The following is a 72,089-nucleotide window of genomic DNA, read 5'->3' as shown; positions in this document are numbered from 1 at the left end:
GCAGGTGTATTCTAGGCCAGCTGCTGTGGTTCTAGGAGCTAGGCAGGTGTATTCTAGGCCAGCTGCTGTGGTTCTAGGAGCCAGGCAGGTGTATTCTAGGCCAGCTGCTGTGGTTCTAGGAGCTAGGCAGGTGTATTCTAGGCCAGCTGCTGTGGTTCTAGGAGCCAGGCAGGTGTATTCTAGGCCAGCTGCTGTGGTTCTAGGAGCTAGGCAGGTGTATTCTAGGCCAGCTGCTGTGGTTCTAGGAGCTAGGCAGGTGTATTCTAGGCCAGCTGCTGTGGTTCTAGGAGCCAGGCAGGTGTATTCTAGGCCAGCTGCTGTGGTTCTAGGAGCCAGGCAGGTGTATTCTAGGCCAGCTGCTGTGGTTCTACGAGCTCAGCAGCAGACAGAAGCAGGCGCGCGAATGGGAAACCGGTGAGGCTGGCTCTTTCTAGGGCGTGTCACAAAGGCTGGGCTGCTAGAAGATTGGCTGGAGGATCTCTTCTGATAATGTAGCCAGCATCTGATATCACAGAGATCTGTATGTATCAAGCGTCTGATCTAGGTCAGCACTCCTGCTCTGAGAAGCTCAATACATACGGCCCATGGGCCCTGACTCCATTTCTCACTCGCTTTTCAAAAGAAAATGGGATGTGTGTGTGTGTGTGTGTGTGTGTGTCTGTCTGTCTGCGAGTGTGTGTTTGTGTGTGTGTGTAATGTCCTATTACTGCGTTCGAAGGCTCCTCTAATTCCCCCTGTACCCTGACCTGCCTCAGATCAATTTGATTGGACGATATGTAATTTGAGCTGCATCATCTGATTTGCAGCCTTCGTGGGGGTATAGGGTATCCAGCCAATCGCAGTCACCTCCGGGGGCCGGATGCCCAGCCATGGATATGAGTGGGACAAAATTAAATTAGGAGTGATGAGATTATCTTAAAGCACCGATGGGAATAGGAGCAAGGCAGAGGGTGAAACTTAATCTAAGGATGACATGATAGCAAGGCAGGAGCCTCGGTATGATTCATTGCTGTGTGTGTGTATGGTGCATGTGTTTTCTGAGAACTGTGGCAGGCAGCAAGCTGTTAACTAGCCCTCTCTCCAGTGAATTGTGTATGGAGTCACTCATACCCATATTGACTGTTTAAATTTTTTAAATTATCCTTTAGTTAACTTGGTAGGTCTCATTGAGATAAAGACCTGGACCAATACAACATTGATCCTATATCTTGACAGATGGCGGCAGTTGGTCCTGAAAGCAGTTAGACATGTCTGGCTATCCTTCAGGACATCTCTAGCATCACATGCACACTAGGGTTTACCGATATTTGGTCAGACCTCTTCTACCCTATGCTACTCCTAATATACGATATCCGAAATAATCGTTTTGCAATGTTAATGACTAGATCATTCAAATGTTTTTTATTTTATTTCCTGATTATAATAGTGACATTCTCATTACTATGATCTCGCCACCATTTCCTGATTGATAAAATTTCAGTTTGGGACAAAACAAGCAAGTATAGTGTAAAGAATCATCATCTAATCCGCTGTGAGAGAAGATTTCAATCACCAAAAATATTGTATTTTCAGCTGTTTGAAGCTGGTGTACAAAACCGAAAGTAAAAGACGCAAAAACAAAACTTAAGAACAGGTAGCACAGAAATAGTGCATATAGAACAAATCTACTGCTTCTTAGACTTGCTTTCAATGAGAATGACACATCTATAACTCACATTTCTATATGAATTTGGTTGGGTCGCCCAAAAAGTTACATATTGCAGCTTTAAATAATCTTAGTATGACTATAAAATAAGACAGTTAATTCATTTAAACTTTTATTTTCAACATATTAATATAGCCTAACTGATAAAACTGCACAGTTTTGGTATTTGTAATGTTCAAATTGTCTTAACCCTCACAATACATTTTCAATGTCTAATATCACAATATTTAATCATATATAGGATATCGGGTGCAGTTGACCTGGGGTGTATTCACTAGGAACCAATGGGGAGGGATATACCTGAATTAATCCATTAAGAAACTCTCGATTTCAAAATTGTTTTGCTACGCTGTGCACTGATGAATAAACCCCAGCTGGAGTTGACCTGCACATGGCTGTGTGAATACAAGGGGGAATGTTTTCATGTCCGAAGGCCCCTAGGCACTGCTGGATGCATCTTCTAAGCTGTGATGGTCACTACACTATCCATACTGATCCATCCTCTCTCTACTCCATCCAACAGACAGAGATTGCCAAGAGGCTCAACACCATCTGTGCACAAGTCATCCCCTTCCTCTCACAGGAGGTAAGTGTGTGTGCATATATGTTGTCAGTACATTTTTGTGTAGTAGGCCCAGGATATTACGTGTGTAACGCTGTGTGTGCCCATGCAGCACCAGCAGCAGGTGGTCCAGGCGGTAGAGAGAGCCAAGCAGGTCACCATGGCTGAACTCAACGCCATCATTGGGGTACGGGGACTTCCCGGCCTACCATCCACTGTAAATACACTCTACTGCAACTTCCTGTGTGTGTACTGTGAGAGTGTGTGTATGTGTGACATGCTATTAGTGAAATGTTGACATGTCTGTGACAGTTCTTTACCGGGATATGCTGCTGCTGTGTTTGGTAACCATAACAACATGCATATTTTTATTTTTTATTTTATTTAACCTTTATTTAACTAGGCAAGTCAGTTAAGAACAAATTCTTATTTCCAATGACGGCCTACACCGGCAAAACCCGGACGACGCTGGGCCAATTGTGCCCCGCCCTATGGGACCCGGAATCCAGGTTGTGATACAGCCTGTATTCGAACCAGGGTGTCTGTAGTGACACCTCTTGCACTGAGATGCTTTGCCTTAGACCAATGCGCCACTGGGAGTGGTAACCATAACAACATGCGTAGCTGCTGCTGTGTTTGGTAACCATAACAACATGCGTAGCTGCTGCTGTGTTTGGTAACCATAACAACATGCGTAGCTGCTGCTGTGTTTGGTAACCATAACAACATGCGTAGCTGCTGTGTGTTGGCTGTTTGGATTTTCTCAACGGTTCTGTGAGGCTTTGGAAGAGGTGGTGGGGGAGGTGGGTTTGATGGCTGTGGCGGGGGTGGCGGTTGCCATTTGAGTCTTAATTGCAGGATTCCAGTGTGTATAAAGTGGGTTTGAGAGTCTGGTCCCCCCCACCAAGCTGTCAGTCACCGTGTTTGTGTGTGTTAAATGAGTGTAATGAAGCATGGACACCCTCACCCCTCCCTCCACGGCTCACCCTAACACCCCCTGACACACAGGCTCCCCCTGCCTCCACCAATACTTCCCCTCCATTTACTCTCACCAGTGGGGGGGGGGAGGTGTGTGAGCGAGCGCTCCTTGCCATGCTGTTTTGGCACATGGAACAAGGGCCCGGTGGTATGTGTGTGTTTGGCGGGCAAGCCCAGGGATTAGCGCTGTGAAAGAGTAGGTATGGGGTTAGAGTGCTGTGGCGTCTCTCTCCTGTGGTTCTGAGGAGGAGGAGGAGGGGGGGAGGGGTGTGGCTTAGTCAATTAGAGATAAAGAGAAGGGTTGACCTTCACCACCGCCCCTCCCCCACTCTCCCGCCGAGACCCCCCCTCCCCCTCCCCCCATGGCAAATCTCCGAGGTTTGATTCCTGCGGCTACTGTCTGAAGACGCAATAATGATGTTTTGGAACACAAAGGCATTTCACGCTCAGACGAGCGCCTGATTTGGTGTGAAAGAGACCGAGACCTGACAGCTAAACGCCCCCAATCCACCAGAGCCCTCCTCCCCACCCACCCTCCCTCCCTGGCCCGCAGGCAGCAGCTGGGGCTCTCCAACCCCCTCCTCCCTTCCTCTTCAAGCTCTGGGCTGTGATCCCAGCTGTCAGTATTGTTCTCTCTCTGTGTGTGTGTGTGTGTGTGTGTGTGTGTGTGTGTGTGTGTGTGTGTGTGTGTGTGTGTGTGTGTGTGTGTGTGTGTGTGTGTGTGTATGTAGAAATATAGTGTGTGTTGAAGGGAGAGGATTATGGCTCTGCCATTATTTGTAAGAAGGCCACATCGTAGGATGCTGCTCTGGATGAAACACAGAAGGGTCATGAATTCCTCTAGGTTTTCACATTGATCACTCTGCTCCATCAGTGTGTTAATGGCTTGTTCTATTGATTGACACACTTTCAAGTGGATTGGGGAGTATTGATTGATTATAAATTAGTAATTGATTTCCTCTCTCCTATAGCAGCAGCACCTGTCCCACGCGCACAGCTCCCATGTCCCCCTCACACCCCACCCCGCGGGGCTCCACCCGGCCCATTTGGGGGGAGGGGCCAGTCTGCTCGCCCTGTCCAGTGCCCTGGTGGTGCCGCCACCCCACCTGGCCAGCAAAGAGGACAGGAAACACCCAGTGGAGGCCGAGCACCTGAGAGGTGAGACCCACCCGGCCTTGTTGCTGGGCCTGCATCTGAGGAGGAGTCTGTCTGGCTCGCCCACGTAGCCAGACAGAGGGAGGAGAACGGACTGGACTGTGTTATCATTGGGTTTGTTAATAATAAATATACTGAAAACAACAAGTGCACGGCTCTGGATTCTAATTTTATTTTTCTCTCTTTCTTTTTGTGTGTTTTCCATGCCTCCCTCGTGTGCGCCCTGGTGTCCTCGACACCTTGATGCTGTGTGTCATCGTTGCTATGGGAACAGAGAGAGAGCCAGGCACAGTAAGTACTTCCTGTTACCTATGGCTGCAGCCTTGGCAAGCCCAAGTTAAATACCTGAAATGAAGCGTCATACCCCTCCTAGATATGAGAGTCAACTAGTCCTGAAATAAAGCGTCATACCCCTCCTAGATGATATATGAGAGTCAACTAGTCCTGAAATAAAGTCAACAAGTCCTGAAAAACATCATACCCCTCCTAGATGATATATGAGAGTCAACTAGTCCTGAAATAAACATCATACCCCTCCTAGATGATATATGAGTCAACTAGTCCTCCTAGATGATATATGAGAGTCAACTAGTCCTGAAATAAACATCATACCCCTCCTAGATCAACTAGTCCTGAAATAAACATCATACCCCTCCTAGATGATATATGAGAGTCAACTAGTCCTGAAATAAACATCATACCCCTCCTAGATGATATATGAGAGGAGTCAACTAGTCCTGAAATAAAAACATCATAAACCATACCCTCCTAGATGATATATGAGAGTCAACTAGTCCTGAAATAAACATCATACCCCTCCTAGATGATATATGAGAGTCAACTAGTCCTGAAATAAACATCATACCCCTCCTAGATGATATATGAGGGAGTCAACTAGTCCTGAAATAAAGCATCATACCCCTCCTAGATGATATATGAGAGTCAACTAGTCCTGAAATAAACATCATACCCCTCCTAGATGATATATGAGAGTCAACTAGTCCTGAAATAAAGTCAACTAGTCATACCCCCCTCCTAGATGATATATGAGGGAGTCAACTAGTCCTGAAATAAACATCACTAGTCCTGAAATGAAGCATCATACCCCTCCTAGATGATATATGAGAGTCAACTAGTCCTGAAATAAACATCATACCCCTCCTAGATGATATATGAGGGAGTCAACTAGTCCTGAAATGAAGCATCATACCCCTCCTAGATGATATATGAGAGTCAACTAGTCCTGAATATAAAGTCAACTCAAATAAAGCATCATACCCCTCCTAGATGATATATGAGGGAGTCAACTAGTCCTGAAATAAACATCATACCCCTCCTAGATGATATATGAGAGTCAACTAGTCCTGAAATAAAGCATCATACCCCTCCTAGATGATATATGAGAGTCAACTAGTCCTGAAATAAACATCATACCCCTCCTAGATGATATATGAGAGTCAACTAGTCCTGAAATAAACATCATACCCCTCCTAGATGATATATGAGAGTCAACTAGTCCTGAAATAAAGCATCATACCCCTCCTAGATGATATATGAGAGTCAACTAGTCCTGAAATAAAGCGTCATACCCCTCCTAGATGATATATGAGAGTCAACTAGTCCTGAAATAAAGCGTCATACCCCTCCTAGATGATATATGAGAGTCAACTAGTCCTGAAATAAAGCATCATACCCCTCCTAGATGATATATGAGAGTCAACTAGTCCTGAAATAAAGCATCATACCCCTCCTAGATGATATATGAGAGTCAACTAGTCCTGAAATAAAGCGTCATACCCCTCCTAGATGATATATGAGGGAGTCAACTAGTCCTGAAATAAACATCATACCCCTCCTAGATGATATATGAGAGTCAACTAGTCCTGAAATAAACATCATACCCCTCCTAGATATGAGAGTCAACTAGTCCTGAAATAAAGCATCATACCCCTCCTAGATGATATATGAGGGAGTCAACTAGTCCTGAAATAAACATCATACCCCTCCTAGATGATATATGAGAGTCAACTAGTCCTGAAATAAAGCATCATACCCCTCCTAGATGATATATGAGAGTCAACTAGTCAACTAGTCCTGAAATAAAGCATCATACCCCTCCTAGATGATATATGAGGGAGTCAACTAGTCCTGAAATAAACATCATACCCCTCCTAGATGATATATGAGAGTCAACTAGTCCTGAAATAAAGCGTCATACCCCTCCTAGATGATATATGAGGGAGTCAACTAGTCCTGAAATAAAGCATCATACCCCTCCTAGATGATATATGAGAGGAGAGAGTCAACTAGTCCCTGGTTGCTAGGGGACCTGATGCTACTCTGCACCACAAAGTACAAGCCATCTAGTTTCCCCCTTAGCACTTTTGATGTTAACCCCTGCTAATCATTCCTTAAGCCCACTCACTATCTTTCACTCACACAGACACAGCTCTGTGCCACCCACCATACTTGCTTTGATTCACCTCCCTTTCTCCCATTCTCATGTCAAACTGGCCTTCATTTAGAAATGCATCCATGGCCTTTAAGTATGTGTGTTTTCTGAGGTTAACATCATGGCAGGGTGGGAGGGGGCTGGGGTGTTGGGCTGCCTGCCGTTACTGGATTTGCCTGGATCTGCCCTGGACTGTTTGGCGCTCTCTCCAAATGAGGGCATAAGCAGAGCCCTCATACACGCACATACACAGACGTGCGCACGTACGCGCACACACACAATGACAGGAGCTCTCGCCCTCCACTGCCCGGCATTGTTGTGTGCATTAAACACCTCAGTGAGCAGATTGCCCCCCCCCCCCCCCCCCCCACACACACACACACACTCTGCTGATCCTGCGCTTAAAGGGCCTCATTGTGTTTAATACGGCTGCCGGTCGGGGGGGGCTAGAGCGTCATGACCTGAGAGACAGTGGGGAAATTGCTTGTGTTTTGTGGGTCAGCGCTCTGCTTTCTAAAGCCTTTAAATAATGTTCCCCTGGGAGGGAGACTTTGAAGGAACCTTTGGCTGGGGGCTAAGAGGGAGAGGCAGGGGGAGGAAGAGGGGAGGAGGCCCCTTGCCCTGCCTGTCTATTGGGTCTCTCTCTCTCTCTCTGTGTGTGTGTGTGTGTGTGTGTGTGTGTGTGTGCTCTGCTGCTCCTGGATGCACATTTCATTGACAGCGTCAGGCCTAAATGGACTCCAACATGATGGGCTAATCCACACACAATGGAATCTGTTAGCCAGGGGAGGAGGGGAGGGGTTGTGGAAGTGAATCTCACACACACACACACACACACTGCCCTTTAGCTACAGCAGTAATAGCTGGACAGGGCCAGGAGAGGGAGCACTGATAAAGCGTCAGAACTCCTCTAATCAGCGTCTTCTCTGCCATGTGTCAGCCCACCACCCCCTCCTTGACGTGAGGGTTTTGACTGAAGACTGACAGACAGCCACACCTGTCCCTGGCCTGGAGGGTGTAGCTGCTGTAGTGCAGGGCTCTGTGACACCCTCCTGTTGGTTTTCACTCCAACCCGGTTCCTGGAGAGGGACCCTCCTGTTGGTTTTCACTCCAACCCGGTTCCTGGAGAGAGACCCTCCTGTTGGTTTTCACTCCAACCCGGTTCCTGGAGAGAGACCCTCCTGTTGGTTTTCACTCCAACCCGGTTCCTGGAGAGAGACCCTCCTGTTGGTTTTCACTCCAACCCGGTTCCTGGAGAGAGACCCTCCTGTTGGTTTTCACTCCATTTTCCAGAGAGACCCTCCTGTTGGTTTTCCAACCCGGTTCCTGAGAGACCCTCCTGGAGGAGAGAGACCCTCCTGAAAGAGAGACCAACAGAGACAAAAAAAACAACCTACAGGACGGTCTCTCCATCCAGGAACCGGGTTGGAGTGAAAGCCAACAGGATGGTCTCTCTCCAGGAACCGGGTTGGAGAACCTTGATGCTGATTTCCCCAGGAATGTTAGGTTAGCATTGGGATGAAGGGCAGCTGATCTGTACCTAGGGCAGTGGCCTGTAGAATGTCATGTCTCATCCCTTCCTCCTCCTCCTCCTGTCTTTGGCAGAGTAATACCCTGCTGGTTGCTGACAGTTTGCGTAACTCAGACAAGCGGCGCAACGGACCAGAATTTGCCAACGACGCCAAGAAGAGAAAAGTGGAGGACAAGGACTCCAGTCATTATGTAAGCAGCAGCTGTGCGGGTGATACGTGTCAAATCAAATTGTCACGTGCCGAATACAAAATGCTTACATACAAGCCCTTAACCAACAATGCAGTTCAAGAAGAGTTGAGAAAATATTTACCAAATAACCTAAAGTAAAAAATACTAAAAAGTAACACAATAAAATAATGTGTGTGTGTGTGTGTGTGTGCGGTGACTGAGACCCTGTTTGTCCCCACAGGATAGTGATGGAGAGAAGAGTGATGACAACCTGGTGGTGGATGTCTCCAATGAGGTAACGTGTGTTTCTTTCTGACATGTACATGCCTGTCTGAATGTTCTCTTAGGCCTCGCTAGATGGCTCAAAGATAGATGGATGTCATATGGGCCCTGGTCAAAAGTAGTGCACTATATAGGGATTAGGGTGTCAGCCTGGTCTAAAGTAGTGCACTATATAGGACATGGGGTGCTCTTTAGGACGCATAATATTATTCCACATGGGGGGGAAGTGGGGCACTGAGTGAGTCACTGTGTGAATGAACCCCCCCCCTCCAGGACCCTGCCTCCCCACATGGTACGCGCCTACCATCCCCCAGGGAGAACGGGCTGGACAAGACACGCCTCCTGAAGAAGGACCCCTCCTGTAGCCCTGCCTCCACAGCCTCATCTGCAAGCTCCTCCTCCCTCAAGTCCAAAGAGATGGGAATGGTGGGTGTAGCCAAAGCCCTCAATACACCTAACCCAATTCTGTCTAAACAAGACTTAAACTCTGGATCACAGAAACACACAACTGACCTTCAGCAGAATATCTCAGCTCTGTCTTTCTCTCGTTATCTGTCTCTCTGTCATGTGATATCTGGGTAATGAATGCCTCTGTTTCCATGGCAGCGTGATAAGCCGGGTACGCCTGGACTGAAGTCGAGCACACCTACTCCCAGAGGAGACTCCACCCCCGGGCCCAGCGCCACTCCCAGTCTCCGGCCAAGCCTTGTCAAGCCCCCCTCCATGGAGCTACCTCACCCACCTAGTAAGATGATAAAAAGTCACACCTTTTGAATTGACCTCGTGCCATTTCCAAGCCTTCCTAACAGCCTACAAGGCGGCAGGTAGCCTAGCATTAAGAGGGTTGGGCCAGTAACTGTAAGGTCACTTGGGGTTTCGAATCCCCAAGTCTGTGCACTTGAGCAAAGCACTTAACCCTAGTTGTCGCTCTGGAGAAGAACGTCTGCTAAATTAATAAAATGGTGCATGGATATTACAGGCCACCTACTATTATACGTTGATTTTTGTTAGGGATTCTACACTCAAACTCTTTTGGTATTTATATCATTAGTCCTTTAATACAATCCCCAAAAACTGCATTTCAGCAGTCAAGTTTTGAAGAGAGCTCTTTCAGTACAGAGCGCAAAAAAGTTGATGTGTTTTGGCATCATATGAATACGACTGAATACAGTTCCATTAACCCATCTGACAACAGCTCTTGTGTACCCCTTAGCTGCTGGTCTGCGGACCCCGCTGGCGGTGCCTGGGTCATACCCCGGGCCTTTCGGAATGCTGCCCCACGCCACCATGAACGGGGAGCTGGCGGGCGCCGCCTACGCCGGCCTCCACAACATGTCCCCCCAGATGAGTGCTGCGGCTGCTGCCGCCGTGGCCGCATACGGACGCTCCCCTATGGTGGGTGTGTGCTTGTGTGTTCGCTTATTCATTCCATCCCAGTCCCATAATATGTGCTCATTGCATGTCTAAACGGCTAAGTGTCTGTGTTTATGTAGGACCCAAATACGCTGTCAACTGACCTCATTTCTCTCTCTGTGTTCTCCCTCAGGTGGGCTTTGACCCTCATCCTCACATGAGAGTGCCTGGAATGCCCCCTAGCTTATCAGGCATCCCTGGAGGCAAACCGTGAGTGTGTGTGTACGGAGACAATGACCACTGTCCCAATACTTTTGGTGCTCACTGTATCTCAAATGTATTCCATGCCTCAAGTCCACCTTCCCTCTTCCTCCTCCAACTCATCCTCCTCTCAGGGCCTACTCTTTCCACGTTAGCGCCGATGGACAGATGCAGCCGGTGCCCTTCCCTCCGGACGCCCTAGTGGGCCCGGGTATCCCACGCCATGCTCGCCAGATCAACACTCTGAGCCACGGCGAGGTGGTGTGTGCCGTCACCATCAGTAATCCCACGCGCCACGTCTACACGGGCGGCAAGGGCTGCGTCAAGGTCTGGGACATCAGTCACCCTGGCAACAAGAGTCCCGTGTCCCAACTGGACTGCCTGGTGAGTGCTTCACAAATATACACGCTCTTATCCAAAATCACCCAGATGACGCATGTATTGAGTAGTGTCATGCTTATTTACAGAGAGATCTTTAATTCCTACCACTTTATTTCATAGTTTGTGTATTAGAGACCAAAAATAAGTGTGTGTGTGTGTGTGTCAGAACCGAGACAACTACATCCGCTCTTGCCGGCTGCTCCCCGACGGCCGGACGCTCATCGTGGGGGGCGAGGCTAGCACGCTCTCAATCTGGGACCTGGCCACGCCCACCCCACGCATCAAGGCGGAGCTGACCTCCTCTGCCCCCGCCTGCTACGCCCTGGCCATCTCCCCCGACTCAAAGGTTTGCTTCTCCTGCTGCAGCGACGGGAACATCGCCGTCTGGGACCTGCACAACCAGACCCTGGTTAGGTAAGGAACACTGGGAGGAGAATACATTGCCAGTTGGTAATAGGTAGAACTGAATAGCCTTTACTAACCACAGGTCCAGCATCAGCTAATGTATTATCCCCTTACTGTGGTAGGTAAGATTGGGGTAGGGTGATCTGTTCCTAGATGTGTGGTTAAGGGCAACTTCTTTCTTTGAGTGAATACACATGAATGTTTGTACAGGGTAACTGCGAAAATAAAGGGAACACCAACATAAAGTCTCTTAATAGGGTGTCCAAGGTAGAGGTTGACACGAGTGAAAATTCAGTCTTGTACTGTCCTCATTCCATAATAGTCCTATAACCACGAAACTTTCCGGTCCCATCCCATGCTAATTTTTACATTCATAACTTCCTCCCTTAGCTGTTCGCCTGTCTGTCCCCTGCTCTGCATGTGAGTAGCTGTAGCAACTGCTCCGTTTGGCTGCTGCTCATGAGACTGTAGCCTGTCCTACACACACAAAGGATGACAGACACGTCAGTCAGTTGAACTCATGGATATGGACATGTGCAATTGCTCAGCAAAGACAACTCGATCAAATTTAGCTAAAACATTGCACTTTCCTTTTAACGGCTCTGTTAGTGATGGGTCCTTGGCTGCAACAAGATGTTGTAATTCCTCTCTTGAAGGTTTTGTCATTCAGATTTTTTTTATTTTTTAAACCTTTATTTAACTTGGCAAGTCAGTTAATAACAAATTCTTATTTACAATGATTCCCTAAGAACACTGGGTTAACTGCCTTGTTCAGGGTCAGAACAACAGATTTTTACCTTGTTAGCTTGGGGATTTAATCTTGCTACCTTTCGGTTACTAGTCCAACACTCTAACCGCTAGGCCACCTGCCGACTTTCGTTGACATCTGAGGTAAAATAGTAGTCACTGTTTACACCAGTCTCAACGTCAACAGTGAAGAGGCGACTCCGGGATGCTGGCCTTCTAGGCAGAGTTCCTCTTTCCAGTGTCGGTCTTCTTTTGCCCATCTTAATATTTGATTTATATTGGTCAGTCTGAGATATGTATTTTTCTTTGCAACTCTGCCTAGAAAGCCAGCATCCTGGAGTCGCCTCTTCACTGTTGACGTTGAGACTGGTGTTTTGCTGGTACTATTTAATGAAGCTGCCAGTTGAGGACTTGTGAGGCATCTGTTTCTCAAGCTAGACACTCTAATGTACTTGTCCTCTTGCTCAGTCGTGCAACGGGGCCTCCCACTCCTCTTTCTATTCTGGTTAGAGCCAGTTGGCGCTGTTCTGTGAAGGGAGTAGTACACAGCGTTGTACGAAATCTTCAGTTTCTTGGCAATTTCTTTCATGGAATAGCCTTCATTTCTCAGAACAAGAATAGACTGATGAATTTCAAAAGAAAGTGCTTTGTTTCTGGCCATTTTGAGCCTGTAATCGAACCCACAAATACTGATGCTCCAGAGATACTCAACTAGTTTAAAGAAGGCCAGTTTTATTGCTTCTTAAATCACCACAAAGGTTTTCAGCTGTGCTAACATAATTGCAAAAGGGTTTTCTAATGATCAATTAACCTTTTTTGAAATGATAAACTTGGATTAGCTAACACAACGTGCCATTGGAACACAGGAGTGATGGTTGCTGATAATGGGCCTCTGTATGCCTATGTACAGTGCCTTGCGAAAATATTCGGCCCCCTTGAACTTTGCGACCTTTTGCCACATTTCAGGCTTCAAACATAAAGATATAAAACTGTATTTTTTTGTGAAGAATCAACAACAAGTGGGACACAATCATGAAGTGGAACGACATTTATTGGATATTTCAAACTTTTTTAACAAATCAAAAACTGAAAAATTGGGCGTGCAAAATTATTCAGCCCCTTTAAGTTAATACTTTGTAGCGCCACCTTTTGCTGCGATTACAGCTGTAAGTCGCTGGGGTATGTCTATCAGTTTTGCACATCGAGAGACTGAAATGTTTTCCCATTCCTCCTTGCAAAACAGCTCGAGCTCAGTGAGGTTGGATGGAGAGCATTTGTGAACAGCAGTTTTCAGTTCTTTCCACAGATTCTCGATTGGATTCAGGTCTGGACTTTGACTTGGCCATTCTAACACCTGGATATGTTTATTTTTGAACCATTCCATTGTAGATTTTGCTTTATGTTTTGGATCATTGTCTTGTTGGAAGACAAATCTCCATCCCAGTCTCAGGTCTTTTGCAGACTCCATCAGGTTTTCTTCCAGAATGGTCCTGTATTTGGCTCCATCCATCTTCCCATCAATTTTAACCATCTTCCCTGTCCCTGCTGAAGAAAAGCAGGCCCAAACCATGATGCTGCCACCACCATGTTTGACAGTGGGGATTGTGTGGTCAGGGTGATGAGCTGTGTTGCTTTTACGCCAAACATAACGTTTTGCATTGTTACTAAACAGTTCAATTTTGGTTTCATCTGACCAGAGCACCTTCTTCCACATGTTTGGTGTGTCTCCCAGGTGGCTTGTGGCAAACTTTAAACAACACTTTTTATGGATATCTTTAAGAAATGGCTTTCTTGCCACTCTTCCATAAAGGCCAGATTTGTTCAATATACGACTGATTGTTGTCGTATGGACAGAGTCTCCCACCTCAGCTGTAGATCTCTGCAGTTCATCCAAAGTGATCATGGGCCTCTTGGCTGCATCTCTCATCAGTCTTCTCCTTGTATGAGCTGAAAGTTTTTAGAGGGACGGCCAGGTCTTGGTAGATTTGCAGTGGTCTGATACTCCTTCCATTTCAATATTATCGCTTGCACAGTGTTCCTTGGGATGTTTAAAGCTTAGGAAATCTTTTTGTATCCAAATCCGGCTTTAAACTTCTTCACAACAGTATCTCGGACCTGCCTGGTGTTTCCTTGTTCTTCATGATGCTCTCTGCGCTTTTAACGGACCTCTGAGACTATCACAGTGCAGGTGCATTTATACGGAGACTTGATTACATGTGGATTGTATTTATCATCATTAGTCATTTAGGTCAACATTGGATCATTCAGAGATCCTCACTGAACTTCTGGAGAGAGTCTGCTGCACTGAAAGTAAAATATAATAAATAATAATATATCCCATTTAGGGCTGAATAATTTTTTTGCATATGGGTGGCCCCAGTGGGAATCCCAATTTTGCCGACTTTTTTTCCGATTTGTTAAAAAGTTTGAAATATCCAATAAATGTCGTTCCACTTCATGATTGTGTCCCACTTGTTGTTGATTCTTCACAAAAAAATACAGTTTTATATCTTTATGTTTGAAGCCTGAAATGTGGCAAAAGGTCGCAAAGTTCAAGGGGGCCGAATATTTTCACAAGGCACTGTAGATATTCTATACTTTTGAACGGTAGTGTGCATTACCCTAGTGTTTCGGTTTCTATACATTACCCTGCATTCCAGACTTTACCCTGGCGTGTCCCATTCCCGACATTACCCTGGCGTGTCCCATTCCCGACATTACCCTGGCGTGTCCCATTCCCGACATTACCCTGGCGTGTCCCATTCCCGACATTACCCTGGCGTGTCCCATTCCCGACATTACCCTGGCGTGTCCCATTCCCGACATTGCCCTGGCGTGTCCCATTCCCGACATTGCCCTGGCGTGTCCCATTCCCGACATTGCCCTGGCGTGTCCCATTCCCGACATTGCCCTGGCGTGTCCCATTCCCGACATTGCCCTGGCGTGTCCTTTATTTTGGCAGTTACTTGTATATGTTCATGTATTACCTCGTGAGTGTACAGTGTAGTTACATGTGTGCTTGAGCTGGTCGTATATCACGTGTGTGTATTTGAGCATGTTCTGATATAATATATATCCTTTATGCTGACGTTTTTATCTAAAGAGACTGAATCATGAATACATATGGGGGTGGGCCCAGCGGGAATTGAACCTACAAACCTTGTTGTTGCAAGCGCTATGCTCTACCAACTGGGTCCCACAGGACCATGTACAGTTAAGTAATAAGGCCCGAGGAGATGTGGTGTATGGCCAATATATCATGGCTAAGGGCTGTTCTTAAGCACGAAGCAACACCCGGACACAGCCCTTACACAGAACCCAAACCGGCTGAGCGCGTGCGCCATCGTGCATAAATTTATTTTGCCCCCCCCCTTTCATAGTATTACCACGACGCTCTGAAAAACAGTTTGTCTTTCAATCACCCACGTGGGTAAACCAGTGAGGAGATGGCACGTGGGTACCTGTTTCTATAAACCAATGAGGAGATGGGAGAAGCAGGACTTGCAGCGTGATCTGCGTCAGAAATAGGAATGACTTCTATTTTAGCTCTTGGCAACGCAGATGCTCCTTGGCGCACGCTAGCAGTGTGGGTGCAATAATTGAATAACATGGATTTCTAAATGTATTTTGCAATGCACGCACACGCGACGTGTCCGGTCTGGTCAGCATGTTAGCCGTGGTATATTGTCCATATATTACAAACCCCCGAGGAGCCTTATTGCTATTTTAAACTGGTTACCAACGTCGTTAGAGCAGTAAAACTAAATGTTTTTTCATACCTGTGGTATACGGTCTGATATACCATGGCTGTCAGCCAATCGGCATTCAGGGTTTGACCCACCCAGTTTATAATATTTGATAACGTGTGTTGTCCAACACAGGCAGTTCCAGGGTCACACAGACGGAGCCAGCTGTATTGACATCTCCAATGATGGGACCAAGCTGTGGACAGGGGGGCTGGACAACACCGTCCGATCCTGGGACCTGAGGGAGGGACGCCAGCTGCAGCAGCACGACTTCACCTCACAGGTACACACAGACAGACACACACACCCGAGAAACACAACTCACAACTTGAAACTGCAGGTTGACGCACACCCTGCACACACATAGGCATCTCACACCACTGGTGATGAAGGATCTCATGCACTTTGGTTGCAGCTCACTGTCACCTTGCAACGGTGTATTCTTTCTTAAGGACCTCCTTGTGTAACAGGAGAACCCAGAATAATGCAGGACTGATCACTTATCACATGCCCAGCACAATTTTTTTATTTTTTATTTTACCTTTATTTAACTAGGCAAGTCAGTTAAGAACAAATTCTTATTTTCAATGCCGGCCTAGGAACAGTGGGTTAACTGCCTGTTCAGGGGCAGAACGACAGATTTGTACCTTGTCATCTCCTTTCGGTTACTAGTCCAACGCTCTAACCACTAGGCTACCCTGCCACCCCCACAATATAGTGCATTAACAGGTTTGGGGTGGAACAGGATGATATTAGCTTGATACCTGAGGAGTGAATTGTAAAGGCGAAAAGACTGGGCTTCTTGTTGTGGCAGCTGGGGCAGTCCTCTATTAATTCACACATTATATACAGGACATTAGCCACAGCTGTGTGCTACCAGAGATGCTATTGAAACAACAAGGCGATACTTTACTTTTAATACTGCAATCAGTGATTACCCACCTAGTTGTTGTTGTTTTACCACTTCATCAGTGACACACACACACTCTGCCCTTCCCTCTCTCCAGATCTTCTCTCTGGGGTACTGTCCGACGGGAGAGTGGCTAGCGGTGGGGATGGAGAGCAGTAATGTAGAGGTGCTCCATGTCACCAAGCCAGACAAGTACCAGCTGCACCTCCACGAGAGCTGTGTGCTCTCACTCCAGTTTGCCTCATGTGGTAAGACCATGTCTCCAGATCTCTGTATGACTGATGTCCTCGAGGTCTGTGTATGACTGTATGACGTCTTGTTAGCTGTGTACAGTAACTTAATGACAGATCCACTTGTGTCTCCCTGTATCCTGTTTTTTTTTTTATATTATTTTTTAAACTAGGCAAGTCAGTTGAGAGCAAATTCTTATTTACAATGACGGCCTAGGACCAGTGGGTTAACTGCCTTGTTCATGGGCAGAACAACAGATTTTTACCTTGTCAGCTCAGGGATTCGATCTAGCAACCTTTCGGTTACTAGTCCAACGCTCTAACCACTAGGCTACCTGCCGGGTAAAATCTTCGCTTTCGATCTGTGGTTTTATTTTCCTTTTGGAACTGTGATGTATTAATCTTCCTGTTTTATACAAGTATTCTGTTGAACTTTTCTTCTCCACATTCTGGTGATATCTGACCTCTGGTGATATCTGACCTCTGGTGATATCTGACCTGATATCTGACCTCGGGTGATATCTGACCTCTGGTGATATCTGACCTCTGGTGATATCTGACCTGATATCTGACCTCGGGTGATATCATCTGACTGTGCCATAGCCTTACATTCTGTTTCCATGTGTCCTCATATACAGTAGCTCTAATCCTGACTTGATGTGATTATAAGCCCTCTACTCTGAGTACTCTGGTATTGGCCCCTACAGTATTAGCTGTCATAGCTTTATGTGATTCCTAAAGCGCGCTCTCTCTCTCTCGCTCTCTCTGCCTCGTTCTCTCTGCCACCAGGTAAATGGTTCGTGAGCACAGGGAAGGATAACCTGCTGAACGCGTGGAGGACACCGTACGGAGCCAGTATATTCCAGGTACACACACACCTGTCTGTTCTCTCCAATCGGCCGACCTACCGATGTTCTTTTGATCTTGTATCAAGGCTGGGTGTTAAGCTTTCACTAATCTTTGCCTCTATTACCCCCCCTTCTACCTCTCTCTCCTCTTTTGTAGTCGAAGGAGTCTTCGTCGGTGCTAAGCTGTGACATCTCAGTCGATGATAAGTACATAGTTACAGGTTCTGGAGATAAGAAGGCCACTGTCTATGAAGTCATCTACTAGACTGCACTAGTGAGTGGATCGGCCACTGACAAACCAAAGTGGCTTTTTACTGTCCTACATCTGACCCTGGGTCAGGGAATCCTAAAGAACATTCTATATACGTGACCTTTCTACTGTCCTACAGCTGACCCTGGGTCAGGATATACTACAAGACACTCTATATTCATTACCATGGGCAGAGCCCCCAGAACAATGACTGATGGAAATGCGGACCGAAACCTCAAATATGCCGAATTAACAGCATTGACGTTTTTATTTTGACAGACGAAGAATGTGAATGGCCTGGTGACCTCTACCATTTGTGACCCCTAACCTCTGACCCTAGCCTGCTTTTCTGCCAGACATGAGCCCCCACACTGACTCTTCACCCTAGTATCGTGTCCCATCCTACATGTCTGCTATCGTGTGATTAGTTCAGTTTTATTCTCTTTGTATTTTTATCAGTTGAGCGTTTGTAAAAAAGTGTATATATTTCTTTTCTTACAGTAAATGCTTTAGAAATAACAAATGTTTGCTATGTCTTTTACATGGAGAATAATCTAACCAGGAAAATACACTAAATGGTCTTAATGCTAGCTAATATAAATCTAAAGAAATTACTAGACAATAAATGTTATTTTTTTTCTTTGAACAAACGTCTTTTCTCTGGCTTCCAAAGTAGTGAACTGTATCGGTAAGGTCATGACCTTCCATCCAACAGGTCCTATATTCAGACTGCATAGTCTAGTTCAGGGGTCTTCAACCTTTTCTTGCCTAGGCACCCCCTCTCAGACAAACCGGCGACCCAGGGACCCCCATCATACATTAGCAAAAACATTTGTATTAAATTTGTCTTATCAGGTGAATGATAATGCCAAGGAGAAGTCATAAAACATTTTTTAAATGAGATTTGGTAAATAGTTATTATTTAGACTTTCCAGCATTATGATTGGAAGAGGAAGTGTGAACTCTTCACAGCCTATTAACTGGAAAGGTAACTGTTAGCACATGTTCGCTAAGAGCAACTGTTTAGCTGGTTAAACAAAGGTTAGCCATACTTAATGTCCAAGCTAAGAAAGCCTACCGACAGCCAGTGGCACTTGCTGCACTGGTAACCTATTATCAGGTGCTTGTTCAAAGCTCTAGTGAGTAATATTTGGCTCCAGTGAGGGCAATTGGCTCCAGTGAGGGCAATTGGCTCCAGTGAGGGCAATTGGCTCCAGTGAGGGCAATTGGCTCCAGTGAGGGCAATTGGCTCCAGTGAGGGCAATTGGCTCAATATTAGAAAGAGGATATTCTCTTCTCTACCATAGATAACGTCATTCAATATTTGTTTATTCTGTTGCTAGTGATATTAATCAACCTTAGTGAGGGGGGGGCAAAATACACTTATACTGAACAAAAATATAAATGCAACAATTTAATTGATTTTACTGTCTTCACTTGAGGAAATCAGTCCATTTAAAATAATTCATAAGGCCCAAATCTATGGATTGTACATGACTGGGCAGGAATGCAGCCATGGTTGGGCCTGAGAGGGTATAGGCCCATCCACTGGGGAGCCAGGCCCACCCAATCAGAATGGGTTTCAACCCACAAAAGGGCTTTATTACACAGAAATACTCATCAGCTGTCCGGGTGGCTGGTCTCAGACGATCCCGCAGGTGAAGAAGCCGGATGTGGAGGTCCTGGGCTGGCGTGGTTACACATAGTCTACGGTTGTGAAGCCGGCTGCAAGTACCTCCAAATTATCTGAAACGATGTTGGCAGTGGCTAATGGTAGAGAAATGAACATTCAATTATCTGGCAACAGCTCTGGTGGACATTCCTGCAGTCAGCATGCCAATTGCACCCTACCTCAACTTGAGGCATCTGTGGCATTTTGTTGTGTGACACAACTGCACATTTTAGTGGCCTTTTATTGTCCCCAGCACAACGTGCACCTGTATAATGATCATGCTGTTTAATCAGTTTCTTGATATGCCACACCTATCAGGTGGATGGATTATCTTGGCAAAGGAGAAATGCTCCCTACCAGGGAGTGAAATAAGCTTTCTGTGGGTATGAAATATTTATTTATTTTAATTTCAGCTCATGAAAGGTCTCATTTATATTTTTGGTCAGTGTACACACACACACACTGAGTGGCCAAAACTTTAGGAACAACTATTTAATATTGACTTGCATCCCCTTTTGCCCTCAGAAAAGCCTCAATTCATCAGGGCATGGATTCTACAAGGTGTTGAAAGCGTTCCACAGGGATGCTGGCCCGTGTTTACTCCAATGCTTCCCACAGTTGTCAAGTTGGCTGGATGTCCTTTGGGTGGTGGACCATTCTTGATACACACGGGAAACTGTTGAGAGAGAGAAAAACCCAGTAGCATTGCAGTTCTGCACACTCAAACCAGTGTGCTGGGCACATACTACCATACCCCATTCAAAGGCACTTAAATATTTTGTCTTTCCCATTCACCCTCTTAATGGAACACACACAATCCATGTCTCAGGGCTTAAACATCCTCCTTTAACCTGTCTTTTCCCCTTCATCTAAACTGATTTGAAGTGGATATAACAAGTGACATCAATAAGGGATTATAGCTTTCACCCGGATTCACCTGGTCAGTCTGTCATGGAATGAGCAGGTGTTCCTAATGTTTTGTGCACTCAGTAGGTATGTAGGAAGGAAATGGGGATACCTAGTCAGTTGTACTACTGAATGCCTTCAACTGAAGTGTGTGTGTGTGTATGTATATATATATATCCTAGATCTGAATGAAATATTCTTATTAAATAGTTTTCTTTACATAGTTGAATGTGCTGACAACAAAATCACACAAATTATCAATGGAAATCAAATTTATCAACCCATGGAGGTCTGGATTTGGAGTCACACTCAAAATGAAAGTGGAAAAACACACTATAGGCTGATCCAACTTTGATGTAATGTCCTTAAAACAAGTCAAAATGAGGCTCAGTAGTGTGTGTGGCCTCCACGTGCCTGTACCACCCTACAACACCTGGGCATGCTCCTGATGAGGTGGCGGATGGTCTCCTGAGGGATCTCCTCCCAGACCTGGACTAAAGCATCCGCCAACTCCTGGACAGTCTGTGGCGTTGGTGGATGGAGCGAGACATGATGTCCCAGATGTGCTCAATTGGATTCAGGTCTGGGGAACGGGCGGGCCAGTCCATAGCATCAATGCCTTCCTCTTGCAGGAACTGCTGGCACACTCCAGCCACATGAGGTCTAGCATTGTCTTGCATTAAGAGGAACCCAGGGCCAACCACACCAGCATATGGTCTCACAAGGAGTCTGAGGATCTCATCTCAGTACCTAATGGCAGTCAGGCTACCTCTGGCGAGCACATGGAGGGCTGTGCTGCCCCCAAAAGAAATGCCACCCCACACCATGACTGACCCACCGCCAAACCGGTCATGCTGGAGGATGTTGCAGGCAGCAGAACGTTCTCCACGGCGTCTCCAGACTCTGTCACGTGCTCAGTGTGAACCTGCTTTCATCTGTGAAGAGCACAGGGCGCCAGTGGCGAATTTGCCAATCTTGGTGTTCTCTGGCAAATGCCAAACGTCCCCCACCTGTGTACGGCGGGCCCTCATACCACCCTCATGGAGTCTGTTTCTGACCGTTTGAGCAGATACATGCACATTTGTGGCCTGCTGGAGGTCATTTTGCAGGGCTCTGGCAGTGCTCCTCCTTGCGCAAAGGCGGAGATAGCGGTCCTGCTGCTGGGTTGTTGCCCTCCTACGGCCTCCTCCACATATCCTGATGTACTGGCCTGTCTCCTGGTAGCTCCTCCATGCTCTGGACACTACGCTGACAGACACAGCAAACCTTCTTGCCACATCTCGTATTGATGTGCCATCCTGGATGAGCTGCACTACCTGAGCCACTTGTGTGGGTTGTAGACTCCGTCTCATGCTACCACTAGAGTGAAAGCACCGCCAGCATTCAAAAGTGACCAAAACATCAATGAAAATAGTCTGGATGGCCATTTGATTAGATGTTCAGGAGAATTATGGCTTGGGAGTAGAAGCTGTTTCGAAGATTCTTGGACCTAGACTTGGTGCTCTGGTACCGCTTGCCGTGGGGTAGCAGAGAGAACAGTCTTTCACTTGGGTGGCTGGAGTCTGACATTTTTTTAGGGCCTTCCTCTGAAACCGCCTGGTGTAGGAGGTCCTGGATGGCATGAAGCTTGGCCTCAGTGATGTTCTGGGCCATACGCACTACCCTATGTAGAGCCTTGCAGTTGGAGGCCGAGCAGTTGCCATACCAGGCAGTGAAGCAACCAGTCAGGATCCTCTCTGGTGCAGCTGTAGAACCTTTTGAGGATCTGAGGACCCATGCCAAATCTTTTCAGTCTATGGAGGGGGGATAGGTTTTGTCGTGCCCTCTTCACGGCTGTCTTGGTGTGCTTGAACCATGTTAGTTTGTTGGTGATGTGAACACCAAGGAACTTGAAGCTCTCAACCCTCTCCACTCCAGCCTCGCCGATGAGAATGTGGGGGTGCTCGGTTCTCTTTTTCCTGTAGTCCACAATCATCTCCTTTGTCTTGATCACATTGAGGGAGAGGTTGTTGTCCTGGCACCACACGGCCAGGTCTTGGACCTCCTCCCTATAGGCTGTCTTGTTGTTGTCGGTGATCAGGCCTACCACTGTTGTGTCATCAGCAAACTTAATTATGTTGTTGGCCGTGCAGTCATGAGTGAACAGGGGGTACAGGAGGGGACCGAGCACACACATCTGAGGGGCCCCTGTGTTTTTACCTACCCTTACACCTGGATCCAGTTACAGAGGGAGATGTTTAGTCCCAGGGTCCGAAGCTTATTGATCAGCTTTGAGGGCACTATGGTGTTGAACGCTGAGCTGTAGTCAATGAATAGCATCCTCACATAGTTGTTCCTTTTGTCCAGGTGGGAAAGGGCAGTGTGGAGTGCAATAGAGAATGAGATTGCATAATCTGTTAGGGCGGTATGCAAATTGGATTGAGTCTAGGATTTCTGGGATTATGGTAGTGTGAGCCATGACCAGCCTTTCAAAGCACTTCATGGCTACAGATGTGAATGCTACGGGTCAGTTGTCATTTAAGCAGGTTACCTTAGTATTCTTTGGCACAGGGACTATGGTGGTCTGCTTAAACCATGTTGGTATTGCAGACTCAGACAGGGAGAGGTTGAAAATGTCAGTGAAGACACTTGCCAGTTGGTCAGCACATGCTCGAAGTACACGTTCTCATAATCCATCTGGCCCTGCGGTCTTGTGAATGTTGACCTGTTTAAAGATCCTACTCACATCAGCTGCGGAGAGCGTGATCACAGTCTTCTGGAACAACTGGTGCTCTCATGCGTGTTTCAGTGTTATTTGCCTCGAAGCAGGCATAGAAGCAGTTTCTCGTCTGGTAGGCTTGTGTCACTGGGCAGCTCTCGGCTGTGCTTCCCTTTGTGTAGTCTGCAATGGTTTGCAAGCCCTGCCACATCCAATGAGCATCAGAGACGGTGTAGTACGATTTGATCTTAGTCCTGTATTGATACTTCGCCTGTTTGATGGTTTGTCAGAGGGCATAGTGGGATTTCTTATAAGCTTCCTGTTTAGAGTCCCGCTCCTTGAAAGCGGAAGTTCTAACCTTTAGCTCAGTGTGGATGTTGCCTGTAATCCAGGGCTTCTGGTTGGGGTTTGTACGAGTGGCACAGCGGTCTAAGGCACTGCATCTTAGTGCAAGAGGCATCACTGCAGTCCCTGGTTCGAATCCAGGCTGCTTCACATCCGGCCATGATTGGGAGTCCCATAAGGCGGTGCACAATTGGCCCAGCATTGGCTGGGTTTGGCCGTCATTGTAAATAAGAATTTGTTCATAACTACTTGCCTCGTTAAATAAAAAAATGTAGGTACAGTCACTGTGGGGACGATGTCATCGATACACTTATTGATGAAGCCAATGACTGATTAGGTGTACTCTTTAATGCCATTGGAGGAATCCTGGAACATATTCCAGTCTGTGCTAGCAAAACAGTCCTGTAGCTTAGCATCTGCTTCATCTGACCACTTTTTTTATCGATCGAGTCACTTGTGCTTCCTGCTTTAATTTGCAGGAATCAGAAGGATAGAATTATCATCAGATTTGTCAAATGAGAGCGAGGGAGATCTTTGTATGCGTCTCTGTGTGTGGAGTAAAGTATTTTTTTCCCTCTGTTTGCACAATTTAACATGCTGATAGAAATTTAATGAGAAGGATTTAAGTTTCCCTGCATTAACGTCCGCGGCTACTAGGAGCGCCGCCTCTGGGTGAGTGTTTTCCTGTTTGCTTATGGCGGAATACAGCTCATTCAGTGTGGTCTTAGTGCCAGCATCAGTCTGTGGTGGTATGTAGACAGCTATGAGAAATACAGATAAACTCTCTAGGTAGATAGTGTGGTCTACAGCGTATCATGAGATACTCTACCTCACGTGAGCAAAACCTCGAGACTTCCTAAGATATCATGCACCAGCTGTCATTTACAAAAATACATAGTCCACCTACGCTTGTTTTAACAGACACTGCCGTTCTGTCCTGCCGGTGCAGCTTATAACCAGCCAGCTGTATGTTGATAGTGTCTTCGTTCAGCCACGACTCTGTGAAGCATAAGATATTACAGTTTTTAATGTCCCGTTGGTAGTTTAATCTTCCACATAGGTCATACATTTTATTTTCCAAAGATTACATGTTTGCTAGCAGAATGGAAGGAAGTGGGGGTTTATTAGATCGCCTACAAATTCTCAGAAGGCAGACCGCCCTCTGGCCTCCTTTTTCTCTGCCTTTTCTTCACACAAATGACAGGGATCTGGGCCTGTTCCCAGGACAGCAGTATATCATTCACGTCAGACTCGTTAAAGGAAGAAAAGGATTCTGCCAGTCCGTGGTGAGTAATCGCAGTTCTGATGCCCAGAAGTTATTTTCGGTCATAAGAGACGGTAGCAGCAACATTATGTACAAAATAAGTAAAAGAATAAGTTATAAACAACACAAAGAAATGACAAAAAAAAAACAATTGGTTAGGAATATGTAAAACATCAGCCTTGTTCTCCGGCGCCATCTTGTTTTGTGTGTGTATATTTGTGTAGCTCTTTTTTCTTCTTCTCGTACCCCCTTCATTAACCTCCACGGGCCTCCGGTTGAATACCCGTGGTCTAGCTCATCATATGACAGTGATTCCATGCCAGCATAGGCAGAATCTTTTAAAACTATATACTCTTCATACACATCAAATTTCCAGAGTACGCTCTCTGGTACTTTTAATGATATGACCCATTTTATACATAGAAATTGATATTATAGGTCATTAACCAAATCACAGGTCTCTATTAGGATTGCCCATTCAGAAAATCACCAGCAGAGGTAGTTCCCTTTGAATCCATTTTCCCATTCACTGTTGGTGGGGCTCATAACATGTATGATACCTTCAGAATTAGCAGAGAGCCCACATTTGATGTATATTATTCCAAACAATGTCTTAAAATGAATTAAATTCAAAAGGGTATCTTTTTAGATATTTGTAATGTAATAAATGAACATGAAAATGTGTATTTCAGGATCTAGACATACTCCATATGTTACAGCACACCAAAGAGTATAATGACACCAACATGTCTGTATTGTGTACAGTTTACGGATCATAGACTTATCCATGCCTCCTGTAAGACCCTAAGATGGGCATTTTCATCCTGATTTCCCCCCTCCCCAAAAAAATGGTGATACAAATGTAAACAACAAGACAGTCCCCCCCCCTCCCAATGAAGCTTTTATGTGAGAATTGGCAGAATAATCATTTATGCCTACGCTGGTGTGGAATTTCCCATGTAGAGATGACTGATCAGATATGGGTGAGAATGTCAGACGGCACTCATTGCTGTAGTTATAATCTAGATGTTCTATAGAAGCTCTTCAATGGCAGAGACATTATCCAGTGGGGCGTTAAGTATGTGTTGAGGCTAATGATGTTGAGAACATAAAGGTCTGGATGAGGCCTCTGGGAAGGCTTCATTAGCGGAGCACGGCAGAGCAGACGGCCACCAGGTGTTGAAGGTAGGTGCATTAGCACAGTAGCGATTGTAGGTTAATGCTAAAGCAATGATCATTAAGGCGACGGTGTGGAGGTTAATTTGCAAGCTAATGTCCATTAGAGAAGGGCTTCCATGGGGAAGTGGAGGCGGAGCTGCTGCTACTCTGTCAGCTTGAATAATGAGCTGCTCTACTTTCTAGAGAGAGGGCAGTGAGACTGGCTACATCAGCAATGAGAGACAGTGTGTGTGTTCGGTTGCATGGACATGTGTACGTCAGTTTATTTGTCATAAGCACAGAAGTATACACAGTACAATGCAATGTTTGTGTGCTTGCAGAAGGAGTGTGGAGCACTGCTTAGGGCACTTGGGCCATAGTACAAGGTCCCCAAACGTGACAAGCTGTGTACATGGAATCAGTGTTAAATGAAGACAAATCTACTGCTAAGTACTGTAGTAACAACCATGGCAACTAGACTGTCAGGATAGTATTTAGTCTTATCTGACAATTACACCAACTAGACTGAATCAGGACAGTATTTAGTCTTATCTGACAATTACACGGGGCAAGGTGATGCAATTCCACTGATTCTCTGAGCAAATGGAAAATGTCAAGCCTAAATTCCATCCATCTGTACTCAGAGTCCTCTTTTGATCTGTGCCAAGGCTGCCCCTCTCTGATATCCGGAAGGATTATTCTCCAAATCTCTCTCAAATCCCTAATCTCATTTATCCCCACGGCACACCAAAGGTGTTCTCGCTGTGTGTGTGTCAGTCAGTCTCCCACTACTTGTGTCCAATATATGTCTCAAACAAAGAACAGTAGCACAGTACTGATGCAGCACCACATCGCTTTCACAACATTCTAGGATCATGTTATCTTCAATCTTCAATGCTACACTAAATGATGGACAGAATGGAATCCATTGAACATCTACAATCTAGATGTTGCTCTGAGCTGCTGTTCACTCTCCTGTCTCTCCCAGGTGTACCATACGTTCCTCTCTCTGCTTTGTTGTTCAGACAGTAACACTGTGACAGTGGAAGTGTTAGCAGGCTAATGAGCTTAGCTCTGTCTCCCACCTGAGGCGCTGAACCATACTGGGCTGATCAGAGCTGATTGAGCTGCGGGTATCTGACAGAAACACCTGGCTGGCTCTGTACACCTCTGTCTTCCTCCCATCGTCCTCTTCCAGCCCTGCTTCCACACCTCCCCACGCTGCACACGGCTGATAGCACAACTCAGCCCTGTCAACACGCAGGATAATCAGGAGCCGGGGATTCTGGGTAAGCCTTGATAATCCCTCAGATGGAATATGGAAAGCATCAGAGTTATTCAATGGGATACAGATAAAGGTAGAGGAAAAGTGTGTGTGTGTTGGGTGCTGGTTGTGTGAAGGGAGTGTGTGTGTGGTGTTTGTTTTGGTGGTGTTTGTTTAGGTGCTGGTTTTGTGAAGGGAGTGTGTGTTTGTGTATAATATGTCTGCCAGCTGTGTGTATGTGCATGTGAAATTGACAATTTATTTCAGGGAAAGAAAAAAATATGTATTCAGAGCCCTCCAAATCCCAGAGAAGGTACTACTGCTCGACACCCTTCCACAGTAACTTCCTATTAATATTAAGTCAATCCCCAAAAGCCTAATTTAGTCAAATGCAAAAGAGGATTCACATTTCACATTCTCATCTTAATTAAGTAACAGCTGTGGATACTGTACCACTAAAGCACCTCTGTGAGACAAATCTCATGAGCCATATAAAATCCTATCTTAATTTGCTGCTTTGTAGGCTAATAATTATGCCATATACTGCGTGTGAATGTCGTGTTAATGGCAGTCTATAAATGTCTGAGGAAAGCAGTGTCAGATGGAGAGAAGAAATAACGCTAGTTGGAAACATTAATAACCTTTTTCCTCTTTCATCTCTCTATCTTCCTCTCTCTCTCTCTGTCTTTCTATGTTCTCTTCCTTCTCTCATTTCTTCACTAGTGAGGCGATTAGTGTAATCAGCCGGCTGTGAGAATGATGCCGTTATTAACTGGTCTACTGTCAGGAGGCTTTCTGGAGCAGTGGATGATTGTGGGAGCAGGCAGGGATTGTGTAGCTTCATTTCAGATAAGTGGCTAATCACTAAATTACTAATTGCCCCTTTACAGACTAAGAAGGAGGCAAAGAAATCCATTTTTACTCCATGTCTCTTTACTACAGAGGTAATATACAGAGAATATAACCTACAGACAGTGTGGAGCACACAAACCTCATCTCCCTACCCCCTAAATACCTGTCCCTCTATGTCCCTCTTCTCACTCACTGCTACTCTTCATGAGTTTCTGATGTGTAGACTACTTTCATCAATGACAAAGCCCCGACAGAGCTCATCAATCAGTGTTCAGAGTCAATGGGCGTATATTAAGTTGCAAGACGGGCAATCTGATATATTGATTTCTGCTACACACACACACAGTGAGTAGCATAAACATAAATCCAATGACATTCACACGATATAGGACTGTGCAGATAGATACTTATCTCTTCTCACATCAGACTTGAGAATCAATGTTTCATCAACATAAAACACCCTTGACAAGAGATGAAAGGTTGAAACTTTTGATTGAGCCCAAAAGACATGAAAACCCTGCTATCTCTCCGATAATCTCTCATCTCTGTGTTTAGCCTTGGCGTTCTCCCGCGCGACACCAACTCATAGTCATCTAAATTATGTGAAACCTTGGTTAATTATGCTTGGGGAAATAATCTCCAACAGCTATGGAGCCTGAGCCCAGCAGACCCTCCCCAGGGCCCAAATTTCGAGGGTTTTAATCGGTAAAATATGTGCGCGCGACGTCGCTAATCTCAAAGTAATCTCACACTTTTATTTTTATTTATTTTATGGGATTTCACACAGCCACAGATCAGATCTGATTTGCGTAATCCTCTGATTCTGATAAAACAAACGTTTGTCCTTCTGTTAAAATAAATGTCATCTCCCTCTATGAAATATTCAAAAAATTCCCCATGATTCTGCCTCTGAGGTGATATTAGTGCAGGTGAACCAGACATCTGTTTGTTAAACCGCAAGTAATCATCCTGATGATATTATGATAATCATAAATGTATTAACTACATTAATTGTAACTAGTCAGTGAAAATATCTGTATATTTGTGTGTGTGTGTTTGCACTACAGGAGTGCATCTGTGTCTGCGTGCATCTCTGCATATGGATGTCTCTCCCATGAAACTCTTGCGGCTCTCCCACTGACCTCCATTTTCCGCTTAGTGAGTTTAGTGAAATCCTTGGTGTGGAGAAGCGGTGATAAACTGGGGAGGAGAGAGGGAGGGGAGGGCAGCCCGCAGGCGAGTAGGAGGAGGGGGCACGCTCTGCTGACTCCATCACTCCTGGAGAGGGTGAGTTAAGGTGGAGACAGACCCTGGGCCTGCCTCCATTATCATCTGCCATCTCTCTCCATCCACCCCCTTCTCTCTCCATTCCCCCTTCTCTCTATCCTCCCTCCCAGTCCACACGCTCAGTCTCATCTCTTGTCTCTCCATCTCTCTCTCACACACTGCTGCCAGATTAGAGCTGGTGAATCGATGCTGCCTCTGTCCTCACTAAATGCTCTACAAGCTCCATTGGCGTTTCAATGGCTACTGCCCTCTCTGCTACTGCCCTCTCTGCTACTGCCCTCTGCCAATCACTCAATCATCCTCACTGTCTTCCTAATGCCCCTGAACAGGCAGTTAACCCACTGTTCCTAGGCCGTCATTGAAAATAAGAATTTGTTCTTAACTGACTTGCCTAGTGAAATAAAGGTAAATATATAAAAATTACTGTCATTTTCTCTCTCCATCTCGCTCTTTGTGATGTACACTACCGTTCAAAAGTTTGGGGTCACTTAGAAATGTCATGGTTGTTGAAAGAAAATCTAATTGATCTGAAATAGAGTGTAGACATTTAATGTTGTAAATGACTATTGTTGCTGGAAACAGCAGATCTTTTTATGGAATATCTACATAGGCGTACAGAGGCCCATTATCAGCAACCATCAATTTTTAGGGCCTACATCTGACACCAGCTGGTATAGAGGTCCTGGATGGCAGGAAGCTTGGCCCCAGTGATGTATTGGGCCATGCGCACTATCCTCTGTAGCCCCTTGCGGTCGGAGGCCGAGCAGTGACCGTACCAGACGGTCCTCAAATCCTTTTTGAGGATCTGAGGACACATGCAAAATCTCTTCAGTCTCCTGAGGGGGAATAGGTGTTGTCATGCCCTCTTCACAACTGTCTTGGTATGTTTGGATCATAATAGTTTGTTGGTGATGTTGGCACCAAGGAACTTGAAGCTCTCAACCTGCTCCAGTACAGCCCCGTCGATGAGAATGGGGGCGTGCTCTGCCCTCCTTTTCCTGTAGTCCACAATCATCTCCTTTGTCTTGATCATGTTGAGGGAGAGATTGTTATCCTGGCACCACTGCCAGGTCTCTGACCTCCCTATAGGCTGTCTCATCATTGTCGGTGATCAGGCCTACCACTGTTGTCGTCGGCAAACTGAATGATGGTGTTGGAGACGTGCTTGGCCATGCAGTCATGGGTGAACAGGGAGTACAAGAGGGGACTTAGCACACACTCTTGAGGGGCCCCCTGTGTTGAGGATCAGCGTGGCAGGTGTGTTGTTACATACCCTTCCACATGGGGGCGGCCCGTCAGGAAGTCCAGGATCCAGAGGGAGGTGTTTAGTCCCAGGGTCCAAAGCTTAGTGATGAGCTTTGAGGGCACTATGGTGTTGAACGCTGAGCTGTAGTCAATGAATAGCATTCTCACATAGGTGTTCCTTTTGTCCAGGTGGGAAAGGGCAGTGTGGAGTGCAATAGAGATGGCGTCATCTGTGGATCTGTTGGGGCAGTATTGCAAATTGGAGTGGGTCTAGGGTTTCTGGGATAATGGTGTTGATGTGAGCAATTACCAGCCTTTTAAAGCACTTCATGGCTACAGATGTGTGTGCTATGGGTCGGTAGTCATTTAGGCAGGTTACTTTGGTGTTCTTGGGCTAGGGACTATGCTGGTCTGCTTGAAACATATAGGTATTACAAACTCGGTCAGGGACAGGTTGAGAATGTCGGAAGACACTTGCCAGTTGGTTAGCGCATGCTCGGAGAACACGTCCTGGTAATCTGTCTGGCTTATGAATGTTGACCTGTTTAATTAAAAGGTCTTATTCACATCGGCTACAGATGGTGCTCTCATGCATGCTTCTGTGTTGCTTGCCTCGAAGTGTGCATAGAAGTCATTTACCTCGTCTGGTAGGCTCATGTCATTGGGCAGCTCACAGCTGTGCTTCCCTTTGTAGTCTGTAATAGTTTGCAAACCCTGCCACATCCGACGAGCATCGGAGCCGGTGTAGTACGATTAGGCTAATAGGGCTGACGATAGAGGCAGGTTACCCACTCATCAACAAATTCTTACAAGGCACCCTGACCTGCGTCCCCTATCTCTCCGTCTCTTCTTCATGCAAATTACAGGGATTTGGACCTTGCCCGGTGTTTGAAGTAAATTCTTCGTGTCCAACTCGTGAAAGAAAGAATATTTGTCCAGTACGAGGTGAGTAATCGCTGTTCTGATATCCAGATGCTCTTTTCGGTCATAAGAGACGGTGAGAGAAAATGTATGTACAAAATAAGTTAATACAACGCGAAAAAAACACACACAATAACATAATTGGTTAGGAACCCGCAAAACAGCAGCCATCTCCAGCGCCAGTAATATAATGATAGTACTAAAATAATTGTATCAGTATGCCAGTGTCTGGAGTATAGTTTTATTTATCTGTTATTTTACCAGGTAAGTTGACTGAGAACACGTTCTCATTTGCAGCAACGACCTGGGGAATAGTTACAGGGGAGAGGAGGGGGATGAATGAGCCAATTGTAAACTGGGGATTATTAGGTGACCGTGATGGTTTGAGGGCCAGATTGGGAATTTAACCAGGACACCGGGGTTAACACCCCTACTCTTACGATAAGTGCCATGGGATCTTTAATGACGGCAGAGAGTCAGGACACCCGTTTAACGTCCCATTCAAAAGATGGCACCCTACACAGGGCAGTGTCGGGTGCCAATCACTGCCCTGGGGCATTGTTTTTTTTTTGTTAGACCAGAAGAAAGAGTGCCGCCTCCTGGCCCTCCTCCACCACTTCCAGCAGCATCTGGTCTCCCATCCAGGAACTGACCAGGACCAACCCTGCTTTGCTTCAGAAGCAAGACAGCAGTGGTGTGCAGGGTGGTATGGTGCTGGCATAGTATCAGTGTCTGTAGTATAGCGGCGTTACCTGGAGTATAGCGGCGGTACCTGGAGGATAGCGGCGGTACCTGGAGGATAGCGGCGGTACCTGGAGGATAGCGGCGGTACCTGGAGTATAGCGGCGGTACCTGGAGGATAGAGGCGGTACCTGGAGGATAGCGGCGGTACCTGGAGGATAGAGGCGGTACCTGGAGGATAGCGGCGGTACCTGGAGGATAGCGGCGGTACCTGGAGGATAGCGGCGGTACCTGGAGTATAGCGGCGGTACCTGGAGTATAGCGGGTACCTGGTACCTGGAGTATAGCGGCGGTACCTGGAGTATAGCGGTACCTGGAGTATAGCGGCGGTACCTGGAGTATAGGAGTATAGCGGCGGGAGGATACCTGGAGGATAGCGGCGGTACCTGGAGGATAGCGGCGGTACCTGGAGGATAGCGGCGGTACCTGGAGGATAGCGGCGGTACCTGGAGGATAGCGGCGGTACTTCAATATAGTACTATGGTGTTCTACAGTAATAAATTAAAGCTGCTACTGTGCGTTTCTAACAGGCCCAGAGTGGCAGAAACATGCCTGTTACTCGTCACTGAAAGAAGGAATAATCACAAAGAGATAATTGCTTCCGCTTCCTTGTCTTTTCCCCCACTTTTATTCCTCTCACTCTCCAGCCTAGTGATTACCCCTCGTTAAAATCAGAGTAAAACAGTGTTAGCGCCGATCGTTAGGGCTCTTCTGCTTCTCACACGCTCAGTCATTACCTCTTACTAAATGAATGGCCTTTGAGGAATGTTATTCTAGTTCCAATTAGCTCTCAAAGATTGGAGGAGAGCCAAGCTAGGAAAACACACACAGATGAACACACACACAGTTGCACACGTACACTCACACAGTCAAGGCACAGACTCAGAACAGCAGCTAATGGCTATGGCAAATCTCTCAGGGAACTCAAGAGCTTTAAACTACACATTGTAAATCCCTCTCCGATTAGTGAATTCACACACCGCTCCAAACGACTGTTTATCTGCCACCAATTACCACTCACAGCCACCAGAGACCTTCACTATACAAATAAGCTCTACACATGCACATATGCACGCATGAATACATACGTACACACCCACCCACACAGTCTTAACAGCAGATTGCTAGGTGTCTTATCTGTCCATGTTAGTATGACGGGAGGATTTAGTCACATGACCTGAGAGACAGGAGCAGTCAGGCACCAAAACTCATTTCCACCTTCAAAGAGTCTCTTATCTCTTCAGACTGCTCGCCATGTGTGTGACAGTGTGTATGTGCGAGAGTAAGTTGAGATTTTATGCAGTTGCTGTCTGTATATACAGTACTGTATATTTGTATAGCTCAAATGCATTTAACATCAAATTTAATAGGTCTGCCCTCTGTCACACACACACACACACCAAGGTCCCAAGGTGTGCTGCCTTGCCACTCAATTGTGGTTGCCAGGGTGATGTAATATGGCTCCTACTGTATGGTCACCGAGCTTGGCACCATCACCATGGCGACTCCAGATGCAATCTTCCTAGCCAATCAAATGGTTGTGCTGACCTGTGGAGAGCAGTGGGCCAGCCTGTGACCTGGCCTTCAACGCGACACTAATCAGAAACGCATTAGGCTAATCCTACAGAACTCAACAGTAGCACCACACAGATGGCAATAAACGGCATTATTAATAATAAACACAGACATCATAAGCAGCTTTATGATGTCTGACAACATTATACTGTCAACATCATCCATGAGATCTTCCTCCTTTTTACCACCATGTTATATTATAGCAGTGTGTGTGTGTGTGTGTGTGTGTGTGTGTGTGTGTGTGTGAGAAATCAATATATCGGATTGCCCGTCTAGCAACTTCATTTAAGCCCATTGACTCTGAACACTGATTGATGAGCTCTGTCGGGGCTTTGTCATTGATGAAAATAGTCTACACATCAGAAACTCATGAAGAGTAGCAGTGAGTGAGAAGAGGGACATAGAGGGACAGGTATTTAGTGGGTAGGGTTTGTGTGCTCCATGTCTGTAGGTTATATTCTCTGTATATTACCTCTGTAGTGAAGAGACATGGTGTAAAAATTGATTTCTTCACCTCCCACTTAAAGACTGTAAAGGGGCAATTAGTAATTTAGTGATTAGCCACTCGTCTGAAATGAAGCTACAAAAATCTGTGCCTGCTCCCACAATCATCCACTGCTCCAGAAATACCTGAATTAAGTACTTGAATATATGATATTTAAAATACGAAGTATTTTCAAATAGACCGCCCAAAACAAGTACTTATATTATACGTAAAAACCAATTGGTCTGCCAAATTGTATATGAAAATACTATTGTCAAACACCTGGGTTAAATGCATGGGAGTGTATTTCAGTCTAAAAATGAGTATTCCCAAATAAAATATTTGAATTCTTACTTCGAATGTATGTGGAAGTAATTGAGATATTTGAAATAGCATTTTAACCCAGAGCGAGAGTACATTCTGTGCATTCGGAAAGTATTCAGACCCCTTGACTTTTTCCACAGTTACATTACAGCCTTATCCTAAAATTGAATATTTTTCCCCTCAATCTACACACAATACCCCATAATGACAAAGCAAAAACAGGTTTTTAGAAGTCTTAGCAGATTTACACAAAAAACAAACTGATATTACATAAGTATTCAGACACTTTACTTTGTTGAAGCACCTTTGGCAGTGATTACAGCCTACAAGCTTGGCACACCTGTATTTGGGGAGTTTCTCCAATTATTCTCTGCAGATCCTCTCAAGCTCTGTCAGGTTTGATGGGGAGTGTTGCTGCACCGCTACTTTCAGGTCTCTCCAGAGATGTTCGATTGGGTTCAAGTCCGGGCTAAAATTTGTCCCGAAGCCACTCCTGCGTTGTCTTGGCTGTGTGCTTAGGGTTGTTGTCCTGTTGGAAGGTGAATCTTCACCCCCGTCTGAAGTCTTGAGCGCTCTGGTGCAGGTTTTCGTCAAGTTTCTCTGAACATCTTTCCCTCGATCCTAACTAGTCTCCCAGTCCCTGCAGCTGAAAAACATTCCCAAAGCATGATGCTGCAACCACCGTGCTTCACCGTAGGGATGGTGCCAGGTGTCCTCAAGACCTGACGCTTGACATTCAGGCCAAAGAGTTCAATCTTGGCTTCATCAGACCAGATAATATTGTTTCTCATGGTCTGAGAGTCCTTTAGGTGCCTTTTGGCAAACTTCAAGTGGACTGTCATGTGCCTTTTACTGAGAAGCGGCTTCTGTCTGGCCACTCTACCATTAAGGCATGATTGGTGGAGTGCTGCAGACATTGGCTGTCCTTCTGGAAGGTTCTCCTATCACCACAGAGGAACTCTAAAACTCTGTTCTTGGTCATCTCCCTGACCAAGGCCTTCTCCCTCGATTGCTAAGTTTGGCTGGGAGGCCAGCTCTATGAAGACTCTTGGTGGTTCCAAACTTCTTCCATTTAAGAATGATGGAGGTCACTGCATTCTTGGGGACCTTCAATGCTGCAGAAATGTTTTGGGACCCTTCCTCAGTTCTTTGCCTCGACACAATCCTGTCTTGGAGCTTTACGGACCTTTTGACTCTAATTCCTTCGACCTCATGGTTTTTGCTCTGACATACACTGTCAACTGTGGGACCTTATTTTGACATGTGTGTGCTTTTCCAAATCATGTCCAATCAATTGAATTTACCACAGGTGGACTCCAATCAAGTTGTAGAAACATCAATGTTGATCAATGGAAACAGGATGCACCTGAGCTCAATTTTGAGTCTCGTGGTAAAGTCTGAATACTTATGTAAATACGTTTTAATGTTTTTACATTTAAAAAAAATGAATTTGTAAAGATTTAAAAAACTTTTCGCTTTGTCATTATGGGGTATTGTGTGTGTGTGTAGATTGAGGGGAAAAATGTAATAGACTTTAGAGTAAGGCTGTAACGTAATAAAATGTGGAAAAAGTCAAGGCCTCTGAATACTTTCCAAATGCACTGTATCAGTGTTTTGATCCAGTGAAACGTGTTCCATAGAGCAGTAGGAGGTCGAAGGGAATTGTGATGATCTGGCATGTCTGTCTGAGGGCTTACCAAGCGCTCCATACACAAATGGGAGTTATGCTAATAGGTAATGACTGGTAGTTAAGGCCATAGAAATATAATGAATAGAACAGACTTGGAACCTCTAACCCTGGCAATTTGACTGGTAAACTCATGAGTACACTCGCAATGGCTGCCTGGTATTGTGTTGCAATAATTTCCATGGTAGTGTATAATTCAAAATATGCTAATTGACTATGTTTTTGTAATGTCAGTTGAGTTGATTCAAAAAAAAAAAATCACAGCACAGATTGATGGGTACACTTCCTGCTTTGCTCCTATGGGTAGTCTCACAACGGCCGCCATTCCATCCATTTTTCCATCATTGATTTGAATGAGGACACCCATTCTATTTCTATGGTTAAGGCATTCTGCAGGGTAGCCTAGTGGTTAGAGCGTTGGACTAGTAGCCGGAAGGTTGCGAGTTCAAACCCCCGAGCTGACAAGGTACAAATCTGTTGTTCTGCCCCTGAACAGCCAGTTAACCCACTGTTCCTAGGCCGTCATTGAAAATAAGAATTTGTTCTTAACTGACTTGCCTGGTTAAATAAAGGTAAAAAAAAAAAATATTCTGTGAAGATTATCCAGTTGGAGATTATAGTCCTAGATGGAGGCTTAATCCTGGAATGGTGTGCCATCAGTATGTGGTTTTGGATCTATGGTGAGAATAGGTGGCCACGTAATTTCTAGATGAATACTGCTGGTTAAGGTGAAGTGTTTTTAGTTTTTATTTCGTTTCATTACAATGATTTGCTAGTTTTTATTTAGATTAGTTGTACAATTTAGTTATTTCACTTTATTATTTTGTGTTGACAGAAAGCATTTGCTGGGAGGCAGTAATACATACGGTGATTTGTAAGGTCATAGATTAGGTTTAAAGTAAATTAAGTCAATCTCAATGTGACTTGGATTTAAAACGAATAGTGCTGAGACTGGTGAAAAAAACAAGGTGGAAGCCAGGAAACCTGAGATTGCGTATGTTTACACCAATCCAATGTACATGTATGAAAAATGTAAGTTAGCTACCTAGCCAAATTTTCCTTGCTTGCTAGTGATAACTTACAGAACAGGATAGCTAACAACTGAAGTTCCTTCTGGAAAAGTAAAGTAATTAAATAGCTAGTGATACTTGTCAAATATCTATATACTGGACGGACCGCTCTAACAATGGGAATAAATGTTTGCAAAAGCTGTGAGGTGGGATCCAGCGGGGATATTCTAGCCAATGAGAGGGTTGATGTCTGAACAACAGGCACAACACGGATATAAAATAGTTCAAAGTTACCGGAATGGCACATGCTTCCACTTGTATCAGTTCATTCGAAACATTAGGCTGCATTTCTCTACTAACTTCAGTAGTTGAACACCCCCAAAAAGCTTGAAATCTTCATTGAAAAACCCATTCGATTTTTGCCCGAAGTAAAAAAACATTTTTTAAATTTTATTTTAGTTAGTTTCAGTTAGATGAACAGTTACAGTATAGCTTTCTTTTTTCAAAACAGGTTTGTTCATTATTTTATTTGTTTACAAAATTGTTTTCATAATTAGTTTTGGTTTCAGTTTTACTATAACATTGCTGTGTAGATGGTATTTTCAGCCAGCAACTATCAAGAAATAACAATTTTAAAAAATTTCAGTGTTAGTGTCAACTATTGTACAATATGATACAAAACACAGCAAAAAAAGGATTGAGTGCAATGGGCCTTTAATATAATTAGAAATGGCAAAAACACACCAAGAGACAAACACACCAAGCAATCTCATTTGTCCATTTCACTTTAACCTGTACACGGGACGATTTAATAAACTATTCATTAAAATCCAAAAAGATGAGTTTTCACAAGGTAGCAAAGTAATAGTGACTTAAGAAATTGCTTGACAACCACTCCTGGTTGTATTCTATCACTGCTCCAGATTAACATGCAGAACAGATCTGTATATCATGACGAGATGCTCATGTCTCCGCCCTATCAATGGGATTCATCCCAAAGGCGGGAAGGCAGACGACAAGTTTAGGTCCAAAATAAACCCATAGGATTTATTTTGGACAGATTTTTGGCAAGAGTAAAACCTCTCGCTTCGCCTCTTCCGATCGGTTCTCCCTCAAGAGGCAGAGTTTAAACTTTAGTCAACAGTGACCTCCAGTGGTGGACAGAGCACTGTTTTTGTCACAGGCTATTTCAGTGGTGCAGTAGTTTACAATCAATCTCAATTCATCCTGAAGAACTGGAAAGATATGAAACATTCATAAACCCTGTTCACTGGATTGTGAGGCATTGACTGACCAAATGATTGTGTCTAACCAGGTTTCCATCCAACTTGTGTATGCGAGTAAAACACATGTCGAATATTTGTTTTTTATGATAGGCCTGATGGAAACATATTGTAATGAAACAGCAGGTCTCGAACCCTCGACCTTCTAGCCCGAAGTCCAGCAAAAGCGTGCTCAAGCGGCAGAGTCGATATCTGCGTTTATAAACCCAGGTTCGTTACAATATTTACGGTAAATTTTCTAAATGTAAACAAAACACACTAGATAAGGTGGTATCTTTGTGTCGAGGGTCTTATTCTGGTGACATGATCATCGATGATTGGTAGCCGTTTTACAAATAATCTTGCTCTTTTGTCCATGTCATTAGGCTATACGTGCACTCGCACGTACCAATACGAGCAAAAAAAACAATCAGTGTTAAATGCGATGGAAACCCATTTAACCTTGTATTTTCATTTGGTACGTGGGAATTTAACCGCAAAAGGTATTTTGTCCATTACATTATCACGCACAGCCTTGTATCTGCAAATGAAAAGTCTGCTAGGAAAATGTGTGTATTGATTTTATATTCGCATGAAATTCTGTTGCCAATTGGATGGAAACAAATGCATAGTTACACGAACGTCAGTAGCTGTGTTCCGTTTTGATACTTGGAGTTGATATTCATAAAAATAAATTTCCCTCGAACACGCCCACAAACTGGGGAAAACGAACATTCTTTCCACATACCCTTTAAGAGGGAGCTAACGTCGTTGGCGATTTTTAGTTAAACAGAAATAACAAAACATCCTGCTGTGTTGTTCAACTGAGTTTGCAAAAACATGAACACCTGCTCTTTCCACGATCGACTAACCAGGTGAATGCTATGATCCGTTATTGATGTCAATAGCTAAATCCACTTCAAATCAGTGGAGATGAATGAAGTAGACAGATTAAATAGATTTTTAAACCTTGATAATTGACAGACAAAAGATTTAACATGGGCCAACATTCCTGTGGAATTTTAGGAAGGTGTTCTTAATGTTGTCTCGAGGCTTAAAAATCCTTATTTAACCCGTCTCCTCCCTTTAATCTTGAAGTGGATTTAACAGGTAACATCAATAAGGGATCATAGCAATCACCTGGTCAGTGTCATGGAAAGAGCAGTGTTTCCTAATGTTTTGTACAATCATATACAAATGTAAGGTTTGAAATTGTTTGTCTAATATTACATCTGTTTGGGCTTCTTGCAGTCAATTTGCAGTCTCCAAATGTGACATTGTTGCAGCCCCCTGACCATTCGCTCAAGAAAAATAAAAGAAATTGTCCCGCTGATGATTCTCTATTATTCTGACATTTCACATTCTTAAAATTAAGTGGTGATACTAATTGACCTAGGATTAAATGTCAGGAATTGTGAAAAACTGAGTTAATGTATTTCGAATTGTACACTAAAGTGTGTGGAAACTTCTAGGCTACCCTGGAAATATCATGGCTACCCTGCGTTAGACTTGGACTAGAAACAGAAAGGTTGCAAGATCGAATCCCCGAGCTGACAAGGTACAAATGTCATCCTGCCCCTGAACAAGGCAGTTAACACACTGTTCCTAGGCCATCAGAGTATAAGAATTTGTTCTTAACTGACTTGCCTCGTTAAATATATCCACATTATTGTCCAGCTCATGATGCCATCTATTTTGTGAAGTGCACCAGTCCCTCCTGCAGCAAAGCACCCCCACAACATGATGCTGTCACCCCTGTGCTTCACGGTTGGGGTGGTGTTCTTCGGCTTGCAAGATCCCCCTTTTCCTCCAAACATAACGATGGTCATTATGGCCAAATAGTTCAAGAGGACATTTCTCCAAAAAGTACAAAAGTCTTTATCCCCATGTGCAGTTACAAACCGTAGTCTGGCTTTTTATATGGCGGTTCTGGAGCAGTGGCTTCTTCCTTGCTGAGCGGCCTTTCAGGTTTAGTCGATATAGGACTCGTTTTTACTGTGGATATAGATACTTTTGTACCCGTTTGTTTCCTCCAGCATCTTCACAAGGTCCTTTGCTGTTCTGGGATTGATTTGCACCTTTCACACCAAAGTACGTTCATCTCTAGGAGACAGAACGTGTCTCCTTCCTGAGCGGTATGACGGCTGCGTGGTCCCATGGTGTTTATACTTACTATTGTTTGTACAGATGAACGTGGTACCTTCAGGCGTTTGGAAATAGAGTTGAGAATGCCAAGAGTGTGCAAAGCTATCATCAAGGCAAAGGGTGGCTACTTTGAAGAATCTCAATTATAAAATATATTTTGATTTGTTTAACATTTTTGGTTACTACATGGTTCCATATGTTTTATTTCATAGTTGATGTCTTATTCTACAATGTAGAAAATATTAAAAATAAAGACTCTGGAATGTGTAGGTGTGTCCAAACTTGACTGGTACTATATACGTGTGTGTGTGGATCCTTCAAATTAGTGGATTTGGCTATTTCAGCCACACCCATTATTGACAGGTGTATAAAATCGAGCACACAGCCATGCAATCTCCATAGACAAGCATTGGCAGTAAAATTACCTTACTGAAGAGCTCAGTGACTTTCAACGTGGCAGTGTCGTAGGATACCACCTTTCCAACAAGTCCGTGTGTCAAATTTCTGCCCTGCTAGATCTGCTGTTATTGTGAAGTGGAAACATCAAGGAACAACAACTGTTCAGCCGCAACATGGTAGGCCACACAAGCTCACAGAAAGGGACTGCTGAGTAATGAAGCACGTAGTGCGTAAAACTCGCCTGTCCTTGGTTGCAACACTCACTACCGAATTCCAGTCTACCTCAAAGCAACGTCAGCACCAGAACTGTTAGTGGGGAGCTTAAAATAAAGGGTTTTTATGGCCAAACAGCCGTACACAAGCTTAACATCTCCAAGCGGCGACTGGGGTTGTGTAACGCTCGCCGCCATTGGACTCTGGCACAGTGGAAATGCGTTATCTGGAGTGATGAATCACACTTCACCATCTGGCAGTCCGACAGACAAATCTGGGTTTGGCGGATACCAGGAGAAAGCTACCTGCACCAATGCATAGTGCCAGCTGTTTTTCATGGTTAGGACTCAGTCCCTTGGTTCCAGTGAAGGAAAACCTTAACGCTACAGCATACAATGACATTCTAGGCGATTCTGTGCTTCCAACTTGGCCATTGAATCAGCAATGAAGTGTTTATATACACACACCATTAGTCATACCCTCAGAGTCCAAAATATAAGCTTGTTTTACACCATTGTTTGTAAACAAATACTGCAAAGCATCAAAACATTGTTAAGTGTAATTTTGATATGGAAGGTCAGTCCCTGCCCCCATAGCTCCGGCTATACATTTGAGTGGTTACATTTCTCCAGGCCTATCCCTCAGCTTTTTTCCAAAACAGAGGCGGAGTGCCAGATCCTCAATATTCTAGCAGGCATCATCGCTGCGCAGAATGTGGCGCTCTTCTCAACATTACTGTGCAGAGGGAGATCCCCCTAACATCAAGCCTCATTGGTGTGTGTGTGGTGGAAAATTACAAACTAGGCTATCTATTCTGTATTAAGAACTCGACTGATACAGACCGCCCTGGTCTGTTCTAGTCATAAGACTGGGTGAAGCCACAGAATGTGACACATCCTGTTACTCAGTATCTACAGGATCCCAATGGAAACCTACTGAGGAGAACAGAGAATAGCATGATTAGCAGTGTCATGATCTAAATCATTCAGACTATACCCGGTGTCAGCAGATAGTTACGAAACTTTGATTGCACTATGTACCCACCTTTTGTTTCCACACATCTGCTAACTGTGCAGTAGATAAGGAGGTTGTACTTCTGTTCGTTGGGTCCTTAACTCTGCACCATTGGGTGATGGTTAACTGCTCCAGATTTGCAAACCTTAAAGTTGTTGTTTGAAGAATCTACAGTCTCTCTTCCTTTTGGTTAGAATTACCAGGACATGTGCAAAGGGACCCTATCAACAGCCAACACCACTGCGCAGAGGGAAGAGATCCTCCAAACATCAGGCCTCATTGTTGTGCAAAGGGAGAGCATCCTATCAACAGACCACTGTGCAAAGGGAGAGCATCCTATCAAACAGCCAACACCACTGTGCAAAGGGAGAGCATCCTATCAAAACAGCCAACACCACTGTGCAAAGGGAGGGCATCCTATCAACAGCCAACACCACTGTGCAAAGGGAGGGCATCCTATCAAAACAGCCAACACCACTGTGCAAAGGGAGGGCATCCTATCAACAGCCAACACCACTGTGCAAAGGGAGAGCATCCTATCAACAGCCAACACCACCGTGCAAAGGGAGAGCATCCTATCAACAGCCAACACCACCGTGCAAAGGGAGAGCATCCTATCAACAGCCAACACCACCGTGCAAAGGGAGGCATCCTATCAACAGCCAACACCACTCAAAGGGAGGGCATCCTATCAACAGCCAACACCACTGTGCAAAGGGAGGGCATCCTATCAACAGCCAACACCACTGTGCAAAGGGAGGGCATCCTATCAACAGCCAACACCACTGTGCAAAGGGAGGGCATCCTATCAACAGCCAACACCACTGTGCAAAGGGAGGGCATCCTATCAACAGCCAACACCACTGTGCAAGGGGAGGGGATCCTGTCATAACCAACAGCACAGAGCTCCATTTTCATGTCATGTGATCTGACCATATCAAACTCCAGGCGGTGCTAAATGGCATTGGCACTTGGATTCGCACTTGGCAAGACAATAACGCAAGTCCTAATACAAATCCACAAAGAAATAGTTAATTGACTTTAAAATCAGTTTCTCTACTCGAACCCCATTGAAAAACTGTGATTGCAATTGAAGAGGGCAGTCCATCAGAGGATATCAAGGATCTGGGAAAAATCTGTGAGATTCCTCTAATCTCATAAAACATTTTTAGAAAAAGGCAGTGGGAGGTCGTTAAAGTATTGAAAAGAGGGGTGCCAATTATTTTGACACCACACCCCCCCCCCTCTCTTTTAGATTTCATATTACTTGGTAAACAAAATGTCTTCCAATAGTGGTTTAAATACATTTTTTAAATTTAACTAGGCAAGTCCGTTCAGAACAAATTCTTACTTACCAGCCAAACCTGGGGTAGGCCTTCAGCCTGGATTCAAACCAGGGACTGTAGTGACACCTCTTGCACTGAGATGCAGTGCCTTACACCACTGCGCCACTTGGGAGCCCTGGCAGGTAGCCTAGCAGTTAAGAGCATTAGGGCAGTAACCAAAAGGTTGCTAGTTCTAATCCCAGAGCCAGGAAGGTGGACAAATCTGCTGTTCTGCCCTTGAGCAGGGCAGTTACCACACAACTGCTCCCCGTCCGCTGATGACGTTGATTAAAGCCGTCTGCATGCTTCGCAGCCTAAACAGTTCGGAAGAGTTTGTGCATGTGACAACATTGAGGTTTTTGTTAGTTTTGGGCTTCAGCAAGTTTTTGGGTGAGCTGTTAGGGAACACAAAACATTTTTTGTTAGAGGCAAGCTGAAGCCTATGCCTCTTCATTGGTAATTGGTCAACAGTAGAGATTCTTCAATAAAGCCTTCTCATTCAAAAAGAGACGTTGTTTTCATGCACTTTTCTATTGAGAAACTGTACCAAACATCTTAGATGTAAAACTGCTCAACATCTCCTCTGCAAAAACAATGACATGTTACAGTGCCTTAAAGTATGACATTTTCCAAATGTTACATTACAGCCTTATTCTAAACTATTATTATTTCTTCATCTCAATCTACACACAATACCCCATAATGACAAAGCAAAAACAGGTTTAGAAATGTTGGCTAATTTAAATAAAATGAGTACTTTGTTGAAGCACCTTTGGCAGCGATTACAGCAGTCTTCTTGAGTATGACGCTACAAGCTTGGCACACCTGGATTTGCTCCCATTCTTCTCTGCAGATCCTCTCAAGCTCTGTCAGGTTGGATGGGGAGCATTGCTGCACAGCTATTTTCAGGTCTCTCCAGAGATGTTAGACCGGGTTCAAGTCCGGGCTCTGGCTAGGCCACTCATGGACATTGAGACTTGTCCCGAAGCCCCTCCTGCGTTGTATTGGCTGTGTGCTTAGGGTTGTTGATCTGTTGGAAGGTTAACCTGCTCTCAGAACCTCAGACTGGGGTGAAGGTTTTCATCAAGGATCTCTGCTCCATTCATCTTTGTCTCAATCATTTTAGGTCCACTTAGTACAGGAGCAGCCATGACTAATTCTATATCCCTGAGCCTGGCATCCATCAAATGTTGCAATACGCCCCCCCCCCCCTATTACAACACTTAACCTTCACCGTAATCATGTGCCCCTCCGCACATATTTTCCTTCCTTTACACCTCAATGGGGGTGAGACAAATCCTCTCTACTTTTCCAATCAAAACCTTCTCAATCCTCAGCAGCACTGATAGGCTTTCACTTCTTTTACCCTCTTTCCTACTGATCAACCTTTTGGCCTCACTCTTCCTCCCTTATTATCAATGGACAGGGGATCAACTTCAGTTTTAGAAGTGTGGGGGAGGACATACCCAACTACTCAGAAGCGTCCTCAAGGTCCTAAAGCATAGCCTGTCCCCCCCGACCCCAGTGAAAGTTGCACCCCTGTCTATGGACATAGATATTGGGACCACAGTGATGACTCCCCTCAATCTAGCATAATCACCAGGGACATGGCATTTAATCTTCCCCTTCAGCTTTTCCATTTTCAGAATCTTCGCTTGCTGAGCCTGGCTTCCACAAAATATTAACAATCTGCCATTTCCAATGAACCAAGCTAATTTGACAGCAGTAGCTAGTTGGATAGGGTGTAAACGAGGTCCTGTGGCCTCAAACACCATTACCACTTTCCACTCCAACACACACTTGCTTCCTACTATGGCCCTCTTTTTGCCTTCTTTACTAGATGCTCCATTGCTTTCTGTATCACAATCTCGCGCGTCTTTCCACTACCATTCCGGTCCTTGGCCCTCATTCTCCAGCTCCATACCATCAGAACTGACACCGATTGTTTTCCTCTCTCCATTTCATCTGCACCACTGGTGGGTCTGTCAGATCAGAGACAGTAGGGTTGGCCAGGAATGTTCTCTTGATAAGTGCGTGAATTGGACCTAACCAAAAACCTCCTTAATAGAACTTAGAAACATTTGTCTTTCCTTAAAAAAAAAAGGCTATAAACCACATCCATTTAAGACTGGAGTATTTCAAGTGTGTCTAATCATTCTGTTGTACATGCGGGTAGAGGTCAGTACGCTCACAGCATTTTGTGGTGTGCACAGAGGGTGCCTACATTGAGAGAATCACCACAGGATTGATGGAAAACGTGATACGCGGTATACACTGCACGTAGTTGAACAAATAAAAACTGTTGACAAGGGGCAATTATTATTTACACAGCAAATTGTCCATTACAAAACAACCCAATGTTTGCCCATTCATCTCCATTAGGAATGGTAATATTAGCCGACAATGAGTTGAAAGAACACGAGCAGTGGAGGGCGATTAAATGGCAGCGTTGGTAATTAGTGTTGGGCATGCACCAAGGATTGACTAATTGTCTGTATTAGCATTCTACCTACTCCAGAGTCATTAACAATGTAGATGAGGGAGAAATGATCTGCCGCTCCCCTCATCTCCGTGAAGAGCGCCGCGCTAATGACAAGACACTTGTCATGTGGATAGTTTCCTGCAGAGCGCTACCGCCAACACAGCAGGCTGTGTGGAAATCAAAACAGAATAATAAGAAATGGTTAGAAACACAGCCATTGCAGAGAAAGACATGAACCTTGACAAAATGTGGACTAACAATATTTTAAGTAGTTTGTTGAAAGGGTGTGATTAAAATCGGATGTGTTGCGCGCTGCTCTGAAATGATGAACGCATATGCGCATTATAGCAACACAGACCTGAATAACTCACGCTTCTTACGGTTGCAAATAATTCCTTTAATACAAATAGTCAGCATGTTCATGACATTCCCAAGAGGACAAAAGGAAATTAAGAATACCGATTAAGGTACAAATCTTCCATGGAGTCAGCAGGTAGCCTGGCGGTTAAGAGGGGTTGGGCTAATAACCGAAAAGTAGCTAATTCGAATCCGAGTCGACAAGGTGAAAAATCTGTTCTGCCCTTGAGCTAGATAGTTTACACCCCCCCCCCAAATTTACACCCCGGGTGCCAAATGTGGCAGCCCCCCACACACACACAAATTCAGAAGGGTTGGGTTAACAGCTGAAGTCATGTTTCGGGTTGGACCTTGTTCCCAATGAACTTTTTTTAATTTAACGTATGCATGTACATACGAGACAACCGGAGGAAATATGGAACAGAGAAGGATGTAATAGCATTGGCAAGTTTTTATAGTGGCACTATAGGGACCCATTTGAGATGCAACCATAGGTGCTGCCTGGATCTTTTGCAGATATGGACTTAGGAACTACTTCAACAGTGTCTGACGAGGCATGCTCTCCAGCTACCGAATAGGAGCTATTTAAATTCTCACTTCCAGGTGACTGACTATATGCTCATGTACAAAACGCAAATGAAGGGAGAATAGTACCTTTTCTCCATCTCACTCTTAATATTTCTCTCAGGCAGCAGAGGATATAAAACCAGTCTAGACATCAGGGCCTGTATTCATAGTGTAGGAGGGCCAATCAGGGTCAGTTTAGCCTTTCAGATGATTTGGGCAGAGGAAACAGGCGCTTTCTGAATACGAGCCCTGATCTTGTGCGTTGAAGAAACTTTGTATCATTGGGTATTTTCACACAAAGATGAGCAAGTGTTATTTGTGATTATGAATGCATTGTTATCCTGAGTTAGGAGGCTATATGTTGCCATGAAACAGTTAACAGCCATGACACATTCATGTTGCAGATGTTTGGAGGACAACTTCAGCATTGATTCATGATAGGCCTCCAAAACAAACAAAATGACATACACAGAAATGCTTGCAGTCATTGTTTTGACCAAATAAAAATGTAGGGCAACAGTCTTACAATGGCAAAATATGCATTTCCATTGCACCAACCCTTGCCCAATACACTTGAATGTGAGAGGAGCACATGCCATCTTGGACAAACGGAGTCGATGCATTCAGCTCATCGATTTTGAAGAAAATCGAAACAATTAGGAAATAAACGTTATTCGCCTCATGTGCAAGCAAGGCTAAGACTTTATCCATGGAAGGTTCAAATGTATACATTTGAGAATGTTTAAATAGGAAAACAAATACAACTATCAAATAGTCAAGTACTATATTAGAGAACCTGCATTGCCTCTTTTGATCAGTTTAGTTTGGTGTACTATGCTCTGTACTCATTACCACAGGAAGAAATGGGGAGGGTCCACATTAGCCATGAATAATACTTTACATACATAAATATACATATTATATAACATGTAAATGTATGCATATGAATGTAAATACAACATATGTACAAATTATGCACATGCCTTAAATGACTATTGCACTGTTGACTGTTGCTGATATCCAGTAGATTGAAGAGCACGTTTCAATATTTTCTGTCATTCGAGAGCAGAACCCCCCCCCCAGTGAACCTCACACTGTCACTGAGGGGCCACTCCCTACCCCTCCCTGGAACACAAACCACCCACCCAGTGGGTGGAGAAACGGAGCTTAGACCTAGTTCCTCGGGTCTGCTTTAGAGCCTCTATTGTTCAACAGACAGACTTAAACATTTGGCTTCATGGTCAAAAATAAGGATTTCTTTGATAAATAAATACTATTTTTAGCATTGTTAAAAGGTAAAGAAATAAGAATCAAATAAAAACAAGTGAGATTAAAACACATCACTGTGGACATCCTGGTCAAGCAGCTTGGAAAAATTCCCTCCCAGTGGGTACAGAAAAAAAACTAAGTATTTCTTTTTTGCAAAAACTAAAATATATAAGGATTGTATGTTATTTGCAGTTCATAAAAAAACAGTATAGTACAAACAAGTCCTCTTGAATATCTACAGCTGTACAATAGTCTTGCAAGTGAGTACATGAAAAGAAATGCTATAGGTTTTAGCATGTCAAGTCACATAAAAATGCCTCTACAGTCATTGGCTAAAAACTGTTCTAATAAAACGCTACAAAAAAGGTAAGACAGCACTTGCTACTGACAGTCTTGCAAATGTGTCTTTACCTCTATGGCCTGCTTCACTATTTCAGCCAACTTCAAGCGATCCACTTTGTCAGTAAAGGCCCGTCCTACAATGAAGACCAAATAATTAAACGTTGACCAAAACCAGAAAAAAAAAAAAAAATCATTATCAAATTCATCCTACGCCACCCAACATGTGAAAATGGAGGGTTTATGTTTTGTAGTAAAAAACATAACTAAAAAGTAAATGTATGTTTCCACTGACATCAGCCAGAGACAGCGATTTTAACCAACATTGAGCCAGCAAAGGTTACTAACTGATGAATTAGAACTTCACATTCATTTGGGGATCCCCCTCCCAACAGAAATGAGTGTTGTTGTATGTGCTCGCTGCCATTGCTCTGCATTGAATGCTGTATCCATGCAGTATGTTATGCTTACCGTCCCAGCTGAGGCCCTGCAGCCCGTCTCGCAGCAGTTTGCAGTCCCGGTTGAAACGCCAAGCCTCATGCATCACCTCATTCAGCTTCTCATCCTCATTCTCCCCTGCCACACACAACCAAACACAGTTTCACCATGCTCACTGTGTGCATGCATGTATGCCTGTTAAATGGAAGTTGTACATCTGTGTTGGTTGATGGGAAGTGTGTGTATATGTTTGTTTGTGGACTGACCAGCCTGTGGGAGGATACACTGAGCGATGACGTCTCGTAGTTTCTCCAGGGCCACGTTGGAGTTCTCACCGCCGTTCTCTGGGTCATGGATGAAGAAGCCATCACTCGGCTTGCTGCTGTAGCACACCACACAGTCAGGAGATCCAGACACCACCACCACCACCACACAGTCAGGAGATCCAGACACCACCACCACACAGTCAGGAGATCCAGACACCACCACCACCACCACACAGTCAGGAGATCCAGACACCACCACCACCACCACACAGTCAGGAGATCCAGACACCACCACCACCACCACACAGTCAGGAGATCCAGACACCACCACCACCACCACACAGTCAGGAGATCCAGACACCACCACACAGTCAGGAGATCCAGACACCACCACACAGTCAGGAGATCCAGACACCACCACACAGTCAGGAGATCCAGACACCACCACCACCACACAGTCAGGAGATCCAGACACCACCACCACACAGTCAGGAGATCCATATACCAGACACACATTTTGTTTAGCAGTGCTGTTCTCAGCAGAAAGTCCCTCTCCACTATAGAGCTAAATTAGTGACTACATAGAGAGACAGGAATTTAACAAGACAGACCCTAGGAGCTTCCTTTTCCTCAGGATGGGGTTATTGACGGAGTGGAGAGGCTTGAGGCTGACGTTAAGGTCCTGTATCCTCATGTTAGCCAGCTGTTCAGCATGGGCCTGCTGGATCCCAGCTACCACCGCCTGGCAGAGGGAGGGAAGGAGGAAAAGACAGAAAGAGGAAGGGTCACATGGCAAAATTTTACACCCTGATCATTGCTATTAAAGAGATACCTCAGGATTTTGGCAATAATCCTACTACTTCTCCCAGAGTCAGATGAACTTGTGGACACCATTTTTATGTCTGTGTCCGGTATGAACAAAGTCAGAGGTAGTTTTGCGAGTCAATGCTAATTAGTGTTAGCGCAATGACTCAAAGGTTATGGTATCTGCTAGCGCTAGTCAATAATTGCAATAGTTAGCAACTTCCGTCAAACAACACGCAGAGACAAAATAGAATCCACAAGTTCATCTGACTTTGAGGAAGTAGATAAAGGGCCTCAATGCTAAAATCCTAAAGTATTCCTTTAAGGCAGCAAAGGCGTTGTCTGCAGAGTCCTGTAGTAAGTATTACTGGGTCTATCTAAAGCGCTTTGAGACTAACGGGAAAGAGAGCGTTACATAAACGCTGTCTATCCATCCAGGCCCACCTTGTCCATCATCATCTGGGCGGAAGGAAGCACGTTGTCCAGAGCCTCTGTGCAGTTCAGCCAGGGGTGTTCCAAAACCCCCTCGATGGTCAGCCTCTCCTCAGGCTTCACCTTCAGCAGCCTACAGAGAGAGGAAGTAATGCTAGTGAAACAGATTCTTCAAACCCTCCTCACTCAATCCAAAGAACACAGAATGAGTAAAGCCCCGGTTTGGCAGTCCACATTGTTTGTCAGGCAAAACCATCACTCGTGAACCATGCTATCTTGTTAGCACACACAGTAAAGCTTGCTGTGGGGACGTACTTGCGAACAATGTCCTTGGCCATCTCAGAGATCTGGCTCCACTCGTCCTCGGGGAAGTCGAAGCTGGCCGTCATGATCTTCTTGCGCATGTCCTTGGGGATGGTGCGGCTGTGGTGCTTGGAGTAGAAGGGAGGGTAGCCGCACAGCATCACATAGATGATCACCCCAATGGACCACAGGTCACAGCTCTTCACGCACAGCAAGGGACAGTGAACGAGCCAAGTCATAGGGATGGAGGGAGAGCGAGAAAGGAGAATAGTTAGCGTGACAACCCTACAAACACTGATGTCCTTAGTGGATATATGTTGCATAATGTGGAAATATGCTGCCATTGGTGGAATAATGTCTCATTGTGGCTGAGGTAGTGCATCACCTTGTTATACAGTGCATTCGGAAAGTATTCAGACCCGCTCCCTTAATCCACTGTTAAGTGACAGCCTTATTCTAAAATGTATTCAATATTGGTTTTCCCTCAATCCACACACACAACCCCATAATGACAAAGCAAAAAAGAGGTTTATAGAAATATTCACAAATGTATAAAAAAAAAGGGAATATCTTATTTACATAAGTATTCAGACTCTCTGCTATGGGACTCAAAATTGAGCTCAGGTGCATCCTGTTTCCATTGATCACCCTTGAGATGTTTCTACAACTTGATGAGAGTCCACCTGTGGTAAAATCAAGTGATTGGACATGAATGGCACACACCTGTCTATACAAGGTCCCACAGTTGACAGTGCATGTCAGAGCAAAAACCAAGCAATGAGGAATTGTCCGAAGAGCTCCAAGACAGGACTGTGTCGATGCACAGATCTGGGGAAGGGTACCAAAACATTTCTGCAACATTGAAGGTCCCCAAGGACACAGTGGACTCCATTATTCCTAATTGTAAGTTTGGAACCACCAAGACTTCCTAGAGCTGGCCGCCCAGCCAAACTGAGCAATCGAGGAAGGGCCTTAGTCAGAGAGGTGGCCAAGAACCCAATGGTCACTGAGTGGAGAACCTCCCAGAAGGTCAACCATCTCTGCAGCACTCCACAAATCAGGCCTTTATGGTAGAGTGGCCAGACAGAAGCCACTCCTCATTAAAAAGCACATGACAGCACGCTTGGACTTATCCAAAAGACATCGAAAGGACTCCCAGACCATGATAAACAAGATTCTCAGGCCTGAATACCAAGCATCACATCTGGAAGAAACCTGGCACCATCCCCACGGTGAAGCATGGTGGCACCATCCCCACGGTGAAGCATGGTGGCACCATCCCCACGGTGAAGCATGGTGGCACCATCCCCACGGTGAAGCATGGTGGCACCATCCCCACGGTGAAGCATGGTGGCACCATCCCCACGGTGAAGCATGGTGGCACCATCCCCACGGTGAAGCATGGTGGCACCATCCCCACGGTGAAGCAAAACTAGGGCTGATTAAGGTTTTACTACTAACCTACAAAGAATTACATGGGCTTTCTCCTACCTCTCTCGCCCATTTGGTTCTGCCGTACATACCTACCCTACGGTCACAAAACGCAGGGCTCATTATCCCTAGAGTTTCTAAGCAAACAGCTGGAGACAGGGCTTTCTCCTGTAGAGCTCAATTTGTATGGAATGGTCTGCCTATCCAGGTGAGAGATGTACTCGGTCTTGACCTTTAAGTCCTTATTGAAGATTCATCTCTTCAGTAGGTCCTATGATTGAATGTAGTCTGGCCCGGGGGTGTGAAGGTGAACGGAAAGGCAATAAACCACCCTTGTCGTCTCTGCCTGGCCGGTTCCTCTCTGACTCTAACCCTATCACATGAGCTGAGTCACTGGCGCTCTTCCATCCCCACCCTAGGTGGGGTGCGTCACTGACGTGATCTTCCTCGGGTTCGTGCCGTGGGGGAGATCTTTGTGGGCTATACTCGGCCTTGTCTCAGAGTAGTAAGTTGGTGGTTGAAGATATCCCTCTAGTGGTGTGGGGGCTGTGCTTTGGCAAAGTGGGTGGGGTTATATCCAAGCCTGGTTGGCCCTGTCCGGGGGTATCTTCGGACGACAACGACAGTGTCTCCCGACCCCTCCTGTCTCAGCCTCCAGTATTTATGCTGCAATAGTTTGTGTCAGGGGGCTAGGGTCAGTCAGTCTTATATCTGTAGTATTTCTCCTGTCTTATCCGGTGTCCTATGTGAATTTTAAGTATGCCCCCTCATAATTCTTTCTCTCTCTCTGAGGACCTGAGCCCTAGGACCATGCCTCAGGACAACCTGGCCTGATGACTACTTGCTGTCCTCAGTCCACCTGGTCATACTTCTGCTACAGTTTCAACTGTTCTGCCTGTGGCTATGGAACCCTGACCTGTTCACCGGACGTGCTACCTTGTCCCGGACCTGCTGTTTGCAACTTGCTCTCTACCACACTTACTGTCTGACACTGAAAAGCCAACTGACATTTACTCCTGAGGTGCTGACCTGTTGCACACTCTACAAACAACTGATAATTATTATTTCACCCTGCTAGTCATCTATGAACATCTTGGTCATGCACTGTTATGATCCCCACCCGGCACAGCCAAAGAGGACTGGCCACCCCTCAGTTTGGTTTCTTCCTAGGTTCCTGCCTTTCTAGGGTGTTTTTCCTAGCCACCGTGCTTCTACATCTGCGTTGCTTGCGGTTTGGGGTTTTAGGCTGGGTTTCTGTATAGCACTTTGACATCGGCTGATGTAAAGAGGGCTTTATAAATACATTTGATTGTTTTTCAGCGGCAGGGACTGGGAGACTAGTCAGGATTGAGGGATAGATAAACGGAGCCAAGTGCAGAGAGATGCATGAGGTCCTTCCAACAGAACAACGACCCTAAGCACACAGCCAAGACAATGCAGGAGTGGCTTCGGAACAAATCTCTGAATGTCCGAGTGGCTCAGCCAGAGCCCGGACTTGGACCTGATCTAACATCTCTAAAGAGACCTGAAAATAGCTGTGCAGCAACGCTCCCCATCCAACCTGACAGCGCTTGAGAAGAACGGGCGGGGGGGCACCTTGTTATAAGTGTAGGGGGAGGGGTAGTGGCTCACCTTGTTATAAGTGTAGGGGGTCGGTGAGGTAGGTATTATTCCAGACTTTTCCTTCTGGTGTCGCCTTTGAGCCTCAAGTACCTAGAGTGAGGAGAAGACTGATTGAACCATTTCATACTCCCCCAACTTGGTGTCAAATCTGAGGAGAGTACCCTTACCTGAGGTGCAACGTAGTAAGGCGTGAACTGTGGGGTCATCAAGTCACCCTGGTCGATTTTGGCAAATCCAAAATCGCACAACTTCACCGGTGCATCCTTGAACAGGAAAGGGATAACGACAGACCAGAAAGAGGGATGAGCATATGAGCATTTTCAAGTAGGATGTGTGTAAATGTTTAGGGGATTCTCCTCTTGCAACATGCTGGTTTCAGCCTATTACTAGACACCTGTATTAAGAGCAGTGTGTGCGCGCTTCAGTCAGCCCATCTATTTCCTCACCAGGGAGTTATCCTTGAAGAGCAGGTTCTCTGGTTTCAGGTCTCGGTGTGCAATATTCAGTGAGTGACAGTGTTCCAGTGCCTGGCCAATCTGACGGAGGATAAAGGACAACACAGAGAGAGAGGCTCAACTACACCAGGAAGTCATGTAATTAATGTATGTGTACATTAGGAAGCCTGGGAGGAGGAGCAGCAATGCAGAGGAAAATGCTCTGTTTGAATGCATAAATCTACTACGTGTTGCAAATGGCACCCTATTCCCTATGGGGTGCACATACAGGGCTCTGGTTGAAACAAGTTCACTATGTACCGTATGGAATATGGGACCTTTGTGTTTTCACTAGACAGACAGAAGGCGTACCTGTTTCGTGACCTGGCTGGCCATCTTCTCTGTGAAGTGTTTGTGCTGACTGATCCTGTGGAACAGCTCACCTCCCTCCATCATCTCCATGACGATCAGTAACCTCTCTCTGATAGAGGGAAAGACCAAAAGAGATGTAGACAAGGAATGAATGAGAGAGTTGTTATCTACTCAAATCTGGGGAAGAGCTTGAATTTGGTTGTTCCATTAGTTAGTAGTATTTTATTATTAGGATCCTCATCCTGGGGCCACACAAGAAACAAAGACAAAAAAACATACATAATACAATTTGTTTTCTGTAAAATAACATTGCATTTGGTCAAACACCATTTCTTTCAAAAGTTGGCTAAGTACCGGCAACAGTTGGATTCGTTGGATGTTTGAACCATTTAAGGGTGCTTTACTATTCTTGAGGAGCGGAATGAGTTTTGGCTCACTCTTGGGCACACTGTCTTCTAGGCTTAAATTGAAGATCTAGCAAACAGGAGTGGCAATGTGTTCCGCTACCAACCTTATCAATTTACCATCCAGGTTATCAGTACCAGGTGACTTGTGCTTATTTATAGATTATTATTTTTTCTATCACCTCTTCCACACCAACTTTACAGAACTCTAAACTAGTGCTAGTCTTTCATTATTTGGTCTAATATGCATGAATACGAAGGCTCAGTGTTTGCATGTCATGCCTATTTTTTGCAAATCTTGATCAACAAAATGTATTGAAATGGTTGGCATTATCAAAGGGTTTTGTCATGAACAAGCCATCTGCCTCAATGAAGGCCTAGAATTTCATTTAAGGTACTCCAGAGATTATTACTTATTTACTGTATGTTGTCAGACTCATTTCCCCTTGCCTCATCCATACAGCTTTTCAATTCATTATCTATCCATGGAGATTTCATCTAACAAGTTTCTCGATGGGCACATGCCTATCAGCAACCAGAAGATGCAATTTCAGAAAATGCTTCAAGTCTGGCATCAGGTTGTACACAATTTTAGGTCCAGTCTTCGGTTTCTCTAGATATGGCCGTGATATTATGATCATTAGATCCAAATGGGTGTGGACACCGCTTTAGACCAGATTTCTGCAGCATTAGTGAAGACGTGGTCATTACACATGGATGATCTTGTTCCTTTTCGGTTTGTAAATAAATACCCTGGTAGGTTGACTGATAACCAATGCCTGCAATCTGGTTCAGCTTGAAGCTTATTTTTGAGTGGAGAGCTTTATAACAACCAGTCAATATTTAGGTCACTCAGAAAACATCTCTTGATATCACATGCATTGTCGAGCAATTGTGTTTTTCAAATAAAGGAGTTGGTCTTTAAATTTTACAATTTAACGTGGTATCAGATACTGAATACCAAGTTGAATTGTCAAATTAAAAGGCCAACTCCTTAATTTGAAAAACAACAATGGTAGACACTAGGGTTCAGAAGGATGTCACAAGTTCGTAAATGGCTCATGAGCCTAGTCCATAGGACTAACCACAAACTTAAATCTAGTTGATTTAGTCAACAATGAGAAAAACTAGGCTTAATGTTTTGCTTCAAAATATGGTTGACACTATCAAAAGATTAGTAACCTAACAATGCTTAAATAATGCTTTCTTTATATGGCCAAATACAGACTATTAGCACTCAGTCTATGAGAATAGGCTTTCAGTGAGGCAGAGGACCCTGTAGCTATATTTCTTCCACATCATTTACCAACTACTTCTCTGATAGAGTTCAGTGTGTCAAATCGGAGGGCCTGTTGTCTGGACCTGTGACAGTCTATGGGTGTGTCACAGGGTTCAATTCTCAGGCCAACTCTCTTTTCTGTACACGTCAATGATGTTGCTCTTGCTGCTGGTGATTCTCTGATCCACCTCTACGCAGACGACACCATTCTGTATACTTCTGGCCCCTCCTTGGACACTGTGTTAACTAACCTCCAGACGAGCTTCAATGCCATACAACTCTCCTTCCGTGGCCTCCAACTGCTCTTAAACGCAAGTAAAACTAAATGCATGCTTTTCAATCGATCGCTGCCCGCACCTGCTCACCCGTCCAGCATCAATAATCTGGACAGCTCTGACTTAGAATACGTGGACAACTACAAATACCTGTGTGTCTTGTTAGACTGTAAACTCTCCTTCCAGACTCACATTAAGTATCTCCAATCCAAAATTAAATCTAGAATTGGCTTCCTATATCGCAACAAAGCATCCTTCACTCATGCTGCCAAACATACCCTCGTAAAACTGACCATCCTACCGATCCTCGACTTCGGTGATGTCATCTATAAAATAGCCTCCAACACTCTACTCAACAAACTGGATACAGTCTATCACAGTGCCATCCGTTTTGTCACCAAAGCCCCATACACTACCCACCATTGCGACCTGTACGCTCTCGTTGGTTGGCCCTCGCTTCATACTCGTCGCCAAACTCACTGGCTACAGGTTATCTACAAGGTTATCGACAAGTCTCTGCTAGGTAAAGATATATCTATCTCACTGGTCACCCCCAAAGCCAATTCCTCCTTTGGTCGTCTTTCCTTCCAGTTCTCTGCTGCCCATGACTGGAACGAACTGCAAAAATAACTGAAGCTGGAGACTCATATCTCCCTCACTAACTTTAAGCACCAGCTGTCAGAGCAGTTTACAGATCACTGCACCTGTACTTAGCCTATCTACCTACCTCATCCCCATACTGGTATTTATTTATTTTGCTCCTTTGCACCCCAGTATCTCTACCTACACATTCCTTCTGCCAATCTACCATTCCAGTGTTTAATTGCTATATATAAAATTGCTATATTGTAATTACTTTGCCACCATAGCCTATTTATTTCCTAATTTGCACTCACTGTATATATACTTTGTTTTCTTTTGTACTACTGTATTATTGACTGTATGTTTTGTTTATTCCCTGTGTAACTGTGTTGTTGTATGTGTCGAATTGCTACGCTTCATCTTTGCCAGGTCGCAGTTGCAATTGAGAACTTGTTCTCAACTTGCCTACCTGGTTAAATAAAGGTGAAATAAATTTTTTTTTAAATCATCTCTCAGCCTAACAGGATTAGAGCCCCACAGTGGAGGTGTCATAATACCCATAAAACCTAGCGGTCAAGCAGGGAAATGGTTCCAATCATTTTTCCCCATAGGGGATTTTAGAAACACTTCAAATAAGGGCTGTGTTTCGTGTAGGCTTACACCGGAGTGACGTTTTGAAAACCGTGTAAAAATGTATCAATATAGTCCACTCCATTTACACTGATTCGAAAATACTAGTTACCATCAAAGTAGACAACATGGAAAACTACAAATCCCTGCAAGCTCCTACACGGCATCTCGAGCTGACACCTTTGCTAACAGGTGAATATAAATTTAAAACTTGCGCAAGACCGTTCACAGAATTGTCCATTTAAAAAATACATTTTGCCAATTTATTCATTACGACACTTACCCAACATTAGATAGTAAATCCAGAGATTCTTACCTTTGCATCAATTCGGCAGTCTCGTCCAGATCAACATTTGTAGTTCTTTATGATAGACACATCAGCAATTCAATTTTTGAAAGTCATAGAATGCCACCTTTCCAATAAGTCAGTTCATCAAATGTCTGCCCTGCTAGAACTGCCCCAGTCAACTATAAGTGCTGCAATTGTGAAGTGGAAACGTTTGGAGCAACAACTGCTCAGCCACGAAGTGTAAGGCCACACAAGCTCACATTTCAGAACCGCCAGGTGCTGAAGCGCGCGCGCAAAAAAAAAAATTAAATAAAAAAAGTCTGTTCTCGGTTGCAACACTCACTACAGTTCCAAACTGCCTCTGGAAGCAATGTCAGCACAATAAAGGTTATTCGGGAGCTTCATGAAATGGGTTTCCATGGTCGAGCAGCCGCACACAAGCCTAAGATCACCATGAGCAATGCCAAGTGCCAGCTGCAGTGGTGTAAAGCTCCCCGCCATTGGAGCAGTGGAAAACCGTTCTCTGGAGTGATGAATCACACTTCATCTGGCAGTCCAACTGACTAATCTGGATTTGGTAGATGCCAGGAGTACGCTACCTGCCCCAATGCATAGTGCCAACTGTACAGTTTGGTAGAGGAGGAATAATGGGACTGATTTCATGGTTCAGGCCCCTTAATTCCAGTGAAGGGAAATCTGAATGCCACAGCATACAATTATATTCTAGATGATTCTGTGCTTCCAAATGGGAAAGGAAGGCCCTTTCCTGTTTCTGCATGACAATGCCACGGTGCACAAAGCAAGGTCCACACAAAAATGTTTTGTCAAGATCGGTGTGGAAGAATTTGACTGGGCTGCACAGAGCCCTGACCTCAACCACATCAAACACCTATGGGATGAATTTGAATGCCGACAGCGAGCCGAGCCTAAATCGCCCAACATCAGTGCCTGACCTAAATAATACTTGTGGTTTAATAGAACCAAGTCCCCGCAGCAAATGTCCCAACATCTAGTGGAAAGCCTTCCCAGAAGAGTAGAGGCTGTTATATCAGCAAAGCGGTGACCAACTCCATATTAACACACATCATTTTACAATGATATGTTTGACGCGCAGCGCCTGGCCAATCTGACGGAGGATAAAGGACAACACAGAGAGAGAGAGAGAGGCTCAACTACACCAGGAAGTCATGTAATTAATGTATGTGTACATTAGGAAGCCTGGGAGGAGGAGCAGCAATGCAGAGGAACATGCTCTGTTTGAATGCATAAATTTACTACGTGTCGCAAATTGCACCCTATTCCCTATGGGGTGCACCTTCAGGGCTCTGGTTGAAACAAGTTCACTATGTACCGTATGGAATATGGGACCCTATTCCCTATGGGGTGCACTACTACTGACAATACCCTCGGAGCTAACAGTTAAAGGAACACATTACATGACTGTCAGAACTAAAAACATATCCATTCAGAGAGAGTCTGGTAGACTTTAAACGACGTCTCAGTAATTATCTAAATCACTGCACTGGTTAGAGAAATCAGAATTATAATAAGAAACATTTGAAATCAAGCTTCTGACATTCACATGAATCATTCCATGGACACAGCTGCGGGATATCAGATGAGATGAAGTCTAACACAAAAATGCTATGATCAGTAGCTAACCCTCTATATGAAATGGCCTTGGGGTTGGCTTGAAATGGTATACATACAGTACAAGATAGCTTAGAACTGTGCCATTTGATCTATGCCTTGAACGAGGATTAATACAAGACTCAATAAGGGTTAACTGTTGTGGGCAAGAACTGATATCCCACCACTTTAGTAAAAGTACACAAAGTGCACAAGCATTAATACTGTATGTAGCAATATGAGTGGCATTCACAGGGTTTTAGGTGATGACGTGCTGTATGTACTGGTACAGTTGGCTTGCTCCTCCTCACCTTGGAGTGGATTCGTGAGGAAACTGCACACTGTTGGCATACACCTCCATAATCTGCACGATGTTGGGGTGTGTGGCACACATCATGTGAAGCCGCACCTGAATCAGACAGAACAAAGAGTTAAAACACACCTGGTGACACTGACCATGTCTGGCTAAGCAGAGGCAGACAGTCTTTCACGATTGATACACACAAACAGAGCAGATAACCATCTGCAAAACTACAGAAACAGACTTATTTTTCAGCGTTCCTTGCAGAAACATATAGGCCAAGTAGCCCTTCAGAGCTGACAAGGGCACGTTGCACTGATGGGACACTGCTGCTGTGATGGGGGCAGCTCGTTTCAACTGCACCTCGCACAGCTGGACAACTGCAGGTAGCCGAGGTACAGTGTTGGGGATGCTACTCTGAAAATATAGTTTACCAAGCTTCCAATTACTTCACACTGGAAGAAGCTACACTAAAGCTACCCTTAGGAAACATATTTTACTTAACTAAAGTTGCAAAAAGTAGTTCACTACATCCAAACAACTTCGTGAAAAATTACCATATCCGATTTTAGTTATGTCAGACGACAAATTGCAAGAACAGCTCACTCTGGAGTCACTATGGGTGGTATCCAGATTTTTATACCGTCTCTGTACCATATATAGTATACGGTATTATTGAATGTGCACACAAGTGGCGCATGTATTTTTTTAAACAACATGACATTTTTGGAGGGGGATGACAACGCACAAAATTATTTTGGCAACAGGGATCTTGATCCAGGAGAGAACTGAATGTCTCTACTGTAACCAAGAATCTTAACATCTAGCCAATTGGCTAACAAGTGGGAAAACTAAACGCATAGCTGGAGCCAGGAGCTGAATATAATTTGACACATCTTAGATTTCTTACAGCTATACTTAACTTATAGTTCTAAGCCTCTATTGAGGAGGAGAAATGTAATTAAGAAATCAGACAATATAACAGTGAGTCAGCTTTTCATGGAGCCATATTGTATTTTAGCAAAAAATGTAGCACGTAGTTCCAGTAGTTAGCTACAACAAAAAGTTATTAACTACTGAAACCACTAAAAACTTTTGAAATTAGTTCAACTACCACCAAACTAGAGCAGAAATGTATTAAATTACTAGCTGAAACACGTAGTTCACTACTCTGGCGAGGTTCTTTATCTAATAGTAAGTAGTGGGCTGGTGATGACATTTAGTGGCTGACTGACTATACAATTGAATGTAAGGGAGCAGAATGTTCAGTTCTCTTTTCAAAACTAGTTGAATGGCTATTTTTACCATGTTGGCACCTGCAACTTAACACAGGTGAGAAATTAGACAGTAAACAAGAATTTAAATAACTTAGTCAAGGCCATCCTTTACTTCGAAGTGAAAAATAGTAATTTTTGTTTAAAAAAAAAAAAAGTTGGTCTGGAACAGTTTTTTAAAAATGTATTATTTAAGATTGATTTATTTATTTAAGTGTTTCATGCAAGGGTGCCAATATATTGGACTGCATCTTATGTCCCAAATGAAACCCTATATAGTGCACTATATTTGAGCAGAGCGCCATGGGCCCTAGTCGAAATTAGTGCACTTTATATGGAATAGGATGTCATTTGGGACTTAGACCAACACAGCAGATGCAACACTGACGAAACAGACGACGCATAACAGTGGAGATGACACACAGACAAGGACAAAGCGAACAAAAGACAATCATAAAACCAAAACAATGGTTCAAACCTCATTTCTGGCCTTGGGACGATCAATGAGGATCTTCAAGGCCAGTCGTTCCTGAGTCGACTTCTTAACACAAACTCTATTGAGGAAGAGAAATGTAAATAAGAAATCAGACAATATAACAACAGTGAGTCAGCTTTTCATGGAGCCAATTTGGGCTGCACAAGTTAGCTAATTTTAATATCGCAAGAGGCAGCAAAAAAATTGCAACATTGAAAATGTAAGAATGGTCCCCTGAGAAATCCAACCAACACTTTGGTTCCTACCATAAGTTGTCATGCCAACCACCAATCATGAATTGGAATACACATTTAATTTCCATGATCCCAACAGTTCACCAAAGTGTTTGATCTAAATAAAAACTGCAAAAAGCAATCAAATGCATTTAATTTTTTAATGCACTATTACATAATTTGCCCATATTGTGCAGCCCTAGAGCTAATTAGTGAAGGGAAATAAAACACGTTAAAATAAATAAATAAGATATATTTTAATTTAGAGAGGATATTTTTGAAAACATATTGTTTCAGTTTGACAATATCGTATTAAAAATCCAGCATTTCTCCTCCATAGCTTGTTCTCCAGCAGGGAGCCATTTTGTTTCCATGACCGATCAAATCTGATTTTCCTCATTGCTCTCCCTTGTCCCTCTGCAGCAGCAATATGTTCAGAACAACAAATCACAAAAATCAGTATCAAAATACAATACAAAGAACCGTAAGAACAGCAATACATATCGTATTGGCACCAAACTAACTAGATAATATCATATCGTGAGGTCCCTGGCAATTCCCAGCCCTAGCACTAATGGTGGTCCATGCCGTTATTAGGTTAAATAAGAGTAGGCTTAATACCAGTACCAGCCTCTCACTGAGGACAAACATTCTATCCAAACCATAACCTCTGCTCCTAAACTCAGATTACACTAAGAATAAAACATAGCAGAATGTTCCTCCAGGATAGGCTTCGACCAAAGTTCAACAGGGGGAGTGAAATTCCTGATGCATCAGAAAGAGTATGAGAGGAGAAGAACAGGGATACGGGAACAACAAATGGGAAGGAGAGAGCAAAGACAGACTAGTAATACCTACAGTATCTAGCTATAGATGGCTTATATAGAAAGCAATGAGTCTCCATTCTGAATCAATTACTAAGGTTTTGCGGCACGCAAGAGCTTGTGTTCATTGTGTGTCAGTAGACCATGACGAACGGCGGGCCGCTGAGGACTTAAGGCTCAGACATACCAATAGCGTTTGCTGGCAGAGAGTAATTAACACCTCTGAAAGTAATTTGCGAACAGAGTGCACACCGATTTTACATGTAGAATCACATGAAAATTGTGGGAAATCATACATCTACAGTAGGTGGTCCCTAAAACACAGCGCACTGAATTATCAGCAGACAAATACTAGATCCACATTAGGTGCGCTGTGTGTGCCTTAAGACCATGACAAAAGGTGAACCACCCAGGACTTAGACCGTTACAAACAGTAACCCAGTACTTTGAAATCTGTTGGAGTCTGAGTCACACCAGCTGTTCCAAAGATAAGGCCAATCATATCAAGCAAGGCCTAGGTAACAATTGACTCGCTCAGGAAGAACTGAGGGGTGTACTATGAAGCTGGAGTAAGAAGAATTAGCGAGCTAACGTCGGTCAATTCCATGTTCAACTCAAGATAACAGTCGACACAAAGGTGCCTCACCTTTTAGCCAGGTACATTTCTATGGCAACGCCACCAGCTCTAACCTACTCCGGGGCAGGCTAGCTCCACTTTTGGTCCTCAACTCACTGCTCAATCAAATTATATTCCCCTCACTCTTCAGACCATATCTTAGGAAGATGACTGATACAATGTTTTATTAAATCAAAATGTTAAAAATAGTCAAATAAACTACCATTCAAAAGTTTGGGGTCACTTAGAAATAAAACAGGCCTTCTTTAGACTAGTTTAGTATCTTGAGCATCAGCATTTGTGGGTTAGATTACAGGCTCAAAATGGCAACAAAGAACTTTCTTCTGAAACTCATCAGTCTATCCTTATTCTCAGAAATGAAGGCTATTCCATGGAAGAAATATCTAAGAAACTGAAGACCTCGTACAACGCTGTGTACTACTCCTTTCACAGAACAGCGTAAACTGGCTCTGACCAGAATAGAAATGAATGGGAGGCCCCGGTGCACAACTGAGCAAGAGGACAAGTACATTAGTGTCTAGTTTGAGACAGACACCTCAAGTTCAATAGTCATTTACAACATTAACAATGTCTACACTGTATTGCTGATCATCACTTTTCCTTCAAAAACAAGGACATTTCTAAGTGATCAGTAGTATATATATCACTAGTACATGCACCAAATCTCCAGTATTTTTCCTTCATTGCTTGTTCTCCATATTCTTTTTAAAGAGCGAGCCAATTTGTTTTCAGCACTTTTATTACCATGACTGATCAAAACGTCTCATTTCTCTCATCCATCTGCAGCAGAACTACAGTATGGTGGAGTAATAACTTTGGAACATCAAATTGCAATGCATTTTGAATCACAATAAGTATGGCGCTATCGTGACATTCCCAGCCCAATGCGTCACTACACATTAAGTAATGACAGGATGCACTTGAAACATCACACGTGGTAAAACTTTACTTTTAGGTCTTAATATTATAATTTTAGCCATAAGAGTGGGGAAAGGGGGTCTGTGCATTGATTAGCACACCAAACACTAGATTAACAAATTTATTCATAAAAGAATGACAGCACTTCTAGTAGCCTATTCCCCATTGAATTTGCAGGATAACCTTTCATTTTCAGCAACAACAAAAAATGAAAATATGGCACTGACTCGACCATGGATTGCCGTTTCAGCATGGTCTCAATGAAGAGTTTGGCGTTCAGCTACCCACGCTCGACACGAACGCGCAGTTACAAGCTGGCTTGAGTTAACAGCGGGTGCATGATAAATGCACACATCCGTAACATGGATGAAGCCGGAGGTGAAATTTAAAGCAAACTGAAGCTGGCTAGCTTTAGAAAACCCTGAAAAGATCTAGCTGGCGTCGTAGTATACCCCTCTGAAACGAGTAGCCTGGCCAAAGATGAATCAGGAAAATGGAAGACAGCCTTTGAGGTGAAGGCAATTCAACGCAAGTCCAATTCCCTAAACATGAGAATGTTGGAGGAACTTCCCTCCACAGCTGACGAGGTGTATCCCAAACACATTGACACTAACGCCCCGTCCAGAGATGACACATTGCCACACCGACCGGGTCAATGGGGTGAGAGGGTTCTGGTGCTGCCAGGGCAGGCGCCACTGTAAACACACTGAGTAATACGACCTTTAACAAGTGTAGGTGACACCACCATCTCCAATCCAGTCTAAAAGCACGGGACTCTTCTGGAGGACAACTGTTGAACCTCATCTGGGTTTATGCAATCATATTTATGCATCTCCTACATTGCACAAATGAGTTGGCTATGGCAAAGGGAACCCTTCAATAGGACCAACTATGAGAGAACAACACTCACCGAACAGGTCCACTGATCCCAGCCCCGAGCTTCTGTGTCCAGTTGATGTTGTACTCCTCCAAGATGGAGGTTTCCTAAGAGAGGGAAAAATCAAAAATGCATCTGGGTCTATTACATGTACCTTTAAAACGATAAATAGCTATAAGTATAAATGTTTTTTTTTTTTTTTACTTTCAAGGCCCCCAATCAGTCAGTGTGCAGGGGTACAGGCTAGTTGAGGTAATCTGTACATGTAGGTGGGGGCAAAGTCACTATGCATAGGTAACAAACAGCGAGTAGCAGCAGTGGACAAAAGGGAGGGGTCAATGTAAATTGTCCGGTGGCGATTTTTATGAATTACACAGAGGTCTAAAGGCTTGGGGGTAAAAACTGTTGAGGAGCCTTCTGGTCCTAGCCTTGGCGCTCTGGTACCGCTTGCCGTGCGGTAGCAGTGAAAACAGTATGTAGCAAATAAAGTTTGATTTGATCAGTCCTGCATCTGGAAACATTTCACACAGAAAACATGTGAAGGCATCAGCATCCCTGTTCACAGTTAGCAATATTGTAAAATTGTAGGTCAAGCTCTTGTTGTGTATACACTCATGGCCATAGTCATAATGCATACCAATTACTCAGAGGCTTTTCTTGGACCAGAGATGACCCCTATCCAGTACCACTGGGCTCTGGTCCAACCATTTATATCCTATGACAAGCAAGGGTGTATTTGGCAAGTAGCTAGGAAGAGTTGTTTACAAAAAAGCCTAAGCGCTTAAGGTAAACTCCATAAGTGTCACTTAAAACCTTTCATTTTCCTGTTCAGTCTAGCGGGCCAATATAGCCCTTGGGGCTTTTTGGCCCAAGCTGTGTTCCAATTCTCTGCGCTAGGCTATTCCAAACAGCCAGCACCTCTTGTTGTCACTAGTAAACAATTGTAGTATTTCTATACTCTCTTAAAATCAGATTTTTAACCAAACCTTGAATCACACTGCTAACCTTAAGAGACTAAATGTTTGTTTTCACATTTTTACGATAGCCAATTTTGATTTTGTGGCTGTTCAAATGGAAAACGACCCTCTCCCCTGGGCCTCCTCCCATCCTTAGCACATTCTGACCGGCCACTTGGAACACATTTTATGGTTGATATGGATGCCCACTGACACACTAAGAGTAGCCGCCAAGAGCAGGGGCGACTAGGCCAGGCATCTGAGGGGTTGTCTGGGGATGATTATGGTTCCAGACAGACTGGCTGGATAACATTTAAGACAGACCTGGAGAGAAGGTTCACAAGGAGGCATATATCCTTAATACAGAGGAGTGTTTCCTGCTAAAAGCATCTACCCTACTCACTTGAGCTTGAGGGTGCTTGATCGTTACACCGGATTCTGACCATGACACATTTCAGAGGTTGAATGTCAAACTCATTCATCTATTCCAGAAAAAGGACCTCCAAGTAAAAAGTACAAAAGGTTGTTCTGATACATAGCAAATTAAAGAAAAAAAAACACATTGATAGATGGGTCATGTGATTGCATATTCATGGTGATGAGAGCTTGAGGGTTATTTAACAAATTATAAGTTTAAACAGAAACCTACATATAGTGCCACAGTATGAATCATAATTCCCATAAAACCTAGTGGTCAAACAGGGAAGTGGTTCCAACACTTTTTCCACCATTCATTGTTCCCCACAGGGGATTTTAGAAACACAAAACACAGCCCTTATTTTAAGTGTTTCTAAAATCCCCTATGGGAAAAACAATTGGTGGAAAAATGAATTGGAACCATTTCCCTGTTTGACCACTAGGTTTTATGGGTATTATGACACCACCACCATGGGGCTCTATAAACAACACCCAGCAGAGTTCAGACAACTTGGGGCACTAAATTGTGTTGCAGGGAAAACAAAAATGAGGCTGGTTTCATGTAACTAATACACATGGAAAGTTAATTCTTTCTTCGCTCTTACAAGACATAAGAATACCGTTTTCCATTTTAAAATGAGGTGATATGTGACAGCATGTTACGCATTAGACATTGCTTCTAAAATACAGTGTTAAGAAAGCTACTCTGAAAATAGTTTACCATGCTGCCAATTACTTTACACTGGAAGAAGTTCAGTATCATTAAATTAATCCTTAAGAAAAAGGTAGTTTACTTAACTAAAGCTATTTTGGCTGTAGTGAACTACTTTTCAAACTACTTTGTGAAAAGTAGTATTTAAAATCTGAGAGGTCATACACTACAAACTGCAAGACAGGTCACTGTAGTCTGAAGTTAACAATGTAATTTCTCATATTAAAACAAACTATTTCAAGTGGGAATTAGTCAGGTCTGATGAAGGGAAAGTAAATTCTTGCCTACTTCGCCCATATTTTTTTGGTAGTAGTGTAGATCCAGTAATTAGCTATACTGCTTAGCTACAGGGCGAAAAAGTAATTGACGATTGGAAATACGTTCAAGATTTGAATTTAGTTAGTTAAACTGCTGCCAAACTGCAAAATGTTGTTTAATTACTATACTGAAGAAAAATATAAAAACAATTCCATTGATTTTACTTTTCATGAGGAAATCAGTCAATTTAAATAAATGTATTAGGCCCTAATCTATGGATTAAACGTGGCTGGGAATAAAGGTATACATCTGTTGGTCACACATACCTTACAAAAATGGCCCTCAGGATCTCATCATGGTATTTTTGTGCATTCAAATTGCCATAGATAAAATGCATTTGTATTCATAGCTTATGTCTGCCCATACCATAACCCCACCATGGGACATCAGTAAATCACTCGACGCCATACACGAGGTCTGCGGTTGTGAGGCTGTTTGGACATGCTGCCAAATTCTCAAAAACGACATTGGAGGTGGCTTATGGTAGAGAAATTCCTATTTAATTATCTGGCAACCGCACTGATGGACATTCCTGCAGTCAGCATACCAATTGCACGCTCCCTCAAGACATCTGTAGCATTGTTGTGTGTGACAAAACAGTGGCCTTTTATTGTCCCCAGCACAGGGTGTACCTGTGTAATGATCATGCTGTTTAATCAGCTTCTTGATATGCCACACCTGTCAGCTGGATGGATTATCTTGGCAAAGGAGAAATGCTCGCTAACAGGGATGTAAACACATTTGTGCACCAAATTTGAGAAATAATATTTGTGCATATGGAACATTTGAGATTTTATTTCTGCTCATGAAAACACTTGACATGTTACCTTTGACATTTTTGTTCAGTGTAGTTTTAGTATACGTACTTAACACTCCAACACCGCTAAAATACTACAGTAAACGTACAAAGAGGACCAAAATACTTACTCTAAAATCTAAGCAACTGACTTGCCTATGAAATACAATCGGACACTTCAGTCAATTGACACTTATTTCAATGCATTATAAAAACATTAGCAGCACATCCAGCATGCAAACAGTTGCGCCATCTTCAAATTTACCCTTACCTTGATGAATATGTCTGCGTTGTTATCCTCCGACATGATGTTCCACTGTGATAGAAGAGTCCTAACTTTTGTTTTGAAGTTCTTTCACAGTTTACAATCAAAACAAAAGGGTGTTGACCTTTAACAGCGATTGTTAATGTTAAATAGCTAACGTTTCCCCTACCGGGTACAAGCTACTGTTGACAGGCCATGGATGACGCTTGATATTCGGCCAAAAAGCCACAGTTGAATGCGTTTACTTCGGTAACCCGACTTGAAGACATCCAGCCGGGGCGAGATGCCTCATTCCAGCATTGCTACAGTGCCTCCAAGTTTTTCAGATAGTCTTGACTTGGCTGTGGCGACCACGTAGAGCGACAAAGTCCCAATGGGTTGTCTGAAAAGTCGTAAGGTGGAAGGGATCCAATAGGCAAACTCACCGCTTTTGGTAGGGCGCTGAGTGGGGGACAAAGAGTGGTGTATATATAGCCATTGAGTGATATGATTGAGCACCTGGCTGGCTAGCTAGCTACAGGACACGCGTCAAGCACCGGTCAAATGAGCGGCTACTCGCTAATGTGGCTCTTCTGCACGGGTTTCGTTGTGTTGTAAAAGCCTGCAAACTTGCTAACAGTCAAAACAAGCTTTGTTGAGAGACCGGGTGTTTCGGGTGAAAATAAAGCAGCGGGGGAGGGGAGGGGGGGGAGAAAACGGTACACCGAGTACCAAAACTCGTCGACGCTTGTTTAGTTAGCAAATTAATGAGATAAAAGAGCCTGGCCTGTTAGCAACCTAACCATCATTTAAAAAGTAAATAGCCCCCCAGATTAGATATCGTTAAACCAATACATGATAAAGAATACTATTTTTAGCTGACCAGTAAGTGACTTAAATACACCAAGTGGCTAACTAAACAAGAACGGTGTATAACGAAAGCCTGATGAAAATGATATACATTTTAAGACATTACAATTCCAGATATTTCGGGAACTTCACCACTACAACATTCAATAGGAAAGTCAAGTAAATTAGTTGCATTAAGTCCGGTTCACTTAGAATCCATTTCCCGAAATTATTATGAAATCAGGCAGGAAAAAGCCTGGCATTTATTGGGCCTTGGGGTCCTTCTTGTTCAATGCGGGCAAATAGCAGAGAGGAAGATGCCAAGCGAGAGGTTTTACTCCTCCCCAAATCTGTCTGAGAAAAAAAAAGCCAAAGAAGTTAGATATTTTTGAATGTCAAAAAAATATATATGGCAAATTTTCTACATGAGGCTTTATTGATCGAATAGAAGTTTAAGGATGGTTAAGTTGTTACGACTGCACTGATAAAAGTGGATGCACGTGGCTTTTCGGGAACTTTGAAAAACTACCAGGTTGTGCCTGTTTTCATAGAGATAAATAGAGGACTCATCACGGATAACTCTTGTTAGCCTGGGCATTGCCATGAATTGATTCCACCACTTTAAAATACTCAATTGGGTGTGGATTTCTATGGGTTGGGAGCAATCAGCCAATGAAGAAGAAAATTGACTGCTATAAAACTGAGATAGCATCAATGGGGCTACCCATTTTTACACAGACACTATAATGACACAGATAAAGTTTAGTCCTCTATCTCTATGTCAGGTTCACACCTGTATCTGCCTTCTCATTGGCAAGAAGGGTCCCGCCTGATCTCACCTGCCATCCATCTTTGAGGACATGTATTTCCATTGTTAGAGAGGTAATTTGACTATCTTGTCACTGTAATAGACAATCTTCACACAAATATACACTACCAAAATCATGGGCATTAATATGGAGTTGGTCCTCTTCTTCACTGATATAACAGCCTCCACTCTTCTGGGGAGGCTTTCCACTAGATGTTGGAACATTGCTGCGTGGACTTGCTTCCATTCAGTCACAAGAGCATTAGTGAGGTCAGGCAGTGATGTTGGGAGATAAGGCCTGGCTCGCAGTCGAGCCTGGCTCGCAATCCAATTAATTCCAAAGGTGTTTGACGGGGTTGAGGTCAGGGCTCTGTGCAGCCCAGTCAAGATCTTCCACACCAATCTCAACAACCCATTTCTGTATGGACCTCGCTTTGTGCATGGGGGAATTGTCACACTGAAAAAGGAAAGGGCCTTCTCCAAACTGTTGCCACAAAATCGTCTAGAAAGTCATTGTATGCTGTAGCGTTAAGATTTCCCTTCACTGGAACTAAGGGGCCCCAGACCTTTCTTCCTCCTCCACCAAACTTTACAGTTGGCACTATGCTCCCGACGAACAGTTCTTGTGCTGACATTGCTTCCAGAGGCAGTTTGGAACTCGGTAGTGAGTGTTGCAACCTAGGGCAAACAATTTTTACGTGCTTCAGCCCACGGCAGTCCCGTTCTATGAGCTTGTGTGGCCTTCCACTTTGTGGCTAAGCTGTTGTTGCTCCAAGATGTTTCCACTGAACAGTAACAGCACTTATGGCTCACATACCCAATCTAATTTGCATACCGCACCAACAGATCCACAGATGATGCAATCTCTATTGCACTCCACACTGCCCTTTCCCACCTGGACTAAAGGAACACCTATGTGAGAATGATATTCATTGACTACAGCTCAGCGTTCAACACCATAATGCCTTCAAAGATCATCACTAAGCAAAGAACACTGGGACTAAACACCTCCCTCTGCAACTAGATCCTGGACTTCCTGACGGGCCTCCCCCATGTGGTAAGGGTAGGTAATAACACATCCGCTATGCTGATCCTCAACACGGGGGCCTCTCAGGGGTGTGTGCTCAGACCCCTCCTCTACCCCCTGTTCACTCATGACTGCACGGCCAGGCACGACTCCAACACCATCATTCAGTTTGCTGATGACACAACAGTGGTAGGCCTGATCCCCGACACCGATGAGACAGCCTATAAGGAGCAGGCCAGAGACCTGACCGTGTGGTGCCAGGACAACAACCTCTCCCTCAACGTGATCAAGACAAAGGAGATGATTGTGAACTACAGGAAAAGGAGGACTGAGCAGGAGACTTGACATGGGTCCTCAGATCCTCAAAATGTTTTACAACTGCACCATCAAGAGCCTCCTGACAGGTTGCATCACTACCTGGTATGGCAACTGCTAGGCCTCCTACTGCAAGGCACTACAGA

General features: G+C 44.3%; 2 protein-coding genes across 5 annotated transcripts in view; one reads left to right on the top strand and one right to left on the bottom strand.

The window, feature by feature from the left end:
* The window catches only part of LOC135517986 (transducin-like enhancer protein 1), a 22,498-nt gene extending 3,882 nt beyond the window's left edge, over positions 1 to 18,616 (top strand). Inside the window, exons 5-20 of one of the 3 annotated variants that reach the window (XM_064942896.1) lie at positions 2,229 to 2,291; positions 2,380 to 2,484; positions 4,220 to 4,403; positions 4,675 to 4,691; positions 8,458 to 8,574; positions 8,795 to 8,848; positions 9,109 to 9,261; positions 9,442 to 9,580; positions 10,031 to 10,230; positions 10,382 to 10,458; positions 10,584 to 10,833; positions 10,997 to 11,244; positions 15,864 to 16,011; positions 16,736 to 16,886; positions 17,658 to 17,734; positions 17,874 to 18,616. In XM_064942896.1, coding sequence (XP_064798968.1) covers positions 2,229 to 2,291; positions 2,380 to 2,484; positions 4,220 to 4,403; positions 4,675 to 4,691; positions 8,458 to 8,574; positions 8,795 to 8,848; positions 9,109 to 9,261; positions 9,442 to 9,580; positions 10,031 to 10,230; positions 10,382 to 10,458; positions 10,584 to 10,833; positions 10,997 to 11,244; positions 15,864 to 16,011; positions 16,736 to 16,886; positions 17,658 to 17,734; positions 17,874 to 17,981 — 2,091 coding nt within the window. In that variant the 3' untranslated portion in view covers positions 17,982 to 18,616. Of the gene's footprint in view, positions 1 to 2,228; positions 2,292 to 2,379; positions 2,485 to 4,216; positions 4,404 to 4,674; positions 4,692 to 8,457; positions 8,575 to 8,794; positions 8,849 to 9,108; positions 9,262 to 9,441; positions 9,581 to 10,030; positions 10,231 to 10,381; positions 10,459 to 10,583; positions 10,834 to 10,996; positions 11,245 to 15,863; positions 16,012 to 16,735; positions 16,887 to 17,657; positions 17,735 to 17,873 lie in introns of all 3 variants that reach the window. The other 2 variants (XM_064942983.1, XM_064942820.1) reach the window with 2 other exon arrangements.
* Positions 18,617 to 46,846: 28,230 nt separating this feature from the next.
* LOC135517885 (MAP kinase-activated protein kinase 5) lies at positions 46,847 to 69,142 on the bottom strand. 2 transcript variants are annotated; one of them, XM_064942605.1, is made up of 14 exons: positions 68,972 to 69,142; positions 65,535 to 65,608; positions 62,016 to 62,091; positions 60,274 to 60,371; positions 54,875 to 54,983; positions 54,515 to 54,604; positions 54,236 to 54,331; positions 54,078 to 54,158; positions 51,027 to 51,214; positions 50,724 to 50,844; positions 50,087 to 50,217; positions 49,476 to 49,591; positions 49,243 to 49,347; positions 46,847 to 48,908 (listed from the first exon to the last, which is right to left on the bottom strand). In XM_064942605.1, exons 1-14 carry the CDS (start codon positions 69,005 to 69,007, stop codon positions 48,814 to 48,816), a joined length of 1,416 nt encoding a protein of 471 aa, XP_064798677.1. In that variant the 5' UTR covers positions 69,008 to 69,142; the 3' UTR covers positions 46,847 to 48,813. The 2 variants fall into 2 exon arrangements, with proteins under 2 accessions (XP_064798677.1, XP_064798762.1); XM_064942690.1 differs by having other exon boundaries at positions 49,476 to 49,588.
* Positions 69,143 to 72,089: the final 2,947 nt, after the last annotated feature.

The sequence above is a fragment of the Oncorhynchus masou genome, chromosome 1 (genome assembly GCF_036934945.1).
Source record: "Oncorhynchus masou masou isolate Uvic2021 chromosome 1, UVic_Omas_1.1, whole genome shotgun sequence".
NCBI lineage: Eukaryota > Metazoa > Chordata > Actinopteri > Salmoniformes > Salmonidae > Oncorhynchus > Oncorhynchus masou.
This window is presented reverse-complemented; position numbering and strand designations above follow the sequence as displayed.

Coding starts and splice junctions, on each gene's coding strand:
- LOC135517885 (XM_064942605.1), bottom strand. CDS start 69,007: ATGTCGGAGGATAACAACGCAGACATATTCATCAAG. Junction 54,159..54,235: donor CTTACTACGTTGCACCTCAG/GTAAGGGTACTC, acceptor TCCTCACTCTAG/GTACTTGAGGCTCAAAGGCG. Junction 49,348..49,475: donor GTGTATCCTCCCACAGGCTG/GTCAGTCCACAA, acceptor TGTGTGTGGCAG/GGGAGAATGAGGATGAGAAG.